This window comes from Salvia splendens, chromosome 22 (assembly GCF_004379255.2).
Source record: "Salvia splendens isolate huo1 chromosome 22, SspV2, whole genome shotgun sequence".
NCBI lineage: Eukaryota > Viridiplantae > Streptophyta > Magnoliopsida > Lamiales > Lamiaceae > Salvia > Salvia splendens.
The window spans coordinates 18,556,911-18,627,787 of NC_056053.1; the positions used below are offsets into that span (position 1 = coordinate 18,556,911).

At 38.2% G+C, this 70,877-nt stretch overlaps 5 protein-coding genes, 1 long non-coding RNA gene and 3 other non-coding genes across 13 annotated transcripts in view; 8 read left to right on the top strand and 1 right to left on the bottom strand.

Moving 5' to 3' along the window:
- Positions 1 to 5, top strand: part of LOC121785920 (autophagy protein 5-like) — an 8,653-nt gene extending 8,648 nt beyond the window's left edge. The window contains exon 10 of the mRNA XM_042184404.1: positions 1 to 5. This exon is cut by the window's left edge and continues 536 nt beyond it. The gene's annotated coding sequence lies outside the window, so the exon portion shown is untranslated.
- A 4,896-nt stretch (positions 6 to 4,901) lies between these two features.
- LOC121787230 (NAC domain-containing protein 86-like) lies at positions 4,902 to 8,014 on the top strand. The gene is made up of 7 exons (XM_042185911.1): positions 4,902 to 5,031; positions 5,114 to 5,339; positions 6,219 to 6,499; positions 6,590 to 6,859; positions 6,930 to 7,322; positions 7,402 to 7,477; positions 7,564 to 8,014. The coding sequence occupies exons 2-7, from the start codon at positions 5,183 to 5,185 to the stop codon at positions 7,935 to 7,937; spliced, it is 1,551 nt and encodes a 516-aa protein (XP_042041845.1). The 5' UTR covers positions 4,902 to 5,031; positions 5,114 to 5,182; the 3' UTR covers positions 7,938 to 8,014.
- A 1,845-nt stretch (positions 8,015 to 9,859) lies between these two features.
- On the top strand, positions 9,860 to 12,831 carry LOC121787231. 3 transcript variants are annotated; one of them, XM_042185915.1, is made up of 10 exons: positions 9,860 to 10,083; positions 10,738 to 10,885; positions 11,181 to 11,283; positions 11,370 to 11,383; positions 11,470 to 11,760; positions 11,841 to 11,930; positions 11,997 to 12,035; positions 12,113 to 12,380; positions 12,455 to 12,564; positions 12,637 to 12,831. In XM_042185915.1, exons 3-10 carry the CDS (start codon positions 11,193 to 11,195, stop codon positions 12,721 to 12,723), a joined length of 990 nt encoding a protein of 329 aa, XP_042041849.1. In that variant the 5' UTR covers positions 9,860 to 10,083; positions 10,738 to 10,885; positions 11,181 to 11,192; the 3' UTR covers positions 12,724 to 12,831. The 3 variants fall into 3 exon arrangements, with proteins under 3 accessions (XP_042041849.1, XP_042041848.1, XP_042041846.1); XM_042185914.1 differs by lacking the exon at positions 9,860 to 10,083 and having other exon boundaries at positions 10,125 to 10,885; positions 11,841 to 11,927; XM_042185912.1 differs by lacking the exon at positions 9,860 to 10,083 and having other exon boundaries at positions 10,126 to 10,885.
- A 60-nt stretch (positions 12,832 to 12,891) lies between these two features.
- Positions 12,892 to 16,705, bottom strand: LOC121787229 (sucrose synthase 7-like). The gene is made up of 15 exons (XM_042185910.1): positions 16,442 to 16,705; positions 16,204 to 16,358; positions 15,935 to 16,127; positions 15,739 to 15,857; positions 15,451 to 15,667; positions 15,286 to 15,381; positions 15,037 to 15,210; positions 14,849 to 14,965; positions 14,597 to 14,763; positions 14,288 to 14,512; positions 13,629 to 14,195; positions 13,411 to 13,549; positions 13,258 to 13,328; positions 13,135 to 13,158; positions 12,892 to 13,055 (listed from the first exon to the last, which is right to left on the bottom strand). Exons 1-15 carry the CDS (start codon positions 16,667 to 16,669, stop codon positions 13,040 to 13,042), a joined length of 2,508 nt encoding a protein of 835 aa, XP_042041844.1. The 5' UTR covers positions 16,670 to 16,705; the 3' UTR covers positions 12,892 to 13,039.
- A 1,110-nt stretch (positions 16,706 to 17,815) lies between these two features.
- LOC121788134 lies at positions 17,816 to 17,920 on the top strand. The gene has a single exon (XR_006047586.1). It is a non-coding gene; the product is annotated as a small nucleolar RNA Z103 (small nucleolar RNA).
- A 94-nt stretch (positions 17,921 to 18,014) lies between these two features.
- LOC121788133 lies at positions 18,015 to 18,119 on the top strand. Its single transcript, XR_006047585.1, has one exon. It is a non-coding gene; the product is annotated as a small nucleolar RNA Z103 (small nucleolar RNA).
- An 845-nt stretch (positions 18,120 to 18,964) lies between these two features.
- LOC121787017 lies at positions 18,965 to 20,714 on the top strand. Its single transcript, XR_006047241.1, has 4 exons — positions 18,965 to 19,064; positions 19,178 to 19,267; positions 19,883 to 20,424; positions 20,616 to 20,714. It is a non-coding gene; the product is annotated as an uncharacterized LOC121787017 (long non-coding RNA).
- A 3,111-nt stretch (positions 20,715 to 23,825) lies between these two features.
- On the top strand, positions 23,826 to 23,929 carry LOC121788135. Its single transcript, XR_006047587.1, has one exon. It is a non-coding gene; the product is annotated as a small nucleolar RNA Z103 (small nucleolar RNA).
- Positions 23,930 to 35,598: 11,669 nt separating this feature from the next.
- LOC121786016 (phytoene synthase 2, chloroplastic-like) lies at positions 35,599 to 38,575 on the top strand. 3 transcript variants are annotated; one of them, XM_042184522.1, is made up of 7 exons: positions 35,599 to 35,881; positions 36,302 to 36,875; positions 36,952 to 37,002; positions 37,405 to 37,577; positions 37,687 to 37,922; positions 38,030 to 38,222; positions 38,314 to 38,575. In XM_042184522.1, exons 2-7 carry the CDS (start codon positions 36,461 to 36,463, stop codon positions 38,488 to 38,490), a joined length of 1,245 nt encoding a protein of 414 aa, XP_042040456.1. In that variant the 5' UTR covers positions 35,599 to 35,881; positions 36,302 to 36,460; the 3' UTR covers positions 38,491 to 38,575. The 3 variants fall into 3 exon arrangements, with proteins under 3 accessions (XP_042040456.1, XP_042040457.1, XP_042040458.1); XM_042184523.1 differs by having other exon boundaries at positions 36,375 to 36,875; XM_042184524.1 differs by having other exon boundaries at positions 36,383 to 36,875.
- The last annotated feature ends 32,302 nt before the right edge of the window (positions 38,576 to 70,877 follow it).

The window sequence follows — 70,877 nt, forward strand, 5'->3', positions numbered from 1 at the left end:
TGTTAGTAGTGTTGTAGGATCGGATCACTTTTTATCTTCGTTATACACTAAGAGCGTCTCCAAAAGAGGAGGTAAATAGAGAGAGAAGGAAAAACAACTACCTTATTTAACTCTTTCACAAAAACTCATTCTCCAATAGAAAAAATATTTGAAAAGATATTATATATTCTTCAATTTCAAAGAACTATATTCACCTCTCCTCCACATAAAAGGTCCACATAAAAGGTCCACATAAAAGGTAAATATAGTAATTGTATTCATTTTTCAGTTTATCTTCTTGGCCTGCACTTCTTTTCTTTTTTTGAAAGTTATATTTACCTTTTTGAAGAGGTAATTGAGAAATATACATTCTCAATTTTTCTAATATTTTTTTGGAAATACTCTAAATGGATAGTTTGCATATAATGCCACCATAGATTTATGTTAAAATGATAACACCTCTTAAAGTGACATTGTGACACCACGTATCCAGCAATATTCTAAACGCTACACAGCAATAGTATAAACATTAGACAACAATCTATAGATTGCTGTCTAGCGTATTGGATATTGCTGGCCGAGAAAAATTACTGTATAGTGTATTGGATATTGCTGGCTGAGAAAATTCACACTTGAGCATTTTTTATGATTGTCACATGGCAGCTGATTATTCGTCCAAATGTACAAATGATTGGCTAGGAATGGTGGTATGATGTTACTTTAAGAGGTGTTGTCATTTTAACGCACCCCTATGTATATACATATATACAACTTCTTCAAAATCACTATTTTTTAAAATAATAACTACACCCTACATTCAAAAAAAATAAAATAATAATAACTACACCCAATCTCGTCGTTCTAATTTTGAAGTTTCAAGTCGCTCTAATTATTTGCATTATTTGTTGTATCATCAATCCTGAATACACCACTAATTAATAATGCATGTATCCTTGCAAAATCGACCTTTATCATAACATTAAAATAAAATGAAAACTACGATAAAAATCGAATTTATTTCTTTCTGCTATGTGCTTTAGCAAAAAATAAAAATAAAAATAAAAAATGTAATGGGAAATTAAATAAATATATTTCCACAGTATTCCTAATTTAGGGTGGAGATTTAGTTTGGCGTCGCTTGCACTTCCACACAAATCAGAAAGAGAGACTAAAATAGGGGGAAAAAGAACTAAAAAACGAAGCATATGTAGTTTCCTTTCGGCAGGTGCAAGTGTTCCCAATTTGTCATTAATATTAATAAAATATAAAAGCAGAAAATATAACTAATTTAATAATTAGATCAAAATGCGCTTTCGGTATTCCAAATGAGAATACTTTCTTTCTCAATCAATTATCAGATTCGTATTCTACCTCTCATTACTAATAAAATTTTGTATAAAGAAATACTCCAAAAATATTATAATTATGGGTATACAGTCTCGTAATTAAATTGACCGTACTAGTTAAAAAGAACTAAATTAAATTACGCGATATTTGTTAAGATATTAATTGTCGAATGCTTAATTGATCTGCAAAGATAAGAAACGTACGTGTGTGCTGAGTATTGTTTAGATCACATTTAATTTATGATCTCTCAGTTACATATATACCTAATTTCTAACTTTGAAACCACAAAATTTATAGTAGTAAAAATATTTAAAATGGTAGCATAGTTCTTAGATGGGATTGGAGGCTTTTGTTGATTATAAAGAAAGTCTAACATAGTCCTTAGAGGCCTTATTGAATGCGTTTTTTTTTTCGGACGCTCCTATTTAAGTTGCAGCCTAGGCTAGGCTGCCTGCCGCCACATCGATTTCTATTTTTCAATTTTATTATTATATTTTTATTTAATTCAAATATATTATTCTATCTCTATATACTGCTACATTCTTCTTCTCATTTTACCATTTCCTCTTTCACGAGGAACAAAATTGCGTTCAACTCCAACAAGATTTGATCGAAGAAATTTAAATGCACAACAGTTTAATATAGAAATTTTAATCAAGTAATGCTATATTTATTGCAGTAATTTTAAAATTGTATTCATATTATAATCTATATATATTTTTTATATAAATTTTAAAATTAATATTGATTATTTAAGTTGTGATTGAAAATAAGACTGACCTTCTTGCAAGTATTCTGATTAAATAAAATTGCTGACGTGACAAGAAAAAAAAGGAATTGAAGTCTGAAAATGAGGATGAGTTTGAGGGTTTTATTGCTAATTCCAATTTAATAAGCTTGATTGGTATATGATCTTCGCTCCAAAGTCTCTAGCAATATATCTTGTTTAATACACATTAAATGTTGATCAAATTTATTAATGAACCATTTAAATACCATGTTTTGAGACGACATCAACGTAAATAAATAACGAATTTGTCACGCCCTCACCCAAAATCCTTCCATATAGTAATTCATCTTAAGATAAGTACGCATCAATTTTGGTTAATATGCATTATAATATACGATCTACCATTTTCCATCCTACAATTCCGACAATCAGATAGATGGTCTGACACAGAATATGTCTAGGTCCCCACAATTTCATTCCGAACCTTATAAAGGATCGAAACATTTGATATATTTCAGAATACATCATCCACTATATTAATTTCTATATATAGCTAGCTTTTGGCATACTACTACTTGTTAATTGTAATGAATTTTTTTCTGATAAATAAATATTATAATCTTTGTCATAACTTCAACAACTTTGTAACGAAATGATCAATTACATCAAGGTTGCTCTAACTTCCAACATATACTCTATATAATAGTGCATTTCCAATGATTTCTACATGCACAAGGGTGGCACATTTTGTTTTGTGGAGAAGAAGCTTCTTTCCAGTGATTAATAACAAATAATTAAGCTAATGTTAAATATGAACTTGGTAGAATACTACTCCAGAAACACACAAACCCAAAAAAGGGGGAAAAGCACATAAAGATTGATTGATGAAAAGGTAAAGAGACAAGTCTGCAACAAGTGATTCTGTCCCCCTATGTGCCACGTTGGAATTTCTTTTTTTTCACGTGGTAAAAGTTGAATTAACATTGATTAATCCTCTCTAAGTATTTCATTGTACAACATTAACAAATCTTCACGGTTACATGCAATCAATATACAGTCTCTTTTCTCACAAATATTATTACTATAATTCATGTCCTGATTAATAGTATTACTATCACATGTGTAATGGCATAAGTATATTTTTCAGACAAGAAATATGATACCGTGTATTCATATGCGATTAAACCAAACAATATACGTAAAGCATGTACAGACGCAAGAAACAAGGTAAACACATAGCTAATTATAATGAGATGAAGATTAATTTAGAGGGCGTAGGTTGGATAGGGATATGTGAAAGGAACAAGTTCTTTTTCAGTTGAAACAGTTAAAGAAAGCCGCCAATTGGAAATTGGAATTGTGTCAGCAAGCAGCAGCAATAGATTGTTTCAGTTGGGAAGAGATCAAAAGATCCCAAACCAAACATACCTCAGGTGGTAATGCATCGAATTGCACGCCACCACGTGGACAACGCAACCTCAGATTCCCATATTTTTCTCTCACATACCTACAAATTTACTATATTTGCATTTTCTCTATATTTGCATCACCATTATATATATTATCACATTATGTCCAAAAATGGTCCAAATCGATCGTGATCTTACTATAGTTCAAAAGGGCTCACCTTTCTAACCCGGGAGGCTAGATATTAATTAGTGTGTTTATGGTTAAAATATAGGGCAAATGGCCAAAAAAATCATATAATTTGGTCAAATCCTGTTTATTCCATAACTTTAAAAAATGACCAAGTATATCATAACTTTGTTAGTTTTCTAATTGTCCCATACTCTAAAGAAAATTATGTATGATTTTGACAAACGAAAAATATCATATGAACAGAACATTCGGCTATTTAAACCACGTCATTTTATACATTTAGTCAATTATGCCTTTAATTTTTACATATGTACGCATTACGTTGATAAATTTAGAAACGTAGCATGATGAAATTTTTTGCTATGGGACAATTGTGAAAAATATCAAAGTTATGAAATAATTGACCATTTTTGAAAGCTGCAAGATAGACCAGAAATTGACGAAACTTCATGGTTTTTTATGCCCATTTGCCCTCAAATATACCAAAAGTTAATAATAATTTAGATCACGGACTAGATATTAGTTAGAAATGAGTCACTCATTCTTCCAAAAGACCTTAAATATGGAAGGTCATCCACTCATTTATAGAGAAATCAGAATCACCGATTTATTGATATGGGACAAGAAGGGGTTTCAGTAATATTTTCAGTATGACTATTACTCCTTCTTGTGCACGGAGTGCACAAGTTTATCGCATTATAGAAAAATGCTTACCCTAACTTTCAATACTATCCTTACGAAAATAATTTAGTACAATCAATTCTAAGTTGTTCTACTTCTTGGGATCGGGACATCAAGCAATGAAAATCATTTGTATAAACCAAGGGGTATAGAGACTAGCTAGAGTAAACCCCATCGCTTCTCTTTACGGGGGAAAATAAGATTCTACCAAAGATTCAATTTATGATTCTCTATACATAGGTTTCATCATATGTTGGTTAACTATAATTGTGTTTACTTTGACAATAAGTATTCCAAATTAAACAATAATTAGCTAGCTTACAATTTAAAACTAATTAATAACCCAAAATTAAAAATTTCAAAGCCGAGATAGAAAAGTAGCGTGGTGTAGAACTAATTGATCGAACCTTGTCACATACATACAAATATTCAATATATGTATAATGTGTACGTAAGACTAGTAAAAAAAAGCAAGATATAATAGGGAGCTAGGATGGAAATAGTATTAATTTTATTAAAGATAAAGTGAGGGTGGTAGGGGTGGCCGCCTCCCCACATTGCTTTTACCTTATTTTAATCCCTATTCCCTTTTTCTTCCCTTATCAAAACCCCCCCTCTCACAACTCCCAACCCCTCAATCTTCCTCTCCTTCCATTTCTCTATGCCATTTCCTTCCTTTGGATCTTCTGATCAAAGTCCCTCTCTTTCTCTCTCCTTCTACCTCCCCTCTCTGATCATCAACTTGTTGAACTAATTGGGGTTTTCATCTTTCTGCAGTTGTGTAGTTCTTGATACTAAAGTTTATTTGATCAGAAGTTCCAAGGGAAAAGAGATAATTAAAGGGAAATGGCACCAGTTTCTCTGCCTCCCGGTTTCCGATTTCACCCCACCGATGAAGAGCTCGTAGCCTACTACCTCAAGAGAAAGATCAATGGCCGAAAAATCGATCTTGAAATCATCCCGGAGGTTGATCTTTACAAGTGCGAGCCATGGGATCTTCCCGGTATGTATCTTAACATCATCAACTTGGTTTATGATCATAACTAGAATTAAAGTGTTGAATTTAAATGAAGTAGCAATTAAGAAAGGTATAAAACATAAAATGAAACTACCCCCAAAATTACAACGAATATGCATGTCGGTTTGCAAACCCTAGCTTGTACATGATGGGTGAACTATCTTTAAATATATATGGAATGCACATAAACACACACACACGCACACACATGTTTTAGAATTGCACATAATGAAACACACTGTGTTTGCGCTTTTGATAAATATCTTTCAAACTTGAGTCAAAATATAAGAATATTATTGAGATTTATTAATATATGTGTGGCACTTCATCTTCCATGCATGATAATTAAATGATTGGGAATGAGGAAGCTTCATGATGGTCCCTACATCTTTTAATGTCTTATTGTTTACAAAGATAAATGCAAATATTTTCTCTCCAAGTCATAAAGCAACATTTGAAGCATAATCCTACTTTTGTACCTTTTTGGCTTCATCTTCTTTATTTAATCACACAAAATAAAGATTAACAAGTCGAAGACAAAAAGAAGCAGCTAAAAACATTTAGTATGTTTGAAGCTAAACAATACAAGTAAAAAGATGTTTATCTATGAATTAGCTTCTTCATTTGTAAGTATGACCAAATAGGAAGTCGGATAAAGAATTGTTTCATCCCATTTCAAGAAGAAAGATTCCTATTCAATTCTCTTTCCACATTCAATCTGCTAGTTATTTCAAGCATAAAAGAAAAGAGTCAAAAGTAACATAGATCCTCAAAAATGAATATCTACTACTACAAGGTAATAAGTTAATTAAACCACTTTTATATTGTACTTAACAAAAAAAATGGATGATGAATGAAAAACAGGAAAGTCATTGTTGCCAAGCAAAGACCTAGAATGGTATTTCTTCAGCCCCCGAGACCGTAAATACCCCAACGGGTCAAGGACAAACCGGGCCACAAAGGCGGGGTATTGGAAAGCGACAGGCAAGGACAGGAAGGTTAATTCACAGACGAGATCGGTGGGGATGAAGAAAACCCTAGTTTATTACAGAGGCAGAGCTCCTCATGGAGCTCGAACCGATTGGGTCATGCACGAATATCGCTTGGATGATCGCGAATGCGACACTCCCTCTTCTGGTCTCCAGGTAAACATACATATCCATCACAACACATTGGCTCCATGACTTGGCTTGGCTACAATGTATAGTAATGCATCTTTTTTTTTGTTAAAACAGGATGCCTATGCACTTTGCCGTGTGTTCAAGAAGAGTTTAAACATACCAAAAGTGGGAGATAACTATGTCACTTCTTGCAGTGATCGATCCTCGAGCATCGACCCCAAGTACGAGGAACTTGATGCTTCCGAGTACCAATTTCCCTCGTCCTCCGCCCTTAACATGGTGGCCACGTCTAGCTCTGACCCGTCGTGGTCGCAATACTTATCGGAGGAGGCTTTCGCCTACACCAATAATCCATACCCTCCCAACTTTAACCCTCCCTCAAAGGTACTAAACCTATTTTCACTATTTCCTTTTTTACCCTTACTAAAAAGTGTTTGTGTTGTGTCATTATCAGGTTGATATAGCACTTGAATGTGCCCGGCTGCAGCATAGGTTCACGCTGCCGCCTCTAGAGGTGCAGGATTATCCGCCATCTGGTTTTCAGATGGATCCGTACTCGAATGCATTCCATGGAAATGCAAACCAACCGGCGGATATAGTGCAAGAGATTCTTTCAGTTGCTCAAGCTTCTCAGCATCTTCAAAACCAAGAGACATTCACCGGAAACTATGCTCTCTCGGATGACTTTTCGTTTCTTCTCCAGGCTCCCGACATCGGCTCCTCTAGATATTTTGGAGAAGAACACAATCAAAGGTCAATTGATATTGGAGATGATCAAATGTTTCAGACAGGGAGAATGGTGGAGAATTTGAGATGGGTTGGAATGTCCAACAAAGATCTTGAAAAGGTAGGTCATTTCTCTCTCCTCTCTTTAAATGAAATATTACAAGACCTAAACCTAACTCATATGCATTTGATCATGATAGGCATTTGTGGATGATTTCAAGACAGTCCCAATAGAGAACATTTCCAATATGCCAAGAGAATATCATGATTTCCAAGGTGTGCTATCATCCCATGTAACATTTTAACTTCATATCCATGAAAAACAATTAGTAGAATAATAAATGTAAGTTGATTGATTTTAGGAGAAAGTAGCAACCACAACTTGAACACATTCACTAGTGACAACTTGTTGGATGAGGGAGAGATGGAGGATTTCTCGAGCACCCCGGACATGGAGGTATACGCGAAGGTGGAGGTGAATCACGGATTAATGGTCTCAACGCGACAACTGCCAAACACATTCTACCACAAAGTGGTGCCTTCCAAGACTCTGCAAGTCCAAATCAACCCTATTGTCATCCCTTTCTCCAAATCAACCCTATTGTTCACATCTCAAGATGAAGAAAATGGAAGCTCTAAAGGGAGGTTGTGTGGTGATGAGGTGATCAAGAATATTAGGTCTTATGTAACATTTGCAGTGGCATTGTGTGCTGCTTGGCTTCGAATAGTTGTTTGAGTTTGTTATGTGTACTGATAATTGTTAACATGAAAAGGGGGTTAAGGTTTGTATACTTTTCAATTGAATTTTCCATCTTTTTTTAGGGGAGGGGGGGTATTGGATATAGGAATATTAAATTGGGGTGGGGGTTGGTTAATTGTAACTCAATATAATTATATTGATATACTTTATAATTGTATAACTTAGAAGATCTCGTTCTTGAGTGATCTTTATAGGGAATCCAATCAAATTGTTCAATGTTTCTCTCCTTTTTTTTCCTTATTTTTTTTGTTGATATTCATTACTTTGTGTGGAAGTAAACCCAATTCAACATTAGTTCCAATGCGTCTTTAATATTCCCAGATATAGATTAAGATGTGCTTGTAATTGTTTCTTAATATGTGCGTAGAACTGTTATTAATAAAAAAAGTAAAAACATATAGAGTAATTAGTACATAATTTTTGTTTTTTTTAATAAAAAACGCCTTTTGTGGATGGGAGGTTTAGGCAGACCTCCAACCCGTAAATAATATAAAAATAAAATATTCTAACAACATGATCTTAGCCCAAAAGTGACTAGGATCTAAACAAGAACATGAAGAAGCCAAATAGAAGTCCCACAGGTCAAGATCCTCCGTACTATCAAGTGGAAAAAAACTGACTATATATATACACGAGGGAGAAACAAAAAATTATCAAAACCAGCCACCAAAGAAGCTGGATCAACCCACATCTCTACGTCGGAAACGGAAGTTAGGATATCCCAGCTGGTCTATCCTAACCAACGCATTCAGATACCGAGGCGCAGAGATTGGATCATAGTAAGTAAGGGCAGGTGTCTGACCCCCCTTACCTGCAAGAAAATCAGCAGCTCGGTTCCATTCTCTGTAGATGTGTGAGAACCGAACATGCCGCTGAGAAGTCATACTCCGGATCAAAGCCATGTGATGTCTGAAATCCGCAGCGCCAAGCTGTCCAGATGACAACAAGGTAACTAGAGCCGTTGAGTCAAGCTCAATCCAGATGTGTGTCGAAAGCTCCATAGCCATGTCGAACCCCCGAATCAGAGCCAACAGCTCCGCCTCAAAGCTCGATGATACGGCTATCGGAGCACAGAAAGCATGCAGAAGTCCTCCATCAGAGCCTCGAACCAATCCTCCCTCCCCCGCCTCCATTGTCGATGTAGAGAAGGCACTGTCAGTGTTTAGCTTCACCCAAGGGGCATTAGGGGGATGCCATAGGACCATGAGTGACCGCAGAGCACGCTGTCTGGGGGAGAAATGCATGAAATCAACCGACGGCGAACATCTCCTCCAGTGGGTCGGGGTGATCTTGCCGGCGAAGACAAGTACACAATTTTTGGGTTAAATAGTTAATGTCTTACTACCCTGTACTCCATTAATTTCCAACTGCAATTTTGAAATAGATTGTTATATTTTCAAGAGTGTGGGCTAAAAGTCGGCCTATTTAAAACACAGTAATGGATCCAACTATATATGATAGGAAACTTGGAAGGATAAATTACGTCGTCAAGGACTCAAGAGTATAGTAGCGAATAAAGTAACTCATATAATTGAAAGTGTTTTTTAAATAATTTCATTCTATGTGCAAAATTGAGAGACATATATTTGGCACTTTCAACTGCTAGGAGTATAATTTACTGAAAAAAAAAACTGGTCCCCCATTATTGTTTAGTGCGTTCTATATTTTTTTTCTTGCTTTCAAGAATACGAAGTATATTATTATGATAAAGAAATAAACAAAAATTTATATACTCTATTAGTTAAGTAGAAACTGAAGATGGGTTTTTTAACAAAATAAAAAATTGCATTTACAAGATAGTAAGTTTTTCAATAGTCCATGATGCAATAGAAAGTGGAAATCCAGGTATTGAAATAGGCATGATTTTGGCTTTGCTTTTTTGTCTCAGTGTACTTGCATCTGCAAACAGCCACTGCACCCCTCTTTTTCCCAAGATTTTAGCTAAAATTTAAATACGCATGGTGTTCTACACTTATTTATTCTCAGGCCGGAAATTGCACTCCTCCAACGCCGTGTGACGCGGGCCGGGACCCAACTGCGGTCCGGCCCGCTGGGTTAATGATGCTCTAAGTTATTTGATTTCCCCTTTCTGTTTGGCCTTAATACTTGGTCATATACGAAGGTACACATACAAGCCTGTGGTTTTGAGAGTGTGTTCAAATTTCTTTTAGTAAAGAGAAAGCTATGGTGTTTGAATCCTAGTTCTAGATTCCAATTTCATCCTTATATAGTTGTGACATAATGTAGAAATTATATATTAATATAAGACTACTCCATGTCCAAATAAACTCCATATCATAATTCATGTGCTGGAACTTTTAATAATATGTGAACTAATTTAACAACCAAAATTCAAATTTGGAAAGAGAACCTTTTATTTTATTTTATTATTATTATTATTATAGTTTGGGAATGATCAATCTAAATTATGATAATTATGTAATAGTAGTTGGGTTGATCTGAGCACCAATTTGAGTTGCCTAGTATGAATGGGTAAGGTGCGGTTCACATGGTGATGGAGCAGGTGGAGAAACCAAAATGGGCACCTAAAAAAGAAAAAAAAAAAAGAAAAGAAAAAAAGAAGATGACAGAAACAAAGGCAAATTTGGGTTCACGGGTGTCAAATGGATTAACCACTAACCAACAATTTTCTCTGCCTTTTACTCTCTCTTCAAATCATCATTCCTTTGTTTCTCTCTTCCAAATTTATTGTTGAAAGGATGATGCTGCATCTGCACATTTTGTTGGTTTCAAGCTGTTTGTGGTGGGTGTGCAGTTTTGTTGATGTTGAAGCAGCTACTCCAACTGTCAAAGTTGGGAACATTTCACAGGTAGAAGATGCAGCTTATTTTAGGATTTATTATGGACAGACATTCAAAGTCATCAAGAATAGCTTTGATGGCAAGAGCTATCTTCTCATTCAGGTCTGTTTCTTGCATTCTATTATTTGAAAGATGTTAGTTTGAAATAGTTGCAGCCATTTCATTTGAAAGACCTTGATAATGACATGTGAACTCAAAAATATTCAAATATGAATTTATCTTCCCGAGAGTACCTCTGTATTGCTTCATCCATCCTTTTTTTTATTTTTTATTTTGGTCCATTCTTTAAAATTAATCTCATATTTTATTAATTTCTTTCCCATTAAAACTTGTGACATTCCAAATTTTCTATTTTCGAGCATTGGCTCTCCCTAATGTTTTGTTTTAATTTATGCAGAATAACACAAAGATGGCAAGTAAAACAAAATACTGCACGTCAAGGATAAAATCATTTGTGGTTCCATTAGCCAACTATTCTGTAGACGCTGATTATTTTCCTGGTAAATTAATAATTGTGCTTTTTATCAGAATGTTGATTACATTACATCCCATCATAACTTGATTCTCCTTTTCTTTGTTGATGCAGTTTCATTTTTTGAGGTGAGCTACATGATCATAAAATACACAAGTAAGTAGTAACCAGTGTTGTTATTCATATGCAAAAGTAAGTAAAATTGTGTATGCAGCTTCTAGGATTACTGGGGAGTTTGAAGGGCATCACATCTTCAGACTATGTGGTCTCTGAATGTGTGCTCAAAGTGTATGAAGAGGGACAAGTGCAACTCATCAACAAAAGCCAAAGCCAGCAGTTTGCAGCTCATTTCATTATCAACTCAGATCAGCCCCAAATTCAATCCTGCAACTTGGCCACTTTTCTCTCCACTGCTGAGGACTCCCCTCTTCAGAGAGCTGAGTGGATCAAGTATCTTGCTGTCTTTGCCAATCTTGAATTCAGAGCCAATCAAGTCTATGATATTGTAACTCAAACTCCTTCATTCCATTTATTGCTTTCCTTTGCTTTGTTAGATAGTATAATATATAATTCATATTTGTGCAGATCAAGAAGAACTACATGTGCCTGAGTAAAGTAGCAACTAGCAAGAAAGCAGACTTCAAACCAATTGTGGCTTGGATGCAATACGACGTTGTATGGTGATAGCTTCAATTCGTTTAAATTGAGCGACGCGTTTGTTAATCTTGGTATCGTTTGCAGGGTGTTTGGTCTTTTACGGTAGAGGCCTTGAAGCTCAAGGTAGTTAGTTAAGTACTAGTAGTAATTTGGTGGGTAGTAGATAATGAATTGTTATTGATTGGATATTGTTGGTGCAGTATGTGGAGGATGCAGGTGGAGAAAACATAGATGAGTCCATCAACAAAGCCACCTACAACGTCTCCATACCAGATGAAGTAGAGGCGTTCCACGCCATCCTCTGCACCGTTGATGTGGTGATTGATGAGACCTTCGCCTCGGATCCAGCGTCCTACACAGCCTCCACATTTCTTGACAGTCTCAACATCCAGGATCAGTCTTGCTTCGCCTTCATTTCCTCTCAAAGCCTCTGGAGATATGACAAACGCCTTCATAACTCCACCCTTGGTAAGCTATACACCCAATTCTCCCATTAACTCTTTCTTACTTCCATCATTAATGCTGATTCTTATTTGTTCAAGATTGGTACGACGGAGCTATTTCACAGCCTCAGCTAGTTCTTGCCGATCTCATTCAAGCAATATCTCCATCGACGAACTACACCACCACTTATTTTAGAAATCTAGCCAAGGTCAATATCCATTCCAAAATTATACATAATATAGTTTCTTGTATTTAAGAATTGTTATACTCCATATTGCAGGGAGAAGAAGTGATACGCATTGGCCCTGAAATGTGTGACAGGGACATCTCACTTCCAATGGAACCTTCAACTCTCCCTTGCCAATGAAACTTCATTCTCTCTATTATGGCTACAACTCTGTTTTACTTTGACATACTTTATTTTTAGATTAACTTACCACTTCACATATATAATATCTTCTGATATTTGAAATGATGAATCTCTTCATTAGTGATCTTACAATCAATTTAGGTTGTGAATTTGGCTAATATCATATGATCAATACTTTGTTATTTGTATTCCTTTTTCTTTATTGGTTTACACATGGTTTGCAATTTTTGTTTGCAGCAAATTGTAGAACAGGTTAATTAAAGATGTCATCATCTTCTCTTCATGTTGTTGATCTTCATCTTGCTTTGCTAGTTTAAGCTCCAAATAACCTTCACAATGAAAATAACTCATTTTGTTATTCAATAAAAATGTTTCTTATAGATCTCAGATATAAATTAGTATTCTTACTTCTGCAATGTGGACTGAGACCTCCTGTGGTAAAACATACATTAAATCAGTTCAGTAATTAAGATTAACAAAGATTTATTTTCTTTCAAAAAAAATTCAATTTAAATAAATCTATTAACTTGCCTTAGTGAGGGTTGTGGCTTAGGCTTCTGCTGCTGTGGAGGTTCATCCTTTTTAGTTGGCACATTCTTGGCCTGCATCAATTTTTACCTCATAACTTAGTTTTCTCAACAAACACAAAATGAATAACTTAACATCAATGTGACTCCAATGTACCAAGTTCTTGAAATGAAGATTGTAAAATGTCTGAATATATCTCCTTTTCGCTTGTTTCTCGGCCTTGTAGAGCTGTCTCCAGAAGCTATAGACGCACCCCATATTCAACACTTTATTGGCATAAATCCTCCATGTATAGCTTCAAAAAACAAGGCAACTCAACATTAGTTTCTGGTGCTTTTATCAAACACAGTTAGTGCCAACATCATGCATCATACCATTCATTTATACGTTGCAGCCCTTGAAGCGAAATCTTGTTCCAAAACTCCGGTTCTTCCTTGCACTTTTGGAAGAAGTCAGCAATCTTGTTGCTAGACTCAACACCATTGTTGGGATGAATATGAAAACCAGAGACTCCATCGACTATTATCTCAGCAGGGCCGCCTTGGTTAGTTGCAAAAGTTGGTAAGCCACAGTTCATGGCCTCGATCACTGTCAGCCCGAATGCCTCATATAGAGCTGGCTGCACGAAAGCCCCCTTTGTATCAGCAATGGCACGGTACAGCTCACTGTTCCTCTTTCTGTCGGTTTGAGCAGCTATCCACCTTATCTGCCCTTTGAGCTGGTGCTTCTCTATCAACACGTGCATCTTCCTTATCTCGGCCGCCTCTTCTCTGTCTTTGGATTTTGAAGGATCAAAGAAGCCACCAACAATAACTAAGTTCACTAAACTCCTGAGGCGCTTGTTGTTGCCATACCACTCCGTTAGTCCAGTGATGTTCTTCACTATGTCAAGCCTAGCCATTGAGAATATGATAGGCTTCTTCTTGTCTTCTAAATATCCACTGTTTGGTGCAACAAGAAATTGATCAAATTTGTGATAAGAAGTTGGCAATGATGGTGAGAGAGAAAAATAGGAGATCAGATGCACACTAACATGTGCTCAGCATTGTCTACTTTGCTAAACAGAAGTTCATCAATGGCTGCACGAAACATAGTGAATCGCTTCTGTTTCTCCGTGTGAGGAAAGTACACGGTCTGATCAGCTCCGGGAGAAGCAATGTTGAACTTAGGATCAAATACATTGATACCTGACACCACTCTACACAGCCCTGGCATTGTGAACGCGGTGTGGCTTTCATACTGACCTGGCCTATCTTTGCTGCAATGGGACAACGGATTTTTTAAGGTTAAAACCATGACATGTATCCAACAATGTAGAAATAAAGTGATCTAGACAGTATACCTTCCAGCAATCTCCTGATATGTGCTTGCAATAATGAAATCTGCTGTATTCATTGCAATCAAATCAGCTGAAAATTGGCATGAGAAGTGGTACTTGGCATCCAACTCCTTCCATTTCATGTCCGAATCTTCATACTTTGTCTTCTCCAAAGCATGCGCGATTGTTCCCTATTCGAAAATGCATGATGTCAACAATCTTAAATTTTGATAAAAGTAGAAAAATGTTGAGCATTAGGCAAGTTAGATAATCTACCAAAGTTGTGTCTAGTTTACTAGCCATGAGTGATGCCACCAGGTTTCCATCGGTGTAGTTTCCGATGATTAGGTCTGGTTTTCCATCCATGACTTCCATTATTTTGCTCGTGGCGTCCTGTTAAATCACGAAGAATATTTAAGGCTAGAGTTTGCACAAAAATGAAGCACGTAAGATCCAGCTGGAACCTGAGTAAACTTCTCGAGGTAAGGATATATATCAAATCGCGAAACCCATTGCTGAAGAACTCCGGCTTCTGTGTTGAATGGGACTCTAAGGATATGAGAATGCTTTGTGTTCATGACCGGCTCCAACTCCACATTGCATTTAGTCCCCTTGGCATCAGGGATGAGTCGCGTGACCTGCATCATCACCAACAATGTTATGGTTTCGTATTTTGGTGCTCGGATCTTCCATTTCGTTGGAATACCACTAACCACAAGAATCTGAGGTTTCACATTTAGCCCTTGCTGCTTAATTCTTAGAAGCAATTCTTCCTCCATTGCAACAACTTGATCCAACACATAAACCACCTGTCAAAGTTTTACCAAAATTAACTTGAGATCATGAAATCATTATTAGGACCATGAAAAAATTCCTACCTGGCCACCAGTGTCGGGCAACCCAAGAACGTCAGCCTGCCCAAAGTATCCGTGCACAGAAAAGAGCACGACATTGAATATTATAGGAAGCCTTCCAAAGAATTTCTCCATATGCAGTGGATCAGGAGCCTGAAGTATTTCCGAGAGCGAGTGCATTGTTTCCTCGACTCTCCCAGCATTATCGCCCCATCCTTTCTCGAATCCCCACTCTTTGAACCTGCACTCCAAACACTTATCATTTCCTCATTCTGCATAGATGATATGAAAAAAGATGGCTGATTCAATCACCTCATCCCAAAGCTTTGATAAGGCGTGTCCTTAGGCAGAGTAGACAGCGCTGCTTCAGCTATTATCAACGCGCCTTGAAGCTTGGAAACCGTGTTGATGTTCTCATTTATCATGAGTTTCTGCAAACTCATCACCATATACAATTTGTCAACAAACATACATAAGTGTGAACATGATGAGATTGCGATGATCATACTTCTCCATGGAGGGCGAGCGTGAGCAAGTAATCAACGAGCGACTGTGCCTTCCAAGGGCAGCCATCCAGCTTTGAGGTTAGAAACTTGGAAATGTAGCTCACACCATTACCAACGGAGGAAGGCAGAGTCAGGTGAGGCAGAGTGACGTCCGTTGCTCCAAAATCTATCTCCAACGCGTTGTCATCACTCGCCCTGCAATGCAAACACAAAATTCCATGAAGAAGACACACACTTGCTGGCCATGAAAATGAAAAACAAATATCATTACCAAGCCTCATCAACTGTCATCTCTTTGTATTTCAAGTAGTCGGTGGGCGTGATTCCCTCCACAGACAGATCATTCGCACTGACTTTAACGTACTCCCAGAACCCGGGAGACGGCCTAATGGCAAAGGCAACACACGGAGGAACAACCGCTGCTTCCTGCAAACGAATGAGAACACGCGTAAACAAAAAAAAGGAGAAATCAACGGAAGCAGGCAGAGGAGGAAGAAGAGAGGTCATACTTGAGTTGTGCACAAGATGTAACCGAGCAATCCATCCATCAACTGGCTTCTTTCGGATTCATCATCGACGACTTGCTCCATCTCGGCCATGAGGTGGTGGAGCTTCATCAGCCGCTTTCCTTTGTCGGTATACTTTGCGAAGCACCTCTTCATGTGGTAGCGGCTCTGCCTCAAGGCCTCCGGCATGCTGTCAGCTATGGACTCAGATCTCTTCAATGCTGCTGCCATTTTTCGACTGCTTTAATTCGATGTTTCGTTCACACAATTTTCTGCCGTTTAAATATAGAATATAGATCATCTCTGTTCGCTCATGTGTTGGAATGGAAGCAAGAACATTCTTTTCTGGCCATGCTCATGAAATTGTAAAAGAAAAGAATCTTGGTTTTGGTATCATTCATTTCTTTTAGTTTTAGACCAAAGACAGTAGTACTTGCTAGTATTTTACAATATGCCAAATAAACACAAAGAATTAAGAAAAGTGCGTAGCTTAGCAAGTTAGCAAAAGGAGTGGTCTTACCAATTACCATGTCAACTTTTAATAATTTTATCAATTATATGTTCTATATTTTTAGTTTGATCACATACCTTTTGTAATTGCATAAATTCTATCATACTTATTTTAAGGTAACCAATTATATATTTTCATTTTCACGTAATTCTTTTAAACAATAAAAATAAAATAATAATATTCTCATGATTATAATTTATATCTATGAGAAAAATAATACTAAGTCATTGATAAAAAGTTGAAAAGTTCGATGACTTTCTTGATTAAGAAAAATAATACTCCTACTTAGAAAAGATCAATAATTTGATCCTTGATTATGAATTTCTTTTCTTGGAAAATCCTAAATTTTTGTCGGATAATATAACTTTTAGAATATTTTCGCAAAATGTACATAGTTTGGGTTCTGGCGCTATTAAGAATTTAAGGGAAGCAGAATTTTTTTTCAAAAAAAAAAGAGTGCATTTTGGACCAAGGTTATCCAAACAAGCCCATTTGAGAATTTTTACGTAGAATTGTTACCGTTAACCCTCGCAATCGGCGAAGCCCCAAATTCTAAAATTAGGGTTTTCGCAAAATATTAGTCCCGCCTCCTTCTTCAAGCCTATATATAACATACCTCTCTTTCACCTTACACATCACACAGATTTATGCCCTCTGCCGCCTCTAATAAGTCTCCTCGTCTCTGAACGATTTCTGATTTCGAAATTTTCAATTTCTATGCTAATTTTCGCTATCTTGTTTGGTAATGTTCGTCCAATTGCCGATTACCAGCTCCCCGATATTCAATGGGTGTTGGAACTGGTGAAATTCAATTCAAATTTTCATTTCTAAATATTTGTTATAGTTTTTAAACGAATTCTTTTGAGATGGAAGTGATGATTTTTTCCCCAGATGATTCGACGCTGAAATATCTGAGCGCTCCTTTATTTTCTCCCTTTGCGGAGAAAATCCAAGCCAATATACTGATCCGTCTGTTGTTATCAATACAATTTATTTGTTTTCAAAAAGTCTTCTTTTGTTTACTATGAAATCTTAGTAATTAGTGAATTGCACAAATTGTTATCAATGGAGGTGATGAATTTTTCCCCAGATGATTCGACGCTGAAATAACTGAGCGCTCTTATATTTTCTCCCTCCGTAGAGAAAATCCAAGCCAATATTCTGATCCATAAATGCAAATAATATTCACAGTTTAAAGATTAAATTTTGCATTTTTTCCAGTCTATATACGTTAGTATATACTGTTATTTCTTTTTTGAATATGTTTCTCTAGGTAATAAATGGCATTTAAGGCTTGTCTGGTAGCCCTCATTTGATGTGAAACCCAACTTCCTTCATGCCTAAGAGCCTCCACTATAAGCGGACAGCCTCTGTAGCTCTGCCCCTTTTTTGTCCACAGTCCCAATTTTTAAGTCTGTGTCCAAAAAAAAGGTTTCCGCCACTATAGATGGATACTTCCAATAACTTTGATTTTTTTTCATTTATTTTAATTCAATTATAAGTAATTAAATTTATCGGACTCTACGTAATTATAAAAAACGGCTACAAGTGAAGAAAATAAAATTAAACACTATACTTTCGTCGTATTAAAGTGGGGGGAAATTATATAACGAAATATTAATCAATTGAACACCATAATCGTTCCATAAATTGTCCATTTCAGTCCACAAATTCTAGTGAGAGAAAATATGAGTGATGAAGAGGTGGAATGGTATGAAAATAATGAAAGGAATGAGGTGTATTTAAAGGTAAATTAAATGAATTTAAAAAAAAATTAAATCAACGCCTGCCCTGGACCACCAGCGTGCCGGGCACCGCCTTGCTATAGGCTGGCACACCTATCGCCCTGCGGGAGAGGCACCGGTGTGTCCTCGCCCGCAAATTGCCATTTGTCTGTCTGCCTCGGAAATTTCATCCGCCTCGGGGCGGACGTTCTCCCCACTATAGATAGCCCCGCTGTCGCCCCCGCCGGGGCTATAGGTGCGCCGGCATTATAGTGGATGCTCTAATGCACCGTTTGGTATGCCTCACACCATTCTGCTGACCCGAAAAATAGCAGCCGGGTTTCAGGCTTTCACATACTGCTATCGGCGCATTTGTGTCAACTCTATCAAGGTGAGGGTGTGGTATTAATTTTCGGCTTCTGTCGATTAGGCTGAAAAGTTTACAATTGTACCAATTTGCCCTTTGAAGTCATTATTTCCTTTCGTTTTGTGAACCGTTCGCAGCTGAAATTTGGTCATCGTTGGTGTGCAAATTGACATTCGTCGGTGTCAGGCTCTTTTCAATTCCGGTACCTTAGGATTACCTTCATCTGGGTATGTCGATTTGTCGAGTTTTGAGGTTCGATCTGTTGGCAGTGAATATGAATTTGGTGTTGATGTTTGAATTTGGGTTCGATTTGAACAAATTTGTCTCTGCGTATGTAGCTATAAAACTACCAAACAGTCGAATTGCATTGTTTTCAAGGTCGATCTGTTGGTTTAAGATTAGAATATGTTATTGGTTTGGTTGTTTAAGATTTGAAATATGTTATTGTCGTAGTTCCTTGCTTCTGTTCCTTGAGCAAAGTTTATAAAGTTGCATATGTTTTTGACTGTCTTGAATAATTGATTTGGTCCAGCCTTAAAAAATATCACTCAAATTAGAGGAGATCTTGTGCACCTACTCTAATCTATTTTGTGCTTTTATGTTGCTGTTCCTAAGTAACCTACTAGTTCGAATTTGGAGTTGTGAATAGACTATTTCTGGATTGATTCCAGTGGTTGTTATTTGGTTATTTAAGATTACCATCTACACTAGCGTCCCTCGTTCCAGCAACCTAGTCGATTTGTGATAGAGCTCTCTTTATTTGGTTCTTGTTGTAGTCGAGTATGCTCATGATTGCATGGTCTAGACCCTTGGATATTAACTTCCTGAATGTCCATTTTCAGAATGGAAGATCCAAGGCAGAGAAAGCGAAAGGAGGTGGAGGTCGCGGTAGTCATGATTGAGGACATTATCCGTGACTATCAACAAAACTACTTGACCATTTTAAATATGGTTAGCAGCTTGTTATACAATTCGAACAACACTCGGGATGAGGAAACACCGGCCTCTTACAGCATGTCAGACAAAATGCCAGCTCAAGTCTCACATATGAACCGGCTTACTGGGGTGACTGACGTGGACTGCATCAACAATCGGCGTATGGACCGCAATGCATTTGGGCGCCTATGTCGCATTCTTCGTGATATGTGTGGATTAGTTGATCAAAGGTATGTTCTCGTGGAGGAGCAGGTTGCAATGTTCCTTAGCACTCTAGCTCATCACACAAAATCGTGTGATTGGGTTCCAATTTCTTCGGTCAAAACATACTGTGAGTTGCTACATCCATGAGGTTATGTGCGGCGTTATTCATCTGCACCTAACCCTATTCGTGCAATTGTCTCCGGTTGATGACAACTGTGACGATCCAAGATGGAAATGGTTTAAGGTAAACAAATCGTTATCTAAACACATGCCTTCGTTGTCATGGTTATGCTTATTAACTTGTACGTTTCAATAGGGTTGCCTAGGTGCACTAGACGGGACGTACATTTATGTCCGTGTCAGTACAGTAGATGCTCCTCGGTATAGGTCTAGGAAGGGTGAAATCACAATGAACACACTAACTGTGTGCGACAGGTTTCTTCGGCTTGTGTACATTCTACCGGGATGAGAGGGGTCCGTTGCAGATTCAAGGGTTCTGAGGGATGTTGTTACTCGACCCAATGGTCTCAAAGTTCCTAAAGGTATAAACTTTGATTGACATCGATTGGATTGAACTCCATTACATTTTAATTGGATTTAAGTGGCTTCGATTGTTTTATATACCTCAGACTGTAGCTAACTTGCATTTTATATAAGGTTCGTACTATTTGTGTGACAATGTGTACACCAACAGTGAAGGTTTTCTAGCACCTTTTAAAGGCGTGCACTACCATCTCAAGGAATGGGGCCCTAACAATCAGAGACTAGCCTCACCCAAGAAAATGTTCAACATGCGACATACAATGATGTCATCGAGCGTTCGTTTGCAATTTTGAAGATGTGATGGGGTATATTGCGTAGCACTAGTTTCTACCCAATCGAAACTCAAACCCGTCTGATTATGTGTTGCTTCCTACTGCATAATTATGTCCGAGGGGAAATGGGTGTGGATCCGGTTGAAGCAGAACTAGATGCACTACATTGGGATGGAGACGGGGACCATGAGGGTGCGCAGTCAGAACCACCAGCTGAAGTCCAGTTTGTTGACACAATTGAAGCGTCACACGGTTGGAATCAAAAGCGTGTTGATATGGCGAACTACATGTGGGAGAATCAGTAGGTGTTAGATGAGTCCTTGCTGTTTAGTTGACCGAATTTATTCATCTTTAATCTTTTTTTGTGTTTTGATTTTTTTTTGGCTGTTTATGGATTGTACCAATTACATTTCCTCATCACATTCGACTTGGAAATTCTAAACTCATTTCGTTTGTAAAAGTGGCAGATTGCGTTGCTAAACTGATTGTTTATCACATATGGAGTTTTTTTTTGCAAAGTTTGTTACAGTTTTGCCAAACTGAAGCAACAATCAGAAGCAATCTAATTCAATAAATTAGTGATATTATTATCTCAATGTTTGTCATGGGACTCGATGATTGCTGATAGATTTGCTAAGGTGTTGTTTCAAGTTTGATCACATAGGAAGTGTTATTGCAAAGATGGGTGCAAAAGGGGGCATCAGACGAACTCATTTTTGGATAGATTTGGTTTTTGAATCCGAGGTATATACTCATAACTCTCAATTTAACAATAATGACATGAAATAGCAATTAATTTCGGTAGGTTAGATTACTTCAATCAAAATGAGGTACACCCACGCAAATGTATATATCAAAGTCAACGACAACTATTCTACCTTCTACTAGTTGCCACCTAATACAGAAAAGTCCACATAACTACCACAACTTAGACATCCACATAACTAGTACTTATGCATCTAGATAACTAGTACTTATGCATCATACATAAATTATATGTCCGCATCCCACATCACAACCAAATTACCAACCGCTACATGCAAAATAAGTGGAATGCTGAACAAAAAAAACATCTCCATCCATGAAGCAAGACACGCCCAACCCTACATAGCAATCTTCTCCTCCGGGATGTGGATAATGTATTCAACCTTATCGACGATGGAGAAGCCGGAGAATAAGTCCAGACATTCAGGTTCCTTGACAAGTATGTCGCACGCCATAAACTTCTACTTCTTGGTGATTTCTGGGATTCCATCTAGCATTTTCGCGACTTCTACTCGCTTTGCACTCAGATCAAAGTCGTATCCGATGCGCATAAAGAGAGCGTTGAGGCGGTCACTGGTATTCTCATTCATCTTGGTCATCGCATCCAACATCGACTCCATAACTTCTTCGACCTTGCGCTTGTGGAGTGCCTTCTTCGGAGCAGGTGGGCTTGGTATGCTTTTTGTTTCGCTGTCAACAACCGCATCAAACCCCTGCCCATCATAATTGAGCCCCTCATTGATCTGTTCCTCGGTGAAGAAGTCGTCGAGGTGGTAAGGACTCATAGTGGGCTGTGACTCATCAACGATGGATGCGTGTGGGCCGTGGAGAACATCATCAGCATCAGACACCTTCTCCGCACGTCCACCCGCTGCGCGATCCTTACGAAGATCGCCTTCCAGTCTTCGTAGAAGGGCCAAGCTTTGTGGCGCATATGTTTGGCATGGCTGTCAGACTAGATAACATGTTTGATGTTAAAGGAAATGATCAATGTGAATGTGTCAAAGCTCACCATAAAATACCTTAACAATTTGAGCTCATTGGTCATCGTTACAGTCAATTCTATGCCCACCGTCTGAGTTGAAGCCGATTCCGCTATGGTTTAGGATATTGGACAACGAATGGTAGTCTCTCTTCCAAGTGGCGATCTTGGAGTTGATGTGGTGCGACACCCTCAACTCAGTGTTCGGGATCTCCCGTTTCAGCATGTTGTAGATCATTTTAGAGTGCCCGGGCCGGAATCCGTTGTCTACCTTCCAACCTCCCGCAATGATGTCGCGCTCCGACCAAGAACGCCGTGTACGTTCCGGCTTAACAACCCAGACGGACTACCCGATGCTCCAACAACACAACAACACATAACACAGAACATAGTAACATCCACTCATCATAGACTCATACACTACAATTGCCATATAAAGTCGATTCCATATCAGATTGACTCATGTTGTACGTCACCTTCTCCTTTCCCTTCGACATCATGGATGCAACATTACGCATACAACATAATCACTACGACTAGTACGACTAACAAGACCAAGTAGTGAACACCATCGTATATATTTGTAGTCGGAATACAACAAGAGGAGAAGCAATCGCATGGAGAAATTTGTGCTCAATTTGCATCGAAGAATATTTATTCCATAGCAACATAAATACACATCAACAGATCAGTGAGCTATCACTAACCTTGTTTCAGCGGCTCAAAATGCTCGCCGATTCGGGTATGCTCGACGAGGCGTTCTGCTTGCTGATGATACAATGCTGGTCACTAACATCCAACATTTAAGTAACCTAGTTATGCTGCATAATGAAGTTTCGGAGTGATTTGGCAGGATCAATCGTAATTTACCACCTAATTTGGCTCCAAATTTGGGTTGATCGTCGCTAATTTACTTGGTCACGATGAGAGGGTAATTTAGTCACAATGGATTTTGTTTCCTTCACACCCTTCTTGAACTGAACCAAAAAGTGTATAAGCCTATCAACCAATTTAGGAAAGCCCATTAACAATGGGATCATGTTAAAATTTGTGGTGGCTACCAGACTCACCCTTATTGGTTTGATGGAAATGATGAATTTTTCCCAGATGATTCGACGTTGAAATAACTTTGCACTCTTATATTGTTTCCCTCTCTGGAGAAAATTCAAGCCAATATTATGATCCATCTCTTATATTTTTAATGTAAATTATATTTATTGCATAAATGTGACGAGACATGTAATTGTGTAAAATTAAATGCAATAGCGACTATCTACTTTCAGAGTAGATGACAATGGTATATTCTTTTTCTCCAAACCGATTCCTGTGAATGAGAAATTATGAATTAAAACCAAATGATTAATTAATTAAAAGTGTTATTTATCCACCTTGATGGAAAAAACCTTATTAAAATTATGAATTAAAACCAAATGATTAATTAATTAAAAGTGTTACTTATCCCACCTTGGTGAAGAGAACCTTATTAAACATGCACTCGCTCCGTTTCATAGTAGTGGATGCATTTCTTTTCGACACGGAGATTAAGAAATATGTGTCTAATATATTAAATAAAAAGATACTCCATAAAGTATGAGGGAGGGAAAGGTAGAGAGATTAAAGTAATAGAGAGGGAAAAGTTAGAGAAAAGAAATTTGTTGACTTTTAATAAAAAGGGAAATGACTCCACTACTATTGAACTTATCAAAATGATAAAATTACTCTACTATTATGGAATGGAGGTAGTATTTAATAAGAATTATTACGTGTAATAATTATCGTGGACTATGATGGGGCGGTAGAGCCCACACGAGCACGCTGCCTCGCTCCGTGCACCATGTCCTATGACCCGTGCTCAGTGCACCGGGTCCCGTGACTCGTGCCCCACGCCCGTCTGGTGTGTGTCACGTGTCAAAACATCCACGATGGACTCGACGCATAACGAGTGCCAAAAGGTCCACGATGGACACAGATGCACAACGGGTGCTAAAAGGTCCACGACGGACCCCGACGCATAGCGGGTCCCAAACGGTCCATGATGGACCCTGACGCATAGCGGGCGACAAAAGGTCCCCGATGGACTCCCAAAGGTCCACGATGAATCTTGTCGTGTAGTGTGTTCAGATGCATCATGTCTCTCCAGCTCCCGTAACGGCTTGTAACCTCCGGCTGTTACAGTCAAATCATCATGACACACATAATGGCTATTGACTCTATCAATACCCAATGAGTGGACTTGGTCTATAAATAGTCATGCATCCCTTGCATTCTCAACACAGAAGCAAACCAAGCATATCATTTGCATAGCTCTCTCCCTCTCTCTGCATAGTCTTTCGTCGAAGCTCTGCCCTCGCCATCATCTAGTTCGCCGAAGCTTGTTCTGTTTACGGTGCTGCAACAAACAAGACGAAGTCATTTTATCTTTGAGGACGACACGCCAATCCAAGAGCATTACCGGGGCATATCTCGTCTTGCGGAAAGAGGACTACTCGATCGGCTTACAATTACATCTACGGTTTATAGTTTCTGATTTGTATTTCCATTTCAATTTATTTATATTTAATTTCTCCATTATTCATTGGATTGTATTATGCCAGACTAGTATTTATATATGTATGGTAGTCATTTCAACCAACAATTAATACTAACATTGTTTTTCTTTCTTAAAGTATCATTCCGATTGAGTTATTAGTTTATATTAAGAGGGATTTCGGGCTATATATATGTACTCCTACTTCGTTAGTTCACATCCAATAATACTCCTACATTTTTTTCTAGTTTAATCCGTTTATAAGAATTAATTTCATTGTTTTTAATATTAGAAGTCATAATCTCTGCTAAGGCTATTTTGCTGAGATAATAAAATACGGAGTAATTATAGTAGCACGTCTAATGCTATTTGGTGTCATTGAAAATCACTTGGTGGATTACTTTCTCTGGAAATTCAACCTAGAAGTTACTAGTGCTTTTTTTTAATCGAAACTTATCAGAATGAAAAATTAAAATAAATCCAACGTGAATCAAAGAAATATAATAGGAGTATTTCTTTATAGAATTTATTCGACGTTTATTATCAAAGAAATAAACAAAATAGATATGTTAAAAAATCAACAGTTCGGTTCCAAACAATTTTTTGAATAACATAAATTGACTAATTCTCTCTGTTCTGTCATCTAACTTATTTTGTTTATGTAGCATTTACATTGAAGAATTCTATGAAATTACAATGATACTTCCACATGTATATATTATGTGTGACTTAGGGGAAATGATTAAAACACCCCAAATAACCAAGAACCACTTATGATAAGAATTGATTTCAGATTACTTTCCCCATTCCTTTCGTCAGGGTATTTATGATGATTTTGGTAATTGTGCTCCTTTTAAAATACCATATTTTTCTTTTCGTTTTCACTCAAAATTAAAATTGAATGATATTTTGGAATCTAAGACATTTTGTCATGACGCATTAATCATACTATGACCAATTTATACACATATTTCTACTAAAAATGAAATCTAAAGGTCAAAAGTTAAATAGTAGTTCTATAATGAAAGTAATTTGGGTAAAAAGATTAAAATATTTCCAAAATTATTTAACTAATTTATGGGGTTTTGATCTTTGCAAAATTAGATTTAAATATATAAACGCAGAACAAAATCATACGTAGGGCATTTTTAGGTCATTCTAACAAAGGATGACTTAAAATGATCTGAACATGACATCAAACCCGAATTTTATAATATGACCTAAAACTGTTTAATAATGACTTAAAATGATCTTAACATGACATCAAACCCGAATTTTATAATATAACATAAAACTGTTTAATAATGACTCTATGTGTTTTTAGTTAATTATTGAACATTATATCACTTAATCCTGGGTTTAAGATTTAGACTGTATTCCTGGATTTAGATGAATTCTTGTTTGGATCATTATATATGGTTTATAAAATTTTGGAACCACGTATTACACTCGATATTTGTATAATTGTATTTGGGAGAAGTAAATTATCGTTCTATGAGAAATTATCATGGAAAATCAGGGATAAGAACTTTTTTCCCATTTTATCATATCTTTCTTTCCATTCTTATGCATAATAAAATGAATTTTATAGGAGTACTTTTTATTCTTTATTTTCATATCATATCATATCATCATAGTAATAATATGTGATAAGGGCATCTCTAGTGGCTTTCGCCCAGCAATAGCCCAACCACAAACTCCTCATGCCACATCATCAGCACTAAAAATCCTCCTGCCACATCATCAGGACAAATAAATAGCCCATCAATAGCCTAGCCACATCACCTCTAATTATATAAAATAAATAATTGACAATCACACAAAATACGGAATTAAATTTACGACACAGATACGGGAAAATCCAATTATTTTATTTAAATTTTTAAAAAAGTACATTTTAAAAAATTACATAATTAAAAAAAAACTAACGCCGTGCAATCCTCCGCACCCACAACTCTTCAATTAAATCCTTTTGGAGTCGAATATGAGCATCCGTTTGGCGCATGTCGGCATGTGCTTAGAGGAGGCCGGCTTCATCGTGCCGGACCCCATTTCGTACGTTGGGGGCGGCTATGACGTGGCTTGGACCGGCTTCATTATCGTCGTTGGCCCAACTAGTCAGTCGTACACCTTCATCTTCGACAATCATGATGTGCATGATAATACATGCGTACATTATATCAGCAATGCAGGCGATATGCCATAAACACGTTGGACCCCTAATTGCCACCCATCGAGACTGGAGCACACCAAATGCGCTCTACACGTCCTTGCACGCCGACTCCTGGCGTTCCGCAAAGTAGGTCTTCCTCTCATCCGATGCGCATCTGATCGTCTTCACAAAGACGGGCCACTTAGGGTATATCTCATCCGCCAAGTAGTAGCCCATATCATGTTGGGTCCCGTTGGCGACAAAACTGATGGCATGACCGACGCCCTGGCACTGCTCGTTGAAAAAGGGCGACGAGTTGAGGACGTTGAGGTCATTGTTCGACCCGGCTATCCCAAAATACGCATGCCAAATCCATAGCCGGTAGTCAGCAACGGCCTCCAGGATCATCGTGGGATTCTTTCCCTTGTAGTCGGTCGTGTAGAACCCATTCGAGGCAGCGGGACAGTTCTTCCACTCCCAATGCATACAATCTATGCTACCTAACATACCCGGGAACCCATGCTTCTCCCCGTGCATCTGCATCAGATACTGGCAGTCTTCGCGAGTAGGGCTTCGAAAGTACTGATCACGGAAAATTTCAATCACGCCCTAACAGAAATACTTCATACATTCAAGGGCAGTCGACTCACCGATGTGGAGGTACTCGTCCCACATGTCTCCCGCGCCTCCGTAGGCCAACTGTCTGATTGCCGCAGTGCACTTTTGAATAGGTGTGTGGCCGGGTATGCCAGCCGCATCATGCCTGAAGCAGAAATACAGATATCGCTGCTCCAAGGCGTTAACAACACGCATAAACAAGGTCTGCTCATCCTAAAACGGCGCCTGAAATGGTTGTCGTTGAACCGCGGCTCCTGTGCGAAGTAGTCTGCGTATAGGCGCTGATGTGCAGCTACGTGATCACGTTCAATCACTGTTCGGCGGTGGACAACTGGTCGTGGTCGAGGTACCGCCGGCTGCAAGGCCCTCTGCAGCAGCCGATCAATCTCACGGTTCGTATAGGCCTCTAACTCTTCGTTCATTCGACGATCGTACTCCTCATCATCCCCACCACTACCACCACTACTACCACCAACGTTGCTCATTTCCTGTTATTGATCTTGTACAGAAATTAAGATAGAGAGAGTACTCGTTAAAACAAGTGGTGTGAATGAAAATGACGTGCAAATCGCGTATATATAATGTTTTGAAAATAAAAAAAAATTAAATTCGCTCGCCGAACGCTCGCTGACAAACACGGATTTTGCATGTTTTTAAGGACTAGATTTGACTTGTTTTAAATGTCAATCATGCAAATTATGTTCTTAAATTACATATGTTATACATTTGGTATTTTTGACGTGTTTGTTGATAAATGATAGAAAAAGATAGAAAATGTGAAAAAGACAAAAGTGCAGCAGCCTCTGTTCGAGCCCATTCTGGAAGCGATTTTGAAGTCCAATCAGTGCCTACTAGATACCAGTCTCTTCGTCTTCGAAAGACCTTCGCGTGGATACCTTAAACATCTAAATCGGAGTTCTGTGAAGAAAGTTATGGTCATTTTACAAACATCACGTAGTGCAGTCAAAATATGGCGGAAATTAGGCGGAAATTCACGGAAGCAAAGAAATTATTATATTGTGAAGCCAAATCTCTCATATTTCTTGTAGGGCACGAAATTTATAAAAAATAAACCTTTTCCAGCCTATAAATACCTCTAAACCTAATTCATAATCTTCATCTCAGAGCCTCCAATCCTTCTCCATCTCTACACTTTCTTCCATTCCATATTCCATACCAATGTTTTTAAGTCGGTGAATCGAACCGCGTCGCCATAGGACCGATATATCGACTCAGTCGATATATCGGTCGACTTAGTCGATATATCGATAGTAAGTCGGGCGACTCACCAGACAAGTCGTCCAGGTCCCTCAAGACCGATATATATCGATATATCGGGCGACTTGCCCTTTTACACATGTAAAATATGCAATATATACTTCAAATTACAACAGGAAAAAACACAGCATCATATTGTTCAATGATTTAGTCATGTTCAACGATTTGCATGATAACAACTAACAAGCAATTAAGCAAACTCAAAGCACAGCATCATCCACTTGGAAAGCCCCTGCAGCTGAACCTCCACCACCCTCTTCATCATCTTCGTAATGAGGAGAGGCGGCGGATGAGGCAGGCCGGAGGCGTGTCCAGGAGAGGCGGCGGCGTTCTTCAGTTTCTGGAGGTGGAGGGAGCGTCGGCGGCGGCTGCAGTTCTGGAGGAGGAGGACGTGGGGAGGGGGTGTGGGGGATGTATAAAGAAACCCTAATGGGCTGAATAGACACCTACCTGTCCGCCTGGCCCAATCTGGAGAGAAGCCCATTAAGTCGTCCTCGACTCGATCAGGCGACTAATCGGTCGAGTCGCGCGATATATCGGACGACTCGAATGTTAGTCGCCTAAGTCGCATCTGGGTGTGTATCGACCCTTGGCCTACCGATACAGGCGATATATCGCGATATATCGCGATATATCGGACGACTTACAAACATTGTTCCATACATAATTCATCCATCTTCCATTGGAGCGGAGCTCTGCAGATCCAGACAAGAAAAGACTGAAGATTGAAGATTCAACCTTGGGTTTTATCAATTTCTTTCATGTCTAGTACTTTTATTATTGATTTTACTACTTGTCTATGAGTAGTTAAACATCATTTTTAGATTTTTTGGTGAAGACTATTATAAACATGTTTTGATTTATTGAATTGAACATTTTTCTAGCTCTTGTGATTGTTTTGCTTGTTCTTGTGCTTTTATTGTTCTTTTGTCTGGCCAACTTTAGAACTATGTTTGTCTAATTAGATTAATCGAGAGATAGCTAGTTTTACGCGTAAAAGGAACAAGTACAACACATAGGTTTATCTGCACTCGAGAGAGGGGACCCTTTGTGAGGGCTTGAGTCTTAGGAACTTAAGGAGTTAGAATCTAATCTATTGGAAGTAGACTTTGATAGTTAGAGTCTAATCTACTGGATAGGTGCACTTGAGAGAGGGCTTATCTGAAAATCGCGACTTTCCTAATAATCCTGGAGACACATAAAGGTAAATGTTCTGTGAGATTAATCATCACTAGGTCGTAGTAGTTGGATCCTAAAACTCTACTTTCTTTAGCCTACTTTGTATTATTTTGTTTTTATATTTGTTTATATTTATGTCTAGTTTATAAAACCAAAACAAAAAATACCCCGTGTCTCTAGATAGTATATGACACTTAGTATATGATAGGCAGTTGCAATCTTATTCCCTGTGTTCGATATCCTGGTACTGACCTTTAGCTATACTAGTTCTACCCTGTAAACTTGCAGGTATTTTAGTGTTAATAATCAGTGCATCAAGTTTTTGGCGCCGCTGCCGGGGAATATTATTGCTTTAAGCTGATATTGTAGAACGGTTGATAATACTAATTTAGAGTATATTATTTTGTATAGTTTTATTTTAATTTTTTTTTGTTTTATTTGTTTTGCAAGGAGTACGAAGCACAACAATGGATTACTCTGCGCTCCTATGGAAGATGCAATTATCTTCTACAACATTTGATATACTCCGTAGAGCATGGGTGAAATATAAAATATGCTTGCTCTCTTGCTTTTATTATTTTTTACCATTAGTTTTCTCCTCCGTAGAGCTGAAGTTTTTCTCCGTAGAGCTAGTTAAATAAAATAAAAAAAAAAAAATTCTTTTCTTTTTTTTCCTTTTCCGTTTGAATTTTTCCTTTTCTTTTTTTTTCTTCTTTTTTTTTAACCTTCTTATTCTTCATTTCTTTTAAATAAAATCTTAAAAAAATATATATAAAAACTAGAACCTCCTTCCCCCTATTTTTATTTTATTTTATTTTCTCCACATAAATCACTCACACACACTTCAAATTCACATCACTTAAGCAAATTCTTTGTACTCTACCAATTATTCATGTGCTTAGCTCTCAATCGACACAAAGTACGTTCTCTTTTAATTTCTGAGCTTTGATCTTGAATTCTTTCATTGAATGACTTTGTTGTTGATATATATATATATATATATATATTGGGAGTTTGGATATGAGTTTGATGAGTGACGATTTAATTGGGATTTATTCTTGGTGAAGTTGTGAGTTTTTGGATATTTGCGAGAAATAGTTGTTGGGTGTGCTTGAGTATGTTTGATCTTTGGTGGATGAAAATTGAATATCACTTTGGCTTGATTGTTGATACACATAGTTCATGTTCATAGCATTGCGAGGCTATTTTATCTTTCATTAATTGTGTTTTTAGGAGCTTAAATTGTTTTGCGTGATCTTGGTCTATTGTTGAAAATTTTTGCAATTAATTGGGGGATAGAGAAGATTACGGAGGATGAAAAATGATCATGTTAAGGTAGATAATTTGATTTGCATATTTTATGCCTTGATATGATTAAAGTTTAGGGGATTGCCACATGTTATGCATTGTACTCTACTATAATTTTCTTCATTCTATGCCCACATTGCGAAATTGTAGTACATAACGCATCCCAAAGAAAATCCCGAGAATGGGGGCTAACTTATGAGCTTCAAAGAACGTCAAGCTAAAGACGTTAACCAAGCGCTTGTTGGGAGGCAACCCAACATCGGTATCATTTTTTTTATTTAATTTTGTTTTAGTTTAATGTGTTTTCTTAGTTTACTCACGTCCCTACCGACTTTACAAACTTATTCTTAACTTAGTTTTGAATAAGTTTGGGGGATGAAGTGGTGGACCGTGAGTTTAGTTGTTTTTTCTTTTTTTATTAGTTTTATTTTATTTAATAAACCCGAGGTGAATCTTGTCATGAACATAACATAGAAAACTTAGAAATACTCATGTTTAGGGACATCAGACCGAGTTGCCTATGATAAAAATTTTGTTTATGTGTTGGTTGAGTTGACTTGATACATTGATTTGAGAGTTTTGTAAAAATGTGTATAATTAATGAATTGCTTGTTTACCTTGAATCATGCTTATACCTTGTGAGACTTGAGCTATATGTTCTTTCTTGTGTGATTTATCTGCATTCATGTATTTGTTTCTAGAACTTGCTCCTAGTCTGCCTAAGTCTATATAGTGTTTAAATGATAAAAGAGGACGTTAGGCCATCCTTCTTAGCTACTTTATATATCCAAATTTATGACTTTATTCAAAATATTTTTCCATAGCTAGCCACTTTGAGCCTTTAAAGCCTTTTTCTTTGGAAGTTAAATAAAGGGGAATATCCATACGCTCTTTGGTGAATTTTAGTTTATATTTTGTGAAAAGAGTTGGAGAGATAAGGTAGAAAGAAAAGTAGTGTGCTTACTTGTGAAAAGTGCATAGACACATGTGGTTTGAATGAGATATTTGGTTGTGCATAAAAGAAAAAAAAAGAAAGGATGTTCCAAAGAAAAAAATGAAAAGAAAAAAAAATCAAAGGAATTTGGGAAGTGAGAAGAAATTTAGACAAAGTCTAGAATTTACTGCGATTTGAATTGTTGGTGGGGTGCTAAGTTTGATGTAGTAGAAATTGATCACTTTTGCTATGTTTGGGTTTAGTCACTTTTTAGCCATATTTCCTCACCTTACCAAAGAGCCTACATTATAACCTAAAAAAAGACCTTTCGGATTTTTGATTTTAATCACATAAAGTAGAGGAGGGATTAGACTTCGAGCAATCCTATGGTAAACTTTGCATGTTGCATGATCTGAGAGCATACACTTTTTCCAATATACACTTTGTGAGTGAGTGATAAACTCACTTCTAAACACTTGTGAGAGCATGTACTTCAAGGTGATCAACGAGCTAGTAATGAACATGCACGAATAAGCTTTGCTTGATTTGATTTGTATTCTTGTCAAACTCTTTAATTCTTGTTACAATTTTTGAGGCAGCTATGAAGTCTAGTTATTAGCATCCGTGTTTCTTTATTAGTTTTTCTCTTATTTTGTTTGAGGACAAATAAATAATTAAGTTTGGGGGAGTTGACAAACACGGATTTTGCATGTTTTTAATGACTAGATTTGACTTGTTTTAAATGTCAATCATGCAAATTATGTTCTTAAATTACATATGTTATACATTTGGTATTTTTGACGTGTTTGTTGATAAATGATAGAAAAAGATAGAAAATGTGAAAAAAGACCAAAGTGCAGCAGCCTCTGTTCGAGCCCATTCTGGAAGCGATTTTGAAGTCCAATCAGTGCCTACTAGATACCAGTCTCTTCGTCTTCGAAAGACCTTCGCGTGGATACCTTAAACATCTAAATCGGAGTTCTGTGAAGAAAGTTATGGTCATTTTACAAACATCGCGCAGTGCAGTCAAAATCTGGCGGAAATTAGGCGGAAATTCACGGAAGAAAAGAAATTATTATATTGTGAAGCCAAATCTCTCCTATTTCTTGTAGGGCACGAAATTTATAAAAAATAAACCTTTTCCAGCCTATAAATACCTCTAAACCTAATTCATAATCTTCATCTCAGAGCCTCCAATCCTTCTCTATCTCTACACTTTCTTCCATTCCATATTCCATACATAATTCATCCATCTTCCATTGGAGCGGAGCTCTGCAGATCCAGGCAAGAAAAGACTGAAGATTGAAGATTCAACCTTGGGTTTTATCAATTTCTTTCATGTCTAGTACTTTTATTATTGATTTTACTACTTGTCTATGAGTAGTTAAACATCATTTTTAGATTTTTTGGTGAAGACTATTATGAACATGTTTTGATTTATTGAATTGAACATTTTTCTAGCTCTTGTGATTGTTTTGCTTGTTCTTGTGCTTTTATTGTTCTTTTGTCTGGCCAACTTTAGAACTATGTTTGTCTAATTAGATTAATCGAGAGATAGCTAGTTTTACTCGTAAAAGGAACAAGTACAACACATAGGTTTATCTGCACTCGAGAGAGGGGACCCTTTGTGAGGGCTTGAGTCTTAGGAACTTAAGGAGTTAGAATCTAATCTATTGGAAGTAGACTTTGATAGTTAGAGTCTAATCTACTGAATAGGTGCACTTGAGAGAGGGCTTATCTAAAAATCGCGACTTTCCTAATAATCCTGGAGACACATAAAGGTAAATGTTCTGTGAGATTAATCATCACTAGGTCGTAGTAGTTGGATCCTAAAACTCTACTTTCTTTAGCCTGCTTTGTATTATTTTATTTTTATATTTGTTTATATTTATGTCTAGTTTATAAAACTAAAACCAAAAATACTCAGTGTCTCTAGATAGTATATGACACTTAGTATATGATAGACAGTTGCAATCATATTCCTTGTGTTCGATATCCTGGTACTGACCTTTAGCTATACTAGTTCTACCCTGTAAACTTGCAGGTATTTTAGTGCTAATAAATAGTGCATCACTCACCGGTCCTGAGCCTGCAATGGCGGCGAGCGAACCAGCGAGCGCATCGGCGAGCGCTCTCGAAACGGCCAGCGCTAGCCGATTTTTTCGCCGAAATGGCGCTCGCCGGTTCCAATAGTTCGGCGAGCTGACCGGTGAGCGCCGAAAATCGGCTAGCCGCCCGCTCGCCGCCATTGGAGATGCTCTAATATCATTGCAGTGAAAGGGAAGAATAGAAAATAGTAAAGCCATTTTCCCATATTAATTTTAACAAAAAAAAAAAAAGAATGACCCCTTAGTATCTGAAGTTAGGGAGTATTATTTTAATTCCATGGTTGACTAACACTTATCTCCGCCAAAAAATTATTCCATATAATAAAACTACTTTTATTTGATAAAATCATGATCTTCTTATAAGACGTTTCCTTGATAGATTGAGTACACGTACTTACCTCAATTAATTATATCGATTGACATGTCTACCTCTATTTTATGTACATTAAATATATTTAATTTCAATCTCACAACACAAAAACATACTATCTCCCAAATGGTGGCCAATAAACTAATGAAATAATCGCCTAATAAGATAGAGAAGAAAAAGAGATTTGAATTTAATATAAAATTCCCCAATCCTAAACACCGTTGCTAACCCTGGAATATAGGAAATTATCACTCATGTTCATGATTATTTATGCTCAACTAATATCCCTATTTTGATTTTTTTTCATATGAATTCTATTTGAGCAGAAACAAAAATCATATTTCTAGAGATAGTAAAAATTCGGGACAGCTCGTTCAATTTTCAAACATGCTTCTAGGTAAGGCACCAACCGAATTGAGTCATTGAAAGAGGTGGGACCCACCTGGAAAAGGCAGCAGTTTACAGCTATGAATCTCTCCATTCCCACAACGAATGCGAGTGAATCAATTTATACACAACCTCCCAAATCAGCATTTCTCTATAAACCAAGAAGAATCAGAAACTGGTGCTCTGTGATGAACTCCTGGAGAGTAATACAGCTGCTGCGTTCTCAACAATTTCTCTTCTTCCAGTAGCTAAACCGCGTTTGCAACATTATTTGAAAGGTATGTTTTCATGATTTCGCGGTCGCTATTCTTGATTGTTACTTTTTTAATGTGTTTACTGCTCTTTCCTTTCCAATTTTATCTGGTTTTATCTAGTGTTACGTGTTTAAAAATTGAATCTTTGCGATATGAAGATAGCTATTTTACGTGTATGGCCAGCATAAAATATGTCAGTTGTTGCTCTGTAGACTAAATATAGAAAGTGCTCCTACCCCATTACTTATACAATCTTGACACATACTCATTTTCACCTTATTTTATTTTGAGTTGTTTCTGAGGTGTATTTTTCTGTTTCTTCTTCTGGTAGCTTCTGTTGTTAATGGGAGAATGCCTTTTTTCTTTAATGGGATTTTAATGGAGCTAATGTTGTTGTTTCCAATTGCTGTAAATGTTATTGGCTTCTTTGTTTTTGCGGAACAGATTTTGGATTGCTGTGTCTCTACCTGAATTTTGAGTTCATTTCAGAAGCCAACTGATTTATCGGCTTTTGAAGCTGGACAGATATTGGTGGCTGGTCAATCTTATTTAGTTAAGGAGATAGAATTCTACAAATTTGTCATCAAAAGCTGTGGTTGAGGCATGTCTATTGGTATTTCATGGGTGGTGTTTCCCACCTCTAAGGCTTTCAATGGTGTGGATCCAGTTCGGGATGGAAACCGGATTCTTGATTCGTTTAAGGCCAGTTCTTGGTGCAAAAATGTGATTAGCAATGGCAGGGGTATGAAGAAAAGGCAAAGCTATGAGAATGGAGGTAGACTCTCTCTCAGATCAAGTATGGTAGCTACTCCAGCAGGGGAAGTCGCCTTAACATCAGAGCAGCTGGTCTATGATGTGGTTTTGAAGCAGGCAGCCTTGGTTCAGAGGCGCCTCAAAAGTGACGAAGATTTGGATGTGAAGCCGGATATCCTTCTTCCTGGATCTCTTGGCTTGTTGAGTGAAGCTTATGAGCGTTGCCGAGAAGTTTGTGCTGAATATGCTAAGACATTTTACCTCGGTTAGACCACTTTGTATATTCTCAGCTTAAGGTAACATCAATCTCCTGACTAGTTATCTGCCTGCTTCTTTGATAGGTACACTGTTGATGACCCCGGAGAGGCGGAGAGCTATCTGGGCAATATACGGTAAAGCACATAGCTTGACTTGAATGTTTCGTCGCTTTGATTGGTTTATTTGGCCTTCTCTATTCATCAATTATGATAATTGTACTGCAGCTTTCGCCTTTCCCTTTCAACTAGCTACACCCTTTGAATGATCAAAAGTAAACCAAATTTATTCATTATTGGTACCACATCTATATAGAGTTTATTAATGGTGTTGCTTGCAAGCTATTTCTGTTGTAGTGAGTTTGATTGACCTTTGTCAAAAAACTTCAGAAAATATCTAAAATTTGTATTCCATTTTTATGTTGTTTCAAGGAGTGTTTTGCATATATTTTCTTGTTGCTATATAATGAAGGAAAATAGCGCGCACCAGAAGTGGTCGAGCCTGTCTCACCTGGCCGTTGTGGTTTGTATTTTATGCAGTCTGGTGTAGGAGAACAGATGAGCTTGTTGATGGGCCAAATGCCTCACACATAACTCCAATGGCCTTAGATAGGTGGGAGGCGAGGCTGGAAGATATTTTCAGAGGGCGCCCTTTTGATATGCTCGATGCTGCTCTTGCAGATACCGTTTCCAGGTTTCCCGTTGACATCCAGGTTTGATCACTTTGCCAGGGACTTGTTTGTCTATACTACCTCTTTTTTGACAGCATTTTACTGTTTGCTGTCGTGTGTGTGAGCTAATGTGCGTAAACCTTGGCTGCAGCCGTTCAGGGATATGATCGAGGGAATGAGAATGGACCTGTGGAAGTCGAGATACCAGAACTTTGATGAGCTGTATCTCTATTGTTATTATGTGGCTGGTACTGTCGGATTGATGAGTGTGCCGATTATGGGCATTGCACCCGAGTCCCAGGCTGCGACTGAGACTGTCTATAATAACGCTTTGGCGTTAGGGATTGCTAATCAGCTTACCAATATTCTCAGGGATGTTGGAGAAGAGTAAGTATATATTTCACCTATTAAATCACTATACATGCTTCTTGTCATTCTCAAATAGATAAAATTTAGCAAGAAGATTGGGTTCTTATGTAGTGTTTTTGGTGTAGTGCGCGACGTGGAAGAATCTATCTGCCTCAGGACGAGTTGGCACAGGCAGGGCTAACAGAGGACGACATATTTGCTGGGAAAGTAACCGATAAATGGAGAGCTTTCATGAAGAAGCAAATCCAGAGGGCGAGGAAATTCTTCGATGATGCAGAGAATGGTGTGAAAGAGCTGAGCCCCGCGAGTAGATGGCCGGTGAGTATTTCCCAGCTCGACTGACTTAATGTAGCTCGTCTCGTGTTAGAGTATAGTGTTTTTAAGCAGCATTATTGTCTTGGTGGTGCAGGTGTGGGCGTCGTTGCTTCTGTACCGACAGATCCTAGACGAGATAGAGGCCAACGACTACAACAATTTCACAAGGAGGGCTTATGTTGGCAAACCACAGAAGATTTTGGCTTTGCCACTTGCATATGCTAAGGCTCTTGTTCCTCCAAGAAGCTCATCTTCTCTGCTAAAGATTTGATCGATAACTATATTATTATGTAAATGACAAATCATGGCAATAATTAACCTTTTTTTTTGTTTTTACATAGGTTATGCTTGCTTGATTTCACTGTGTTTAATCTTGGATCGTTGCACAAGAAATAATTAATTAAACAATCGTGACCAAAAAAGGAGTCAAGTAAGCCTCGGAATTTTATATATTATCCTGGCTTTTCTATACTCAGTCACCAAATTTAATTACTGTTAATTAATTACTATATTAACATATCTATTAGGTTAGTACATAATAGTACTAATTAATAATGTGGGCATGCCTAATCAACTACTGTTTGAGCTGAGTCTTTATTTATCATCCGTTATGAATTTAAGGGCTTGTTCGGTTACACACAATTGGTTTTGTGGGAAATGAAACCGGATAAAAATAAATGTGGGTGGTCCCACCTAGCCATATACAAATGCTGATGTTTGGTGATACCGAAATGGGTTTCCCTTGACACGAGAAATCCGTGCAGATGACAAAATTGCCCTCACTTTATTTTCAAAATTCCACCCGCTACCCCCATGGTTTAGCAAAATCCAAATACAATTTCATCATCTTCTCCCTTTTTTCATGAATTGATCAATTCAGCCAAATTCTCTGAACAGATACAGTTTCATCTTCTTCTCCCGTTTTCCCTTTTTCCATGAATTGATCAATTGAATCATAGTTACTTACAGAGAAGAGCTTAAGCAAGGGACAAAGAAAAGACAAGAAGCTAGTTGAGGGGCCACCGCCGTCATTATCGCGAGCTCCTTTTTCTTGAGAAATTTGGGCTTCTGCATCTTGATTGGATGAATTTCTTACACAAAATCTGGTTCTTTACAAGAAACAACAATTTTGTGACAATTTCTGCGAACCTTGACTTTGACGAGGATTGAAGGTAGGAATTCAGCTCTAGCATAAGTGTGTATGCTTTTGTTGGAATTTATGTGAATTTCTCCACCGATTGGAGTTGGATTTGGGGATGAAATTAGTGAGGAATGCATTTGAAGATTGTGGTGGTTATGGCCGTTGCTGGTTCCATAAAGGGGATCATTGAAATGGGGATCTGCGGCGGCGGGGGAGGGAAGGGGCGGGGAAGAGCTCATGGCCAAGTGGAGCTCCGACTTGGAGCAAGCTTCGAGAGTTTGGAGTAGAAGACGCCAATCCGCCGGCAAAGTCTGGATTTTGGATGATGCGAACTGAGAGCTATGTTGTGCCATCTTCCTGCTGTCTAGGGTTTCTGGAGCTTCAATTGTTGTGTGGGAAAATGATTGCTGAAGGAAGGGGGGGTGTATTAAAAAATGAGAATGATAATTTGGGAAAGACACATCTCATCTGTTGATGACGTCCCCGATGCCGACTTAAAAAATATGTGGTTCCAGATAATTAAAAATTGGCATTTATGATTGCAACAGTGCGGGCTTTGCCATTTGTTTTGGTAATTAAGACACACCGAACAACACGAATGCGCCGAAATAAAGCCATTTCTGGTGAAATCGGCCACACCGAACGAGTCCTAATAGTAATTGGTAAAGGAGTGCCTAATTAATTTAAGGAAAATAATTGGCAAAGGAGTGCGTGATTAACTAACTAATAGGTGTTAATTTCTCAATTGGATACTAAACTATAGGTCTTGTATCAAATTAGAGTACTAAACTTTATTTTGTTTCAAAATAGAACGAATCTTATACTATATTTTTTTTATCATTTAAATTTTAAAAGTATATATTTTAACTTAATTTTTTTATATTACCAATATTTTACATAAGCTCTTTTATGTAGTATCATTTAAACTTGACACCTTATTTTTCCTAGTGAGCCATATATAAAACCTAAAATTATCAGATATAGAAGGTAAATCCGTAACGGATAGGATGATCTCTAATATATTTATGATTTATATACACATTTAATTTAATTAACTTAGTTGGTTAGCAAATTAAAACTCTTACTATACTTTCTCTCTGTCAAATTATTTGTTGATTGATCTTCAATGTTATTGAAGAGCACCATGCTACAATTTTCTCCATAGTAAAATCTTTATTGACCTCAACATGTTTGATTTAATCACATTGAAATGAGTTTTTAGATATATTTATTCCAGTCTTGTTAAGACATCTTATTGAATTAATTATTGTTAATTAGCAGCCATAGAGAGGGGGGGGGGGGGTGTCTATGTTGTGGATTCATATATGGGCCGAATAATAGCAGAAATTTATTAAAAGCAACTTATACAAAATTTGGGCCTTGGTTAATGAACAGTTTAAAGCCCATCGCTTCAGTGGGAAAAGTAACGAAGTCTAACAAACTAATTTAAGTGCTCATTTTTCATTCAAAATTGAATCGAACATCGAATTTCAGCTTTGTTTTGATTTAATAAACTTTGCAATCGAAAGGTACTAGTACCTTTTTTTTAATCAAAACTTATCAGAATGAAAAATTAAAATGGATCCAACATGAATCAAAGAAATATAATAGGAGTATTTCTTTATAGAATTTGTTCGACGTTTATTATCAAAGAAATAAACAAAATAGATATGTTAAAAAATCAACAGTTCGGTTCCAAACAATTTTTTGAATAACATAAATTGACTAATTCTCTCTGTTCTGTCATCTAACTTATTTTGTTTATGTAGCATTTACATTGAAGAATTCTATGAAATTACAATGATACTTCCACATGTATATATTATGTGTGACTTAGGGGAAATGATTAAAACACCCGAAATAACCAAGAACCACTTATGATAAGAATTGATTTCAGATTACTTTCCCCATTCCTTTCGTCAGGGTATTTATGATGATTTTGGTAATTGTGCTCCTTTTAAAATACCATATTTTTCTTTTCGTTTTCACTCAAAATTAAAATTGAATGATATTTTGGAATCTAAGACATTTTGACATGACGCATTAATCATAGTATGGCCAATTTATACACATATTTCTACTAAAAATGAAATATAAAGGTCAAAAGTTAAATAGTAGTTCTATAATGAAAGTAATTTGGGTAAAAAGATTAAAATATTTCCAAAATTATTTAACTAATTTATGGGGTTTTGATCTGTGTAAAAGTAGATTTAAATACATAAACGCAGAACAAAATCATACGTAGAGCATTTTTAGATCATTCTAACAAAGGATGACTTAAAATGATCTGAACATGACATCAAATCCGAATTTTATAATATGACCTAAAACTGTTTAATAATGACTTAAAATGATCTTAACATGACATCAAACCCGAATTTTATAATATAATATAAAACTGTTTAGTAACGACTCTAAGTGTTTTAGTTAATTATTGAACATTATATCACTTAATCCTGGGTTGGGTTTAAGATTTAGACTGTATATCTGGATTTAGATGCATTCTTGTTTGGATCATTATATATGGTTTATAAAATTTTGGAACCACGTATTAGACTCGAGATTTGTATAATTGTATTTGGGAGAAGTAAATTATCGTTCTATGAGAAATTATCATGGAAAATCAGGGATAAGAACTTTTTCCCCATTTTATCATATCTTTCTTTCCATTCTTATGCATAATAAAATGAATTTTATAGGAGTACTTTTTATTCTTTATTTTCATATCATATCATCACAGTAATAATCTGTGATAATATCATTGCAGTGAAAGGGAAGAATAGAAAATAGTAAAACCATTTTCCCATATTAATTTTAACAAAAAAAAAAGAATGACCCCTTAGTATCTGAAGTTAGGGAGTATTATTTTAATTCCATGGCTGACTAACACTTATCTCCGCCAAAAAATTATTCCATATAATAAAACTACTTTTATTTGATAAAATCATGATCTTCTTATAAAATGTTTCCTTGATAGATTGAGTACACGTACTTACCTCAATTAATTATATCGATTGACATGTCTACGTCTATTTTATGTTCATTAAATATATTTAATTTCAATCTCACAACACAAAAACATATCTCCCAAATGGTGGCCAATAAACTAATGAAATAATCGCCTAATAAGATAGAGAAGGAAAAGAGATTTGAATTTAATATAAAATTCCCCAATCCTAAACACCGTTGCTAACACTGGAATATAAGAAATTATCACTCATGTTCATGATTATTTATGCTCAACTAATATCCCTATTTTGATTTTTTTTTTCATATGAATTCTATTTGAGCAGAAACAAAAATCATATTTCTAGAGATAGTAAAAATTAGGGACAGCTCGTTCAATTTTCAAACATGCTTCTCAACTAAAATCGACAAATAAAGCGTAGAAAGTCCATGTTTGTCACGTATCAGCCCCCCAAAATATTATTAATTGCTGGAAGACTATTTTGATCATATCAAAAGAATATTTTATCTGAACTTTGAATTTGAAAATCTTCCAATTTTAACTGAATAAGTTAAACCAATAGAAAACTTTAAAATTTCCTTTCCATACCCTGCACGACAATATTATTATAGGGATATAATTAAAAACAACAGTTGATTAAAAATATGTCACCTCACCATGTGAAGGATGGGAATATAGTACTAGTTCATGTGCCACACCCTTTCGTCCACGTCATTATCAAATACAAATTTGTGGTTCATATTTTATAATATGGTGGATTTTTTTACTTAATAATTTGATTCTTCTACTCAAGAAAGTCCAGAGAAACTTCAAAACAATTCTTACCATCTAATTTAATGAGTTTCTGCAGTGTGTTTTGCATGTATTATTTTCGAAAACGTGTATATCTTCTTTCATCACATACTAATACTATGTCAAAACTCTGAATCATGCTTATTTTATTTGTTTTACGTCCAATTATTTTTCTTGTCTTCTCGAGATCAGGTATTAAATTCGGCACGTCGTCTTGTATAGAGGTTGATTGTCCCATAAGTTTGGTTGGTATGGGATGTCTGTTGCGTCTCTTTTGATTTCTTTTGATCGCCACTTTAATTTTTATGTTTTGCTAGTGAGATCGTAGCTATAGTTTCAAGTTTGTGGCTTCTTTTGGTAGTCACTGTTGGAAATCAAGGGGAATCAAATCAGGAGCAAATAAATCAAGAAGATATAGAATTGATTGTGATTTGTAAATTACCGTGTAATAAGGTAATTAGCATTAGGGTGAATCTTTACCTTATTTGTATTGTCTCTCCTCTATAAAGAGAAATGTAAATCGTGGAACATTATAAGTTTAATAACAAGCAAATATTTCAACATGACATCAGAGCAAAGGCTCAGAAAAAAGATCATCATAGCCCAATAAACCTTTCCCGACCTAAGGCAGAAATCAAGTCATGGCCGAGGAAGAAACCGAAACCAAACCCAAATTCTCAGATGACCACAAACTGAGAGTGAGCAAGAACGTTACCGTGCCGTAAAGCTCAATGGAGCGAATTACTTAATCTGGGGGCGGCTAATGAAAATCCAAATCGGGAGTAGGAGGGTACTCCGACACATCAACGGCAATCCGCCACCTCCCGAACCAGGGACGGCCGATTACACAGAGTGGGAGGAGACAGACGTAGTCGTCTTCTCGTGGATTCTAGACAACATCAAAACTGATATCGTTATCGATTTCGCCCATCATCAAACGGCATAAGCCTTATGGAAAAGCATAGTCGTAACATTTGAGAGTACATTAGATCCGTTTCTACTCTTCGACCTGGAGGAAAAGACAGAAAATGTTAAACAAGGAGAACAGAGCCTTGAAACTTATTGGCGACACCTACATGGAACATGGATAGATGTGGATCGGTGTCAAGAACAACCAGTCACTTGTTGTGACAAAGGGGTCGGACAATTCCGAAAGTACATCGAGACCCGGCGGCTATTCAGGTTTCTAACCGGACTCAATCCGAGATACGATCAGTTGAAGCGAGAAGTCCTCAAAGACCGACCGTGGCCGTCAGCCGAGATCGGGTACGACTGGATAAAGAGGGAGACCTCCCGACTCAGGATCATGCCGGCAATCTCCACCCAACCAACCGGCGCAACCAACAACGTCACCTCATCATCGGGAGGTATCGGACTTGGGTTCGCGGCCCGAAATCAACCGTGAAGTGGACCACCGCCACACCGAACAGGGACAAGAGCTCTCCCAAATCGTCGGCCATTCAAAGTGGATAAATCGAAGCTTTGGTGATCACACTGTGGAAAGCACAAACACACTAAAGAATCGTGCTTCCTCCTCGTCGGATTCCCGGAATGGTGGGACGAAAATCAAAAGGCCAAGGCGAAGCTAGCAATCGGGATGACCGACAATGGAGGGGGCTGTTTCAGACAACCGGAGCGGGCAACCATGAGGCTACCGACGCCCACGGCCGGCTGGAAAACAGGGGAGGAACGATCGGGGAAGCATCCGTCGCCGAGGTCAGGAGAGACGACGGATCAATCGGAGGTAAAGGGTTGGGGTGCTTTAACCCTAGCCCTAATTTCAATTTTGCCTATAAATCCCCAATTGCTGAATCATTCCAAATGACACCCCCCAAATCCGGATTATTATATTCTGAACCCCAGCAGGATGTTAAATTGCAATTGAGCCCCCTAGGATTTGGAAAATTGAAAAATAACCTCCAAAATTTAGGGAAATCTTTTGTTAGCCCTAATTATTTTGCCCCACTTGAAAACACTCATATTACATGCATGGCAAAGAAATTAGGGGGTAGCGCGGAAAGTGAATGGATATTTGATTGCGGGGTTACAGACACTATGACCTATGACAGGGAGGATTTTTCCACTTTTAATGGGGCAACTAAAAGCCAAATTCAAACTGGTGATGGGGAATTAACAACTGTGCATGGAAGTGGAACAATTGAGATATCCCCAAGTCTGAAACTTAAGAACTGTCTATACGTGCCCAAACTGTCTCACAAATTGATGTCTATTAGTCACGTGACTAAAGAACTAAACTGTACCTTATTGAAGCACCCAAACTTTTGTCTCTTACAGGATATCAGGACGAGGAGGATAATTGGGCGTGGCACTGAGCGTCAAGGCCTCTATTATGTGGACGAGATAGCTCACCAAGGTGGCGCCGCGATGCTTGGTCACGGATCTGCTGATAGAGAAGCTCGATTGTGGCATCGAAGAATGGGTCATCCGTCTGCGGGTTATTTTAAATTACTTTTTCTAAAATTTTCTCATCTTAAAGACATTTCCTGTGAGTCGTGTGTTTTGGCTAAGAATCATAGACAGTCGTTTAAATCCAGTAATACTCGTGTTAAAGATATTTTTTCCCTAATTCATGCTGATATGTGGGGTCCCTATTACTGGTGATCATGGTTTTAAGTATTTTCTCCTCTTTGTTGATGATTGCACTCGAATGACGTGGGTATATTTTTTGCGAAATAAATCTGAAGTCTTTGAAAAATTTGTCACCTTTTTTAAAATAATCCAGACACAATTTCACAAAACTATCTCCGTTCTTAGGTCGGATAATGGGAGAGAATTTGTCAATAGGGACATGGAAGTCTTTTTTCAAACACACGGGTTAGTTCATCAAACCTCTTGCCCTTATACACCAAAACAAAACGGGGTAGCTGAGAGAAAAAATAGAATTCTTCTTGAAATAACTAGAGCCCTATTTTTTGACTCAAATGTACCAAAATTTCTCTGGCCAGAAGCAGTCGCTACTTCAGTTTATCTTGTGAATCGCCTTCCTACAAAAATCCTTGACATGAAAACACCCCATCAAGTCCTTTCAAAATTGGCAAAAATTCCTGAACCACTTACACTTCCGCTTAAAATTTTTGGATGCTCCGTTTATGTGCATGTCCCGAAACACGAGCGTAACAAGTTTTCTGCATGCGCTATAAAATGTGTCTTTATTGGATATGGGGTCAATCAGAAGGGGTATAGATGTTATGATCCATCATCTAGGAAGATAATCACTACTATGAATTGCAATTTTCTTGAGTGTGAATATTTTTTTATCAAACCTAACTTCGAGGTCAGGGGGAGAGTAGAAATAGCCTAAGGGACATAAGTGGACCCCCAAGTTGGTTGGTGCCCCTATCGAGCAACTCTGAGGCGGAACCAATAGAACAAGCTAGCGCCACCACCGAGTAGGTCACATCCACTATAGATCCTCCTCAGCCAACCACGTCTTAGTCTAGTCCTCCTCCAGTGATATCTGAGGTAACTCCCGGTCCAGAACCTGAAAATACATCCCTTACTTCTGACAATTCTGGCATAGATGAGGTCACTGCTATTGACGGGGATACTTGTCGATACATTCTTCCCCAACGCAGCACTCGAGGAATTCCACCAAAAAGGTACAGTCCTGAGAAGATAGGGGCTAAAAGCAGATACGGAGTGGCGAACCTTGCCAAAACCAATCTCACAGAAATGGCAAGAGCTTTCACAATTGCTCTGTATGAAGAAGAAGAAGAAGAAGAGATCCCTCAAACCACTGAAGAAACTATGAAAATAACTCACTGGAGAGAGGCGATGTTGGTAGAAATGAATGCCTTGATGAAGAGCAAGACATGGGAAGTATGTGCCAAGCCAGAAGGTGTGCGAGCCGTGGGATGCAAGTGGGTCTTCACCATCAAAAGGAGACCAGATGGATTGATCGAACGATACAAGGAAAGGTTGGTAGCAAAGGGCTACACTCAGACCTATGGGGTCGATTATGCTGAAACTTTTTCCTCGGTCGGCAAGATGAACACCATCCGAGTTCTATTCTCTATTGCAGCCAACAAGGAATGGCCTCTACACCAGTTTGACGTCACTAATGCCTTCCTACATGGTGAACTCTCAAAACCAATTTACATGGAAGTCCCGCCAGGTTTCTCTGAAGACTTTGAAGGTGGAAAAGTGTGCAAGATCAAGAAGACACTGTATGGGTTAAAGCAGTCGCCTCGAGCTTGGTTTGGGAGGTTCACCGAGGTAATGAAGAAGTATGGGTATAAACAGAGTAACACCGACCACACTCTGTTTCTGAAAAAGAGATAAGGAAAGATCACGTGCCTTATCATCTATGTAGATGACATGATCCTCACTGGCGACGATGAGGCAGAGATCAAACTACTAAGACAGAACTTGTTCTCAGAATTTCAGATGAAAGATCTTGGACTGCTAAAGTATTTTCTGGGAATAGAAGTGTTGAGATCAAAAAGGGGAATCTTCATTAACCAAAGAAAGTACGTCCTCGATTTACTGGCAGAAACTAGGATGCTGGATTGCAAGCCAGCAGATACTCCTATGGTTCAAAATCATGGGTTGCAGATAGTAGAAGGAGCGGAACCTACTCATCGCACGAGATACCAGCGCCTAGTTGGGAAGCTTATCTACTTGTCCCATACTAGACCCGACACTGCATACGCAGTTGGAGTGGTGAGTCAGTTTATGCACAAACCCCAAGAAGCTCATTGGGAAGCAGCATTGCGGATTGTTCGGTACCTAAAAGGAACACCGGGACATAGAGTGATGTTTAAGAAGCATGGTCATATGGATATATATGGATTCACAGATGCCGATTGGGTTGGGAATACAAACGATCGTAAGTCGACGGCAGGGTACTTTACATTCATCGGAGGGAACCTGGTTACTTGGCGAAGTAAGAAACAGAAGGTGGTAGCTTTGTCAAGTGCTGAAGCTGAATTTTGAGGAATCAAGAGTGGATTGCCCGAGATCCTATGGCTAAAGAGGCTAATGACCGAGCTGGAGTTGATGCCTTCCGGACCCTGCAAACTATTCTGTGATAACAAAGCAGCCATTAGCATATCCGAAAACCCGGTGCAACATGACCGGACAAAGCATGTTGAAGTTGATCGACACTTCATCAAAGATAACATTGAAGCGAAGGTTGTAGAACTACCATTCGTCAGATCAGAAGACCAGTTGGCTGATATTCTTACCAAAGCTGTGGACTCCAGAAGTTTCCATGAAGTATTGGGCAAGTTAAGTATGGATGATCCTCTTACTTAATTTGAGGGAGAGTGTTGGAAAGAAATCAAGGGGAATCAAATCAGGAGCAAATAAATCAAGAAGATACAGAATTGATTGTGATTTGTAAATTACTGTGTAATAAGGTAATTAGCATTAGGGTGAATCTTTACCTTATTTGTATTGTCTCTCCTCTATAAAGAGGAATGTAAATTGTGGAACATTATAAGTTGAATAACAAGCAAATATTTCAACAGTCACTTTACTTGTTTCCTTATTTTATTTGAATTTGTTGCTTGTCATTCGACATGTATCGAACATTTTGCTTATTATAAAAAAATAATTAACTTTGCCATCGTTAGGTATAAATTTTATATATTCTCATTAATGGTTAAAAACCATATATGATAATTACGTCTTAAGAGTGTCCACAATGGTGGCCAGACCACCAAATGTGGCTCTCCATAGCCCTCCACAATGGTAAAACCCAAAAATAACAAGGGCCACGAAATGTAGCCCTCTCCAAAATAAAAATTAATTTGTTTGCTTTTTTTAATGATATTTTTGAATTTAACTACAATAAATTTTATTAGACTATAATTTATGATATTTATAATTTTAATTAAAATAAAATAATTTGAATTGTAAATAAAAAAAATTCACAACCTAACCAAAAAAAAGTTTAACAAGAACTTCGTTGTATTATATTAAAATGAGAAAATTATACAACGAAAATTTTCTAGTTTAAAAACAACAACCCGGAAACCCATATCACTCTGCGGCGCTCCTTCTACGGTTCCAGACCTCTTCAACCAAATCAGCCTGCAGTGTTGTATGCGATATTTGGCTCCCCATATCAGTGTACCGCTGGATCAAGTATTCATTAGTACGTGATACACCCATCTGCAGGGGCTCCATGACAATACCCGAGTTAGAACTAGCACCATCTCCCGGTGCCCATCGCTCTGCAGCAAATCCTTCGTCAGCTATTATCATATTGTGCAATATGATACATGCAGTCATGATGTCTGAGACATCATTTTCATGCCATTGTCGAACCGGGCACCGTATAATGGCCCATCGCGCTTGGAGGACACCAAAAGCTCGCTCAACATCCTTCCTAGCACCCTCTTGTTTTTTCGCGAAGTAGGTTTGCCTCTGCCCAACGGGTTGTCGGATCGACTTCACAAACACGGGCCAACGAGGGTATATCCCATCGGCCAAATAGTATCCCATGTTGTACTGCGTGCCGTTGGAACTCCAGATCTACCGCTTCTTGGTACCGTTCATCGTCGGAATCCATATTTCAGAAGTTGAATTAAAATAGATCGGAAAGATTGGAAAGAGTGGTGTTTGAATTGGGGTAGAAAAATGGAGAGAAAATGGTGTGTATTTATAAAAAAAAGAAGCAAAAAATAAAAAATTTCAGTTGCTGGGCCACGAAACGCGGCCCGCTGCAGTGGTGGGCCGCGGAACACACGGCTCAGTCGCGTGAAGGCCGCGGCCGCGGCTCCCTCTCGGCTCTCGGCTCTCGGCCCTCAGCCACCGTTCGTGGCTCTCTGCAGTGGGGGCAGCGCACCCGAGCCACGGGCCGCGGCTCTCCCACTGTGGACACTCTAAGCTGTTATAGAATTCGAGAAGGCGCAATCCTTAGGATGAAGTGCAACATTTATTAAGTAGTTAATGTGTGAACATTATCGCTTTAATTGCGCTAACTTTTTACAACATTAAAATGCTCTAAATCATCCAAAATTGATGATGAGTAAATGTTTCAAGATAACACAATAGAAAGTGCCTACTACAAAGTATGCCCCAATCTCATAAAAAAAAACAAACAACGAAATAAACATCGAAGCTTAAAATATTCCTTCATTATATTGTATTCTTGTAAGTTTGATTCCAATCATTAAAATATTCCACTTAAGTTCGAATCTTCAGAATATTCGGCACATAATTAATTCAATAATTATTTGAAGGGAATCTCAATTTTCCTTCATTATATTGTATTCTTCATTCATTATGCTGACGATGTAGTGAAAACGTGTTTTAAATTTCTACTCGTCAGTATTACATACTTTGTTGTCCAAAAGCTTCAGAATTTGAATTTTAATATTTCAATGTGGAAAAGGAACTTGCATTATTGTTCATCGTTCAGCCTGCCAATAATTTTAATTCTTATTCATCTTTCAGCCTGCCAATAATTTTTAATTCATAATATATTTGGAATATTCTACACATAAATCCATTAATGATTTGAGGGGACTCTCAACTTCCCGTTTATGTAACGGTTGAGAGGGTGAGTTGTGAATTGTGAGTGGAAATATATTAGGATTAGGGTTAAGAAATATATTAATTAGAAATTTGACCACATCATTTTAATTATCCTTGTTATTAAAATAAATTAGGATTAGGGTTAAGAAATATATTAATTAGAACTTGGACCACATCATTTTAATGATCCCATTATTAAATAAATTAGGCTTAGGGTTAAGAAGTATATGAATTAGAACTTTGACCACATCATTTTAATGATCCCATTATTAAATAAATTAGGATTAGGGTTAACAAATGATGGGGTGCGTACTAAACAAGCCCAACAGCAATGACGGCCCATCAGCCCAAAGCCCAAGGAAGAGTATGAGTTCGGCATTACCAAAGAGTTCGGCCTCAGCCTACAGCTCGGTAAAAGCCAACCAATCAAGCTCTGCTCTCAGGTCGGCATCAAGCTCTACTCTCAGATCGGCAACCAAAGCAGTTCGGTCTCAGTATTCGACCGAACAAGGAGTTAGTGGACCCATACAGGATTTCCACAACTTCCAACACACCCACTACCACGTGGTGTCAACTCATGCCACGATCGTAGGCCATGACCTACGCTACATCCACGATCTTAGGCCATGACCTACACGACATCCACGACTTAGGGTGGTGATGCAAGCCACGATCTTAGTTCAATATATAAATAGAACTTAGATCTGATAGACAAGGGTTAAGCTCTCTAGAGATAAAATATCATATAGCAAGTCTGTGTTGTAAGCTGTAATCCCAGATCAAGCAATACAATCTTGCCCTCCCTTCTTCCCGTGGACGTAGATTTACTTCAGTAAATCGAACCACGTAAATTCTTTGTGTCGTAGTCTTTATTCTCTACCAGCATTTACTAACATCAGAAATTCGCGGATTCATCACTGGCGCCGTCTGTGGGAAACAGAGAACAAAATTTGTGATAAAATGAATTTTTGACCCTTTTCCACCCCAAAAATGCGTACCAGATCACGTAACACCCGTAACACCGTTCGCGATAACCAGGAGGAAGCTAGTCCAGCCCGCAGCTCTGGGAAACAGCCTCGGGAGACTACCTCCTGTTCTCACGGTGAAGGAACTAGCCGCTCCAAAAGCCGTCACACCGAGTCTTCCCAGCAGCCCGATTTGAACGAGGCTGTCAAGCTGTTTTTGGCTGAAAAGCAGGAGGAATTCTTAACCTTCCTGCAAAAAAGCCAAAAGCAGCCGGAGACGAAAACGGCGGATTCTCCCTCTCCCTCCATACGAGACAGTCACTACCGCAGTAGTGTCATGTCTTCCAGGAGAAAGAATCCTCGGTACCGGAATCACAGGAGAACTCCATCTCCTCCATACCGAAGAAATGTCGGGATCGCCATGTACGGAGCATTGAGGACTCCGTTCTCGGACGATATTACCCGAACTCCCCTACCACAGAACTACCGAACTCCGTCGATAACCTATGACGGACTCGTGGATCCTCATGATTTCTTGGGACGCTATCAATATAACATGGCGAACCAGGGTCTCAACGAGGTCCACATGTGCAAGCTGTTTCCCGAGCTGCTCATCGGGAACGCAAGAAGGTGGTTCGATAGCCTCCCCCAAGGCAGCATTAGATCTTACCGAGATCTAATAGATGCATTCCATAGGAGGTTCTTTCAGAAAGCGGAAGTCCGAATCACTTCGGCTCAGCTGCTTTCCATTCGTCAAGGTCGCGACGAAAAAATCAGCGACTTTATGACAAGATTCCACAAGGAATGCCTGCAAGTAGACGATCTCAACGATCTGCTTGTCATCTCGGCATTCCAAAATGGAATCCTGCCCGGAGCTCTCTACAGGAAGCTCGTTGAGTGCGGTCCGCAGACAGCTCAGGAAATGTGGGACATTGCGGACCAGTACTCCCGGGCCGATGAGGCAGACCGTCGCAAACGGTCGTTAGACAGCTCATCGTCCCGAGGAGACAGAAGGAAGCCCGATCATAGCGATCAGGGGCATCCTCGCCGGACTCCATTTGAAAGAATTCAAAGGGCTCCGGTGCAAGACAGATTGGGACCCCGTCTCAATCCCGAGAAGCCGCCCGCTCAGTTCGTACCGCTGAACAAGCCGAGAGCGGAAATTTTCGAACTGCACTCTGACCTGTTCGAAAAGCCAAAGCGGATGACGAAATCAGCCGCGCGCCGACCCCAGCATAACTACTGCTCCTACCATCAAGACCACGGTCACGATACCGAGGAGTGCAGAAACTTGGCTGCAGGTATCGATGTTCTTGTGAAGGCAGGGACATTGAAAAAATACCAAAGCAAGCAGTCAAAGAAGAATAAGAAGCAGAGAGGTGCGAACTGCGCTCCTCAGGATCCGAAAAGGCAGCCGGATCCCGAAGACGATGACGAGCCGCAATATGATGGAGTAATCCAGACTATTGACGCTCTCCCTGCCGGGAAGACCAAGTCGTCCCTGAAGTCAGAGCGCAGAGGCTCCAATCGAGAGGAGCCAACGCATAAAAGGCTGAAGCAGGACGAAGTGATTACGTTCTCGGATGCTGATCCCGTCCCGGCCATCTCTCCTCACCAAGACGCCATTGTCATCCAAGCCGGAGTGGCAAACAAACTGATCCACAGGGTGTTTGTGGATACAGGAGCGTCAGTCAGCATTCTTTTTAAAGAGTGCTTCGACAAACTAGAAGTGGACCCAGCTCGGCTCAGTCCGGCTCCGCTTCCCCTGAAGAGCTTCGCCCAGGAGGACACCCGCCCTGAAGGTATTATCAGCCTTCCGATCACGGTGGGGAAAGCGCCTACTAGCTCCAGTACGATGATTGAGTTTTTCGTGGTGAAAGCTCGGTCCCCGTACAACGTCATCCTGGGAAGAGACTGGCTCAACACAGTTCGGGCCGTTTGCTCTACTTATCACCTCACCATCAAGATTCCCACTAAAGGTGGGATAGCGGTCATCCGAGGTGATCAAAAGAGAGCAAAAGAGTGTCTGCAGATTGCGCTTAAAAGTGCCGAGCAATCAGATCGGCACCACCAAGCATAGCAATCACAGCAGCCGGAGTCAGAGGCAATGACCGAAGTCATACCGGAGCCGAATTCGATGACAGTTCAGCTGTACGAAGACGATCCATCCAGAACGGTTAAGATCGGCTTCGCGGGAACGCCTCTACTTCGGGAAAAAACCATCCAGCTCCTCAAGGAGTATAAAGACGTCTTTGCATGGTCTCCGTTGGACATGACCGGAGTGCCCCCCGAGGTAATCACTCATCGGTTAAATATTGATCCTTCGGTCCGGCCGATAAAACAGAAGCAAAGACTCTTTGCGGCAGAACGAAGTCAAGTCATCCATGACGAAGTCCGTCAATTATTGAAGGCGGATGTGTTATTCGAAGTGAAGTATCCTTCGTGGGTGGCCAATCCTGTCATGATCAAGAAAAAGGAAGGAGGATGGCGGATGTGCATAGATTTCACCGATCTAAATAAGCACTGTCCCAAAGATTGCTATCCCCTTCCGAACATAGATAAAAAAGTAGAAGCTTTGATAGGCTTTGAAATTTTTTGTTTTCTTGATCTGTACAAAGGATACCATCAAGTTTTAATGGATGAGATTGACGCTTCAAAAACGGCCTTCATTACTGATTTCGGCATTTTCGCTTATAAAAAGATGCCATTCGGTTTAAAGAATGCCGGAGCCACTTATCAAAGGATGGTAGACAAGCTTTTTCGGCACCTGATTGGAAAGGAGGTCGAAGTGTATGTTGACGATATAGTCGTCAAAAGCAAAAGCACTTCGGAGTACGAGCACAACCTCAAGTCCACTCTCAACGTGCTCAAGAAAGCCAACCTCAAACTTAATCCCCAAAAGTGTACCTTTTTGGTAGATTCGGGAAAGTTTCTGGGTTGTTGGGTTTCAAAGGACGGACTCAAGGCAAACCCCTCAAAAGTTCAAGTCGTTCAGAACATGGCAATGCCGAAGTCCATACATGACGTGCAAAGGCTAACCGGATGTCTAGCGCCAAGTGGGCTATAGAGTTGGGAGAGCACACAATTGAATATCTACCTCGGAAAGCCATCAAGGGACAAGCCTTGGCAGATTTTCTTGCAGAAGCAAAGTTCGATCAAGCAATTCCTGTTATTGCCGAACAGAAGAATTCTGCCAATGCCGAACTAGCACAGCCCTTGGAATCCGAAGTAGAGCCGCCGGACTGCTGGAGCGGATTCGTAGATGGAGCTTCAAACAAGATGGGAAGTGGAGCTGGTATTTTACTTGTCGCTCCCGACGGACACGAGGTAACCTACTCACTTCGGTTCCTATTCCCCACTACTAATAATGAAGCCGAGTACGAAGCCCTCCTGGCCGGACTCCAGTTAGCGCAAAGTCTGCTCGTCAAATCTCTCAAAGTCCATTGTGATTCACAAGTCATAGTAAATCACATGTTGGGTACAAGTGAAGCTCGTGACGAGAGAATGAAGAAGTATTTGGACAAAGCGCAAAGCGTCAGCCGAAGTTTCTCCTATTTTCGGATAATCCGCATTCCCAGAGCGGAAAATAGCCGAGCAGATACCTTAAGTAAGTTGGCCTCAGATCCGAGCTCAAAGGCGGAAGAATTAATGCATCGAAGCATTGATGAAACCGAGGTACATTCAGTATCCAGCTCGCCGAACTGGATGACGCCGATCTTGCAGTATCTGGATCAAGGACAATTGCCCGAGGATAAGAGAGAAGCTCGGAAGATCACGTGCCGAGCACTTCGGTACGAACTTCATGAAGGAGTCCTCTTTAGAAAGTCTTACCTCCAGCCGTTATTGCGGTGCGTAGGACCAGAAGAGACGGACTACATCCTCAGAGAAGTTCATGAAGGATCGTGCGGTAGCCACATCGGAGCCAGAGCTTTAGCTAAAAAAGTTCTGAGATGGGGATATTATTGGCCAACCATGGTACAAGAGGCAGTGCAGCTCGTCAAGAAGTGTACGAAGTGCCAAATTCATGCAAATGTCCCAAGGATGCCGCAGACCGATCTATACACTATGCAAAGCCCTTGGCCTTTCATGCAATGGGGCATAGACATAGTGGGACCACTTCCTCAAGCTCCTCGGCAAATGAAATTCCTTATCGTTGCCGTGGACTACTTCACGAAGTGGGTGGAGGCTGAACCATTAGCTACGATAACGAGCTCAAAGGCATTGGACTTCGTCTGGAAGAACATAGTGTGCCGATTTGGCATACCCCACATCCTCATCTCGGATAATGGGACTCAGTTCACCGACAAGACGTTCAAGAATTGGTGCCAAGAGCTGAACATTCAACAGCGGTTCACTTCGGTCTCCCATCCCCAAGCAAACGGACAAACGGAAGTAACGAACCGGATTCTGGTGAAAGGGTTAAAAGCTCGGTTAGAACAAGCCAAAGGACAATGGGTACAAAATCTCCCTCAAGTCCTATGGTCCTACCGAACTACACCCAAAACCTCCAACGGTGAAACTCCGTATAGTCTGGTGTACGGCACTGAAGCCGTAATTCCGGTGGAGATCGGCGTACCCAGTCCCCGAACTCTAAATTTCTCCTCAGAAATGAATGACGACGGACTGAGAGCAGAACTAGATCTCGCCGAAGAAAGAAGAGAATTGGCGTGCATAAAAGCAGCCAAGTATAAGGAGCAAGTAGCCCGGTATTATAACCAAAGGGTGAAAAAGCTTCAATTTCAAGTGGGAGATCTCGTCTTGAGAAACAACGAAGTAAGCCGAGCAGAAAAGCTGGGCAAACTCGAACCCACATGGGAGGGTCCATATCGGGTGTCAGAAGTCCTCGGCAAAGGGTCTTATAAATTGACTCACATGTCAGGAGAACAAGTACCCCGAACATGGCACGTCTCCAACCTCAAGAAGTTCCACTTGTAAGAGACAAAAGTCCGGTCAGTCCGTCTCGTGTCTAGTTCGGTCATAGGGGTATATGTTTTTATTTGTTTGTTTCTTACTTGTACCTTTTACTTGTCGTTTTTTAAAAAAAGTTTAAAGTTTTTTTTCTTTCATCTTTTTCATTTTTTCTCTATGTGTTTTGTCTCTATGTGCTTGTCGTCTCTTACAAATGGTACCAAGGTATATCGTTCTTTAAAGACTGATCCCCTTTTTAGATCGATTATTAAAGACTATTGTGAGTCCAAGCTTCTAAGGAGGATACAAGACCACAATTCAGCTTAACAAGCAGTCCGTCTGAAACGAACTGCAACAAGCCAACGACTGTGAGTCCAAGCTTCCAAGGAGGATACAAGACCACAATTCAGCTTAACAAGCACTTCGTCTGAAACGAACTGCAATAAGCCAACGATTGTGAGTCCAAGCTTCTCAGGAAGATACAAGACCACAATTCGGCTTAAGAAATAAGCACTTCGTCTGAAACGAACTGCAATAAGGGAAAGTCCGATCCACGCGATAAACCTCGCCGAATTAGGACGACCAAGTTCGGTCAAAGAAGTTTACCTCATAAGACCGAGGACGACCATGTCTAGTCAAAGAGGTTTACTGCATAAGACCACTTCGGTTAACTGGGAAAGTCCGATCCACGCGATAAAACTCGCCGAATTAGGACAAGGGAAAGTTCGATCCCGGCGACAAAAATCGCCAAATTAGAACACAAACCAAGTCCGGTCAAAGAAGTTTCCTTCATAAGATCAAAGACGAGTCCGGTCAAAGAAGCTTACTTCAAAGTCCAAATACGAGTCCGATCAAAGAAGCTCACTTCATAAGACCGATGACGAGCACGATGAAATTGTTTCGCAGAGCTGTAAGTAAGCAGTGATAAAAGCGAAAGGAAAAAATTTCATTTATTAAATCTCGTTCGGCTGACAATTCAGCTCCCCTACGAGAAGGCATTACGCCATTACAAAGGACTATTCTACTGTCCTCGGTTGCTAAAGTTAAGCCACCTATCTGCAAAATCCTCTGGAAGCCGAGTTCGGTTGTTCCGAGCAGATGAAGAATAAGCAGGTCGACGAGATGCTATCCTCGACCCAACACCTCTTCCGCGAGCCCCAGAACTCTAACCCCTCGGCGATGAAGAGTCTCTGCAATAAGCATCTGCTGATCTTGCTCGCTCATAGTCACAACTCCTCGGCGAATTTCAGTCCGTCCCTGTCTTGACGATTCCGGTTGCTCCTGAGCCCGTTCTCGTCTTGACGTTTCCGGCTGTTCCGGAGTTCGTTGTTGACTTGGAGTAGGATTTTGAACAAGGGAACCAGAGGCTTGATCTGGAGTGCGAGCATCTGTTGGCGGGAAATGCCTAAGGAATCTCTCGATTGAGGGACGCCGGGAAAGAATGATGTCGTACCGAGAAGCCCAGCGCCGTAATGATTTCACAACTTGTTGGCAAGCCGAGCTCTCCAGCGCATTGTTCCTCCGGAGTACATGATATTCCTCCCACAGTTCGTCAACTCGACTCTGAACATCTGATATGGTCACTCCCCCGCGCACACGGATGTAATCCTCGTACGCAGTCCTCTCAGCAATGGTCGTATTCAGCTCGGCCTCCAGATCCTTCTTATCGGACTCTAAGTCCTTATTATCGGCCTCCAGCTTCACTAAACGAGCCAGAAGCTCGTCATTCTTCGTCTGATCGGCTATAGCTCTTTTCTCAGCTTCGTCTAAAGCCGAAGAGTACAGCCGTTTCCAGTGAAGTATCTCCATCTCCTTGAGTACAAAGCAGCTATATTAGTTCGGCAGCTGTACCGAGCAGATAGTAAAATACAACAGGAATAAAGGCGAGTACGAAAAGCTATACGAAGACAAGTGTAGAGAATTTTTCATTCACAAGGAAAATTTTTTACACTAGGAGGGCTTCAAGGCCATTTTACAAGGAAGAAACTAGACTAAGAGAAGGGAGACGAAATCATACTCCGCCAGCTTCGTCTCCGGCTCCTCGGTCTGGTTCAGCTTCTTTCTCCTGAGCTACCTCAGCCTCGGCCTCGCATCCTGCCGGCCTCGCCTCCGCCTCCTGATCGGCTTCCTTCTCCGGATGCCCGGCCCGCTCGACTTCGGCCTCCTGCTCCAGCGGCTCGGCCTCACCCTCTCCGTTGTAAGTCGAAGCGGGTGAAACGGGTCCCACGGAGGCAAAGATAGCCTCCAGGTTCTCGTCCCGATCAGCTCGACAACTCCGGACTCGGTCTGCAGAAAGCAGGACCGAGGATGAAGCGAGCTCCTCAAGGAGCGGCAGATTCTGAAGCCGAGCTGCTATCTCTCGGCTGTACAGAGGCAGCACGACGTCGGCCCCCTGCTCGCCCTTATCGGTAATTAGCCTTACCAGACTACCGACAAAGGCCGAGAACTGGCCGCTCAAAAAGAGTTTCTCCGTGTAAACACGGAGAGCCTCCCCCTGGGCAGCCACGGCGGCAGCCTCCTTCTGAGCCTCCCGGTGCTTCGTCTGCTCTTGCAGGATGATGAGCTGGTTTTTGGCTGACCGGGCTTCATCCTGAGCCGAGATCCTAGCAGCTCGGGCCCTCTCAAATTTGGCCTCAGCCTGTTCGGCCAGACTACGAGCAAGATGCAACTTCTTCTGCATCTCCTCGTAGTCGTGGGATGCTTTGGAGAGCTCCACGGAGACGAGCTTGGCTCTCTGAAGATGAACAAGGAAAAAACTCAACAGAATGGCCATCAAAAAATGGGGAAAAGAAGCCAAGTCAGAAAGCTTACCTCCACAAAATTCGTCGGCCATTGAAAAGGCTCAGGGACGTGTTCCGGGATGTCTGCAACCACCTCGGAGATGACCAGGTCTTTCCCCGGCACTCTTGGGGACTCATGAAATTTCCCCTTCCCTTTAGCCGAACACGGCTCCGGCTCTTTCGGATCCGAAGAAGAGGTTTTTTGCCTCTTCGGATTCTTCTCGGCTTCAGACGCCGAGCGAGGGGCTCTCTGCCTCTCCGGCTCCACAAGCTCGGAGGACTTTCGGATAGCCTTATTCAGCAAGTTCACTGTCAAAAAACAAAAAAAAAAAAAAAAAAAAAAACAACAAAGTCAGATTTTCTTCGTTAAAGCAGTAGAGCATAAAGATAAAGAGAAATCCTCACCCTCGGCCTCTTCGTCCGAAGACGAGATGTCGAACACGACGTCGCCCTTGACGAGCTCAGACTCCGTGTATTGTTTCCTAACTATGGGAATCTTGTTGAGCTCGCCATCGAGCTCGTCCAACGGTTCAGGCCGAGGATGACGGATAACGGACTTCGGCCCTCTCCAGGGAAAACTAGGAGCCGCGGTCCTATCATAGTAGAAGAAGCGGTTTTGCCACTTCGGCCACTTCGTTTTACAAAAGGCCCTAAAGGGCTGTACAGGGATCAAGTAAAACCAAGACCCCTTCCTCTTAAATTGAAAGAATTTAAGGATCGCCTTCAAAGACAAATCCCTTCCTAACTTACGGAGTTCGGCAGCGAAGGCCGACAAGTGCCTCCAAGAGTTCGGAGTCACCTGGCCTAAAGGAAGCTGAAAAAAATCTAGTAAATCTATAAAGGCAGAAGGGAGGGGGAAACGAAGCCCGCATTCTAAGCAGGCCTCGTACACGGTGGCGTAACCCTCCGGCGGGGAGTCAGCCCTATGATCACCGTCAGGTACCACCGCCTTCCCCCCAGGAAAAAAGTATTTTTCGGGTAGGGATATCACAGTATCCTTACTCAAAATACTATGGAAATACTCTACGGTCTTCTCCCCGGACTCTTTCCGGCCAGAAGACCCCTTACCGCCTCTCCTACCGCTACCCGACTCCGAAGAAGAAGAAGAAGAAGACATTTTTCTTACTTTTTGAAGGTGAAGAAAGTCTGAAGAAATTCTTGAAAGCGGAGAGAGAATTTTCGCAAAAAAGAGAGAGTGCAGAAGAAGCAGTCGCAAAAGTGCTTCAATGATGAAGAAAGGAGGTATTTATCAGATTCGGCGAAGATTTCAAAATCGTCGCACCGTTTCGAATCCCACCTTTTCAGGATTCAACGGCCGGATTTTACTGTCGCATTTAATGCAGTCACGTGCAAGGCACGTCCCCTGACATCAGCCTCCCCCTTGCCTTTATCCAGAATGCCGAAGTGACTCACTTCGCCGAAGTGATTCACTTCGCCCTTCGGGGGGGGGTAGTGATGGGGTGCGTACTAAACAAGCCCAACAGCAATGACGGCCCATCAGCCCAAAGCCCAAGGAAGAGTATGAGTTCGGCATTACCAAAGAGTTCGGCCTCAGCCTACAGCTCGGTAAAAGCCAACCAATCAAGCTCTGCTCTCAGGTCGGCATCAAGCTCTACTCTCAGATCGGCAACCAAAGCAGTTCGGTCTCAGTATTCGACCGAACAAGGAGTTAGTGGACCCATACAGGATTTCCACAACTTCCAACACACCCACTACCACGTGGTGTCAACTCATGCCACGATCGTAGGCCATGACCTACGCTACATCCACGATCTTAGGCCATGACCTACACGACATCCACGACTTAGGGTGGTGATGCAAGCCACGATCTTAGTTCAATATATAAATAGAACTTAGATCTGATAGACAAGGGTTAAGCTCTCTAGAGATAAAATATCATATAGCAAGTCTGTGTTGTAAGCTGTAATCCCAGATCAAGCAATACAATCTTGCCCTCCCTTCTTCCCGTGGACGTAGATTTACTTCAGTAAATCGAACCACGTAAATTCTTTGTGTCGTAGTCTTTATTCTCTACCAGCATTTACTAACATCAGAAATTCGCGGATTCATCAACAAATATATTAATTTGAACTTGACCACATACGGCTAAGTGAGACAATACAAACATTTTTTACTTTTTCTAAACACTTTGACATCTATACTTATTCTTTTAAATATCTTACATCGTTTCACTTGCATATTCATCTAATATATTGAAATTTCTCCACGTTTGTTTATAGTCAAATCCAATAATTTAATTATAAATTTCAATGTTTGCATATATTGATTTTTATCTAGGAAGGTAATTAACTTAAAAATCAAAACCTTTACTAATAATTCTAAAAACAACATTTCTTGTCACAAACTTATTTAATTCACTCAAGAAAATTTCAAATGCATCTATAATAAATTTAATTCACATTCACACACGCCATGTCAAACCCCCCACTGGTCAATAATTTAAGTCCTGTTGTTTCAGTCTCTTTGCAATTCGTAGATAATAGTAGTACATTATATCTAAAAATCCACATCAATTTACGTTAGATTGAATATGAGACTTTAAAAAAAAAGAGAACTGGATTATCCTATAATAATTTCCATTACATTTTTTCTCCATCATTTATATATAATTTTTACTAATATGATGACGGCCACTTTCTCTTAAATTATATGATACTCCCTTCGTCCACGAATAGGAGTTCCGTTTTCTCATTTTAGTCGGTCCCGATTCACTTTTACCATAAATGGTAATTAGATCTCACATTTCACTAACTCATTCTCATCACATTTAATTTAAAACTAATATAGACAAGTGAGATCCATATTCCACTAACTCTTTTCCGCCCACTTTTCTTAATATTTCTTAAAACTCGTGCCGCCAAGGAATAAGACTAGACCTGCCCAAGGTTTATCGAACCGGAGGTTAAAACTGAAATAGTAACCGCCAGTCACGGTTCCGAACTGAAACCGTAAAAATTTACCTAAACCGAAACCGTCGATTTTTGAAATGTGGTTCGGTTCAGGTTCAAAAACTTTCGAACCGAAACCGTGCCGGAACCGCTGGTTCCGGACGGTTCCAAACCGGAACAACGAAAAACCGCCAGAAAACCATGAAACCAAGCCGGAACCGCAAAAAACAGACGGTTCAGAACTGTGAAAAAACGTAAAAAATCACTGGAAACCCATTAGTTCGGAACCGAAACTGGCGGTTCCGGACCGTAACTGCCGATTCCGAAACCGTTGGCACCACTAAATGAGACTTGCAATTGCTCGTTTTTTTGTTTGTATTTATTTAATTAATTTATTTATTTCAAGATTCGAACATGCTCTATGTTCATGTATAATATATGAGTGCGTTTTGTTATACACGTTGTATTTATCATGCAAGTTTTAATCATCTATCATTTCTGGGTTTTTTTCTCCTTACATGATTTATGATTTAGTATTGCAATTTTTATAATCTTCGGTCATTGTTGCAACATGTATGTATCCCAATTAAAGTCAATCACGATTATTTCAAATGCGATCAAGGAATTTGTTACAACTTAAAATTTTAATTCATGGGTAAATATGACTGTAATCCCTAGAATATACCTACCATGTTAAAAAAATGTTCAAAACTGTAAAAATATTTGACTAAACTTCAATTATCAACTTTATATAAAAAATATAGTAAATTTTTTTTAAAATAGTTGCATTAGCCTGAAGTTTGAATCGATTTGTTCGCAATTATGTTATACTAACAAATTTTTTTAATACAAATTGTGCATCAAATATGGTAGCCGAAAAATCATATGTAATGTCAATGTCATATGGGACGGAGGGAGTACCTAATATCAAACATAGGACATATTAAATAAAATCAAAGAAACGACATACAAAACATTGACTACCCAAGTGTTGGCAACTACCAACCGGAAAGTTGAACACTAGCTCTTCACTCGAAGATGGAACCGAGGAATGAGATAACATAACATAACATAACATAACATAACATAACAAAGAAATCTCGAGAAAAAAATAATGATATATACCTTATCAAAGACTTCGATCTCTTATCCTTGAGGTGGCCACAATTAATTAGTAGTTAAGAACATGATATAATTTATAATTTGAAGTAAACTTAATTCATAATTGAACAGTCAGACACGCATAAAGTCAAACGCCAAATTGCCAATCAATTGTAGACCTTTTAATTCAGTTTCTTTGCAATTTCTTGCTGAATATATGAGAAACATCGGAGTTGTGAATAATACACATAGTACTATATTTCTCCTCTGTTTCCTTGAAATTAACTCGAAATAATGCAGATATTCAATATTTTGACTAACAAACATGTGAAAATTTCCATCCTGTCTCCTGAGAAAGTTGTCTAATGTTAGGGCCAAGTTATATTTCCTAGAAACTTTTACTACCATTCTTCTCAGAAAATCATTACTAATTTCTATGTGTATAAGAAATATTGAAAACATAGTGTAGTGGGAGACAATAGTTTTTTTTTTCCTTGATCAAATCCATAATATTTGTGTCTCATACTGCCTGTTAATTTCCTTGACTCTTCTGCATACCTTTATTTACTTACTTATTTAATTATTTAATTTAATCTGAAACTCTTTTGTAAGTCATTGTTGTAGTAATTTACAGTCTATATCTATAAGAATTGTCATACCCTGTACCCATGTTGTACTTATTACATTTTATGTTAATGATGATGGATATATATTTAATCTTTTGTAATTATGGTTTTATCCATCTACTACAACAAAAAGATTGGATAAGCTAGCTATTTTTTAATACTATTAAGGATGCTAATTAGAGTGTTTAATTATACCATCAATGCTTCGTAAAGTGCTATAATTGTTGGTGTCCCAACTAAAATTAGGAGACAAATAGAAGCGTCCTAAAAAATGCAAAATATTAAAATAATGTGTTTTCAACTTAGGGACACTTTCATTTACATCATATAAATTATGATTATTTTAAAAAAATTTCAAGAGCTAATAATTAGTCTCAATTTTTATGTTCTTAAAAGATAAGTTTTTTTAATAATATCGGCGAGGTTAGGTATTTAATGATCCAAAAAAATACTCCTATCAGAAAAGTAAAAAACAGTATTTTTGGGCAAATCTTCAAGAGAGGTTCAAAAATCATTCAAACTTGCTCAAAATATGATTCAGAATATCCTAAATTAATCAACGTCCAAGAAAATTTAATAAATCTGCAATTATGAAATTGAGATTCGATATTTTCCAAAATATCATTCATGCATGCTACATTTGATAAGCTACAATTTTAATTGTCCACAAACACAAATGTGCAAGAAATCATATGCACGCAAACGTCGAAAACAAACAAATTTACTCCAAAATAAATATTGGTAATATACTAATATTGTATAGTTTGCAAGGAGTAATATACAAGAAATGAAAATATACAGAATTAATTTACAAAATGGACAAAAAAAAACAGAGTCGTGCTTCACAGAATTTCCAGTCAAAAGCAAAATGAGTACTCTTTCAAACTACTTCAGCAAAATTGGAATTTTAAAAGACATGAAATGAAAGCAATTGGAAAAGGGGAAGAAAAAATCAATCAACAATAACTAATTAGAGTCTTTTATTAAAAAATAATAATTAGACTCTTAAAAAAGATACAATTGCCAGGAAAAAAACGAAATATATTTGTCCTTTAATTGTGGTTTAATTGAATTATGTGTGGTGGGTCAGTCACATGGAAAGGAGTGGCCTAGACAGAAACTTCTTTATTCAATACAAATTCACGTTGGTCGACTTTTTTATTTCGTTTTAAATTGCAACCACAAATATTTTATATTTATCTTGTGTGTGGGAACGAGTAGAAAATATGGAAAAAAATTAAGTTTTTATTTAAAAAAAACAAAGTAGAGTTAGTTATACGAATCTTTGATTTTTTTTTAATCTTGGTGTCAAATTATATGATTGCAAAGTATGAATCAATGGAAAAAAAGTTCAAAATTGGAGCATCTTTTTAAAGGAACAGCGTCTGACTACTTGTTTTAGACTAAACTGTGATGACAAATAATATCTATATATAATGTTCATGTCTTATTTTTATACTCCAATAGTTACGCAACTTGTGACTAAACATAAGAAATAAAAAGGGGAGATTACTAAGAAAATGAAAATAGAGACATTGAAATAAAAGTAGTAGTTATATGTATGTTGTGTAACGCACTGATTTTTAGTTCCTTTAGGTCTTTTTGTTTAATAAAAACTAGTGTCACACCCGTGCGATGCACGGCCCAATTGATTTTCTATATGATTATTTTAAAACTGTGAGTTCACATTTATGAAATAAAAAACAATATAATTATATGAAGTTTTAAATTAAAAAATAACAAAACAATTTATTTTAAACACTTTTTCCCCTCTATTACAAAAAGTCAACCACAAAACACTCGAATATACTTTATTGTTTAATGAAAGAAAACAAAAAATTATTGACATATATATGCAATGGGGCTGACATGTGCAAAACCAAGTTAAAATATCATAAATTAAATGTTTAAACTCATTTAATAAATTTATTAATAAAGAAAATTCTATACTTAGATACATAAATTTTATGTTTAATATAAATATTGTATAGTATATTTTTGATTTTTTATATTTCACAACAAATTGGATTAAATTAGTGAATTCAATTATAACAATGGTGGGACATTTAAACTCAAAATATGTTTTGATATATGTTGAATTTTAGTATTTTCACATTAAAAAAATATTATTTTTTAGTATTTTAAAAATTTATTCAAATCAAAGGAAGATCCTGCCTTGTTAATATTTTTGAGAATTTTGTATGCATGTTTATAATGATAGATTGAAATTAAAGTCTAGGGGAAAAAATTGAATCTTTATTTCATTATACTTGTAAATCTATTTGGAGATTTTGTTTATAAGACCAATTATTACTACTATTGGTCTAAATAGCCCAAAATAATCAATAAGTACCTTCATTTTATCATTAACCATGATTATGGGTAAAATTCTGAATATATGTAATCAAAATAATCCATAAAATATATATTAAAAGATACCTAAAGATCAACATCATCGTCAACAACAAATGTAATATGATACTTGATAACATGCTAACCAAAATATAAAATTGAATAGAGTGATTGACGAATTACCGATAGCAAAAAATAATGAACAATCGAGAAACCAATTAGTAAATGAACAAATCAAGAAACCAATTATTATTACTATTGGTCTAAACACTAAAAAAATATTAATAGGAAATACCTTTATTTGACCTTTCCATAACCATTAGCAACAATTTTGTAATTAGACCACGAATATCTATCATCAAAATAATCTATAAAATATTTAAAAAATACCAAAAATTTAAAAATCATCATCAGCAATAAATATAATAACATAATAATCAAAATATAAAAATGCATAAAATGATACGGGAATTAAGAAAAGTAAAAAAATACTACATATTGGATGGATAAATAGATAATTCCTTCAAAATGAAGGTCTTCGCTAAAAATGCCACAATACAATACTCTTTTTCTTTGTTTGGTGTCTTTTCTCAAACCTCCCGAGGCATACACACACATATATATATAGTGTTTACAACTTTGAATCTTGAAAAAAACGTAAATGACAATATAATGATAATAATGGAAAATAGAATGCACCCTCCACTTCTTGTAACAGCCAAAAACTGTAAATTTTTATATTCATAATGATGAATTTGCCACCCCACTTTCTCATGTAGTAAAGATTGAAAATTTAATACTATAAAATTGTTAATATTCGTGTCAACTTATTACTACTATGAATTATTATTAGTTTTGATATATTAAATAAAATTATAACGGTAGTAACTTATTATGTTTGAATTATATGCTTATTATGCTTGAATTATATAGTGAGATTAAAATTTACAAATATTCAAATTCATATACAGAATTCATAGATATTCTAATCAAGGTCAAAACTCACCTTTTATATATGTATAGATAGATAATAACAGCTTGACAAGTTTTTCTAAAGAAAAGAGTACGGTGACATAGAGACAATATGAATACGAGACAATTAATTCATATTAGTCACACTTGGTACAAAAGACTTCCCACTCAATACTTTGGCAAATCTTTTTAAGGTACTTATTTATTATATGTGACATTTTATTTTATTTTATTTTATTTTATTTTATTTTATTAATACATGCTAAATAAGATATTCAATGTATAACATAAGCATTCGCAAGATTGTTACTCCATTCGTCCCTGAAAATTTATCACATTTCATTTTCTGCACTCGTTTTGGAAAAATGATAATAAATAGTTAAAGTGTAGAGAGAGTAAAGTAAGTGAGAATAATGTAAAGAAACTTTCATCTATGTTATTCTCTCTATTACTTTATCGTCACTCCACTTTACTACCCCCGTCCCACATTAAGTGTCACATTTTTCCATTTCGGTTCGTCCTACAATAAGAGTCACATTTCACTTTTACCATAAATGATAAGTAGACCCCACATTCCACCAACCAATTATATTCATATTTTAATATAAAACTAATATATATAAATGGGACTCATAGCCCACTAACTTATTCAACCCACTTTTCTTTACAATTCTTAAAATTCGCGCTCACACTAAATGTGACACTTAATGTGGGACGGAGGTAGTATCTATTATTATCATTTTTAAAACGAATGCAGAAAATGAAATGTAACAAATTTTCAGGAACGGAAGAGAGTACTATTCTTGATATATGTGTTGGTTGGGGTTTGGATAGAATGAGTAAAACATTTAAACGCACTTATTGCATTTTTCCCATTTATATAGTTAAGTATATGCTTCACAACTTCCGAATAATATAGTATATTAGTTTGATAATAATAGCAAATGTACATGTGGCGCACATAAGTTGGATAAAAACTAGGTTTCTAATTAATGTGAGAACACAAAACTATTTCAAATACTTTATTTATGGTGAATATATGATGCGAAGCATTTTTCCATATTTTTTTCCCTTCGTTCTACATATTTTTATACAAGTTATGACTCATTAACCTCCAAATACCTCCCTGTGTAGAGAAACCATTCTCCGTGAGCTTCATCATCTTCATAACCTCCGGAGAGTGCAACGGAATGAGCCCCATGATCAGACTGACCACCGTCTGCAATTTGAAACAATTAAACTACCCACCCGGCCGGGTAGACAGTCCAACACCCGCCCGGGTAGCTTCTCTTAGGCGTGGAGACTCCAGTGGAAATCACCCGGCCGGGTGATTTTAACTTTCAAAACACCCGGGCGGGTGAAATTCGTTATGAGGCGTCCAGAATACAATCACCCGACCGGGTGATTTTTCAGTTTCAAAAATCCACCCGCCCGGGTGAATCATTTTCAACTGCGATATGGCAGTTTTTCTCGGCAGTTTGAGGGATTAAAAAGGAGGAAAATCAGAAGAAGGGGGGAGGTTTTTGGAGACGAAAGGGGAGAGAAATCAGAGGAGAAGAAGGAAGAAGAAGAAGGGAGGAGGACCCCGGAATCCAATCTTCATCATCTCGGAGACGGACTACCATCGACTACCGGAGAACAGCATTAGTCTTTCGGTTTTTCTTCTTTAGCATGTGTGGCTAGTTTGTCTTCATTGCTCCTAACACTAGTAGGATGAATTGATTGTAGAGATTCTATATTTAATCATTCGCTTTGGTTTTCGTCTATGGTTCGGATTTTATTTATGCTATGTTTTGATGCATCAAATGTAGTATATTAATTGCCTCTTTCCAACGTCTCTTTAACTTGGAAATTGGATGAAAACTTAGATGAAAAACTTGTTAATTTTATCTTGTTCAGAGATAAATGTACAAGTGAATATTGATGTAAAAAAGCCTTCAAAGTTGAATTAATACTTACTATGCATCTGTAGGAGTTTAGTTTGATGAGAAGATGTTTATGTGTTAAGTGTTCAGCTAACCATAATATTTGTTAGTCTTGAGAAGTTAGTCTAGTATTTACCGCGCTTCCGCAGGAATATTAGTCTAATGAGTATGTACTTTTGGCTATGTGTTCAGCTAGCATTAGTACTATAATTCTTTAAGTATGTTCAATACTTTTAGAGTGTAAAATTGATCATCGTTCTCAATGGCTTATGAACTTGAATATAGAATCAATACAATAGTGATTCATCCGAATGTTGTTAGGAGCAATCGTTCTTTATCTCTTGAGTAACTCCATTTTCGTACTTTAGTTCTTAAATTTAGTTTATTAATCTTGTCAATTCTTGTTAAATAATCAAACGTCTCTCTGTGGTTCGACACTCGAAGTACTACATTCGACGCTGTATTCTTGCAGTATCGTTGTAATATTAGAGTTATTTTTTATTAAACTTGTGTGATCTTGCACTTGATATTTGAACTCGAAAATAATACACCAATATATCTCATTGCTAATTAAATGCTTAACTAGTTGGAATATGGAGTATCTGTCGCACATAAGTTGGACAAACACTAGGTTTCTAATTAATGTGAGAACACAAAACTATTTTAAATACTTTAATCATCTATGGTGAATATAGTTCATTGCTAATTAAATGCTTAACTAGTTGGAATATCATTAGGTAACCCCTAAATGCTTAAATAGTTGGAATATCATTAGGTGATTGGGATTGTAATATATACCAAATTAGTTTTAAATGCTATACGCATCATTATAAAATAACGAAGAGTTCGTTATAATTTTATTTATAGCTCATTATAAGGAATTCAGAGATTTTAAAACATTAACATTATTTGGTATAATTTAAAAATATGAAGTTCATTATAATGAACTCCAGATTATCTTATAATGTATTGTTCATCGTTTAAGGTTTAAGACTGATTTGACATTGATCTTAGTCTGGTGATAGAGAGCATAAATTTAATTTTTTTGTATAGTCAACGTTACTACGAATACTATTAATTTTTAGAAATGATTAATTTTAAGTTTTAGGTCTAGTTTGGCCAGATTTTAAGAAAGATAAAAGAAAATAAGTAGAATTTTTTTATGGATTATAGTTTTACTTTTATATTTATAATGAAATATAAATAAACTAAGTTTTTCTTATTTAAGAGAAATGTTCAAGCAATAAAAATGACTAATAAAGTTACACCATCACAAACAAAAAGAAATCAACAAAGCATCACCAACATCCATGCATCAACCTATTCAAAACTCCCCAAAGTCACCATCTCCACACCCCCAACAAAGCAACAAAACCTATCCATCTCCTACAACCAAAACAAGTAGACCTAAAAATCAACCAACCCAAAGTAGCTACATGGTGCAAATACAAAACCAAAAACACAGAAATAGCTAAAATCACAAGTATAGAACCAAATTCATGCAGTCCTCACCTTATTAGTCATCTATTCCTGCAGCGCTAGAATCTGACCAACCCCTTTCATCCAAGTTTCCGAGATGTCAAATGAGTTAGTGGAACATTAAATTCATTTAATATAAATAATAAATATCAATGTCAACATGGTGTACTAAAATACTATCAACAAAGTTAATGTTGACATTTCAATGTCATGTGTTGACATTTTTAATGTACA

Coding starts and splice junctions, on each gene's coding strand:
- LOC121787229 (XM_042185910.1), bottom strand. CDS start 16,669: ATGGCAGCAGCATTGAAGAGATCTGAGTCCATAGCTGACAGCATGCCG. Junction 15,211..15,285: donor TGAAACCTCAGATTCTTGTG/GTTAGTGGTATT, acceptor GTGATGATGCAG/GTCACGCGACTCATCCCTGA. Junction 14,966..15,036: donor ACCTCGAGAAGTTTACTCAG/GTTCCAGCTGGA, acceptor GTGATTTAACAG/GACGCCACGAGCAAAATAAT.
- LOC121787231 (XM_042185912.1), top strand. CDS start 10,682: ATGATGCTGCATCTGCACATTTTGTTGGTTTCAAGCTGTTTGTGGTGG. Junction 11,761..11,840: donor CCAATCAAGTCTATGATATT/GTAACTCAAACT, acceptor ATATTTGTGCAG/ATCAAGAAGAACTACATGTG. Junction 12,036..12,112: donor TAGAGGCCTTGAAGCTCAAG/GTAGTTAGTTAA, acceptor TTGTTGGTGCAG/TATGTGGAGGATGCAGGTGG.
- LOC121787230 (XM_042185911.1), top strand. CDS start 5,183: ATGGCACCAGTTTCTCTGCCTCCCGGTTTCCGATTTCACCCCACCGAT. Junction 5,340..6,218: donor CGAGCCATGGGATCTTCCCG/GTATGTATCTTA, acceptor AATGAAAAACAG/GAAAGTCATTGTTGCCAAGC. Junction 7,478..7,563: donor AGAATATCATGATTTCCAAG/GTGTGCTATCAT, acceptor GATTGATTTTAG/GAGAAAGTAGCAACCACAAC.
- LOC121786016 (XM_042184522.1), top strand. CDS start 36,461: ATGTCTATTGGTATTTCATGGGTGGTGTTTCCCACCTCTAAGGCTTTC. Junction 37,003..37,404: donor AGCTATCTGGGCAATATACG/GTAAAGCACATA, acceptor TATTTTATGCAG/TCTGGTGTAGGAGAACAGAT. Junction 37,578..37,686: donor GGTTTCCCGTTGACATCCAG/GTTTGATCACTT, acceptor CCTTGGCTGCAG/CCGTTCAGGGATATGATCGA.